Source organism: Cinclus cinclus, chromosome 2, assembly GCF_963662255.1.
Source record: "Cinclus cinclus chromosome 2, bCinCin1.1, whole genome shotgun sequence".
Lineage (NCBI taxonomy): Eukaryota > Metazoa > Chordata > Aves > Passeriformes > Cinclidae > Cinclus > Cinclus cinclus.
The window spans coordinates 96,813,763-96,885,851 of NC_085047.1; the positions used below are offsets into that span (position 1 = coordinate 96,813,763).

Here is a 72,089-nt window from a genome sequence, read left to right on the forward strand (position 1 = left end):
GTAGAATATTTTTCAATAATTTAGAACTTCCCCATTTTCTAATTATGAATTGAATTTCCAGAATTCTGCTGAGCATATGGACTCTGTGACTGATATACACTATTTCACATGAGCCAAATTTTCTTTATGTGAACTTTCCAGAAAATCAGGTTAGCAAGTGCTAAAATGCCACAAAGCAGTTTTCTCATTCCAGATTTCACATTGTGTTTAACAATTATCCAACAATTATTCAGAGTTCCTAAAAAAAGCAGCAATCATGGAAATTCTATTGACATTTACACCATATGCATGTTAGTTTTAGCCTGAAGAAAAAAAAAAAGGGGGGGAAGAAAAAGTTGCCTGAGACTGGTAAGATGACTAAGATGATTTACATTGTCTTTTCTACATAACAGACGTTTTTAGATATATCACTTCTACTAAACAGAGAACCTTACTTTCCATTGCATGAGTAATTTGCAACAGATTAAAAAAATCTCATGTCTGGAGTAAAAATAGAGAAGCTTTGCTCCTGAGGAAAAAAAAAAAAAACAGTAAAAGAAAATGTGATGAATACAAAGACTTTGGTAAATTCTCACAAATTCTTCACATTGAATCTTATCAGAAAACCAAAATTTTTTTTTTCTATTTAAAATACCTGATTTTCCTTCTCTTTATTTCAGATTTGAAATGCAAAAAACTGTACAACATCAGATAAGATCTGGTGGGGTTGGTTCCTTCTTCTTGGATATATTATCTTTGTCACCACAGTTATCATAGCTTTTGGTGTATGTAATAACTTCAAAAACAAATAATACAAACCTAAACATGGATTGTGTCCCCTGATGGAAAGAAACAATAAGCAAATTAGCCTGAATATTCACCTGTGATAAAGTCCCCTATTTTCTGTTAACTAAAAAGACAAGAGCTATAGCCCCCACCCTGTTTTGAGGACATGGCCAAGGGTGGTGGGGGGGGGGGGGTGGTGGAGAACCACAACAAAAAACTGTAACATACAAACAAATTACAAGGGTACATTGTTGTTGTTTTCTGAGTTTACTGAAAAGAGGGAAGTTATTTTGTATGTTGCTGGCTGATCTTGTCACTTTTACCTGAAAACAAATGCCTAAATTGATTAGTTGTTTGAAACACATCCTGCTTGTTTCATGCTTCTGAACAGCAGCTCCTAATTTTATGAGCTCCTCTGGACACACATCACTGTCTGCTCATCTTTTGCCTTTACTCGTGTTCTGTCCAACCAATCAGTCATGCCAGGGATTTTTGCCCAACCCCACCCACTGGCTGGTTTGGGCCACTGCTGGACGTTACCTGGCCAGCAAGGCAGCACCCTGACAGCCGAAAGACTTTTGCAAGAGAACAAGAAAACATTTCTTTGCACATACAAAAATGTCTAAACCTAGGGTGAGTTTGTATGCTTCCCAGGAGCTCTTCTAACTCTATAGAGATGGATCTTTCAGAGAGGCAAATCCTGACTGGAAGCTAGGATTTCGTTCACCATTGTGTCTTTTTCAGCTTGTGCTGCTTAAAGGTACTGCTACTTCAGTGTTACTGAATCTGGTATTATGGCAACCGTTCTCCCTCTGCTGATACTGCTAGACAGCCAAGAACCTCATTATCACATAAGACTCAGCACCAGAGGCAAAAGTAATAAGAATCACAAAGACATTTACAGTATCTGATTGCCCTTCTAGGTCAAGGTTTGGGTTTTGTTTCCTTTAACAGCCGGTTGTTAAGTTCTGTTACCTCAAAGCCACAACAAAACGTGAAATGTTCACAGAACTCAGGCAGTAGGAGACAAGATATGAGTATTGAGTGGCACAGTGAACTCATGCCAGAGAGAGATGTAGTAGAGAGTCAAACTTTGCTAAAATACAGCAGCAGCACAAGCCTGACATTGCATCTGAATATACAAGGTGAGCCAACCAAGTCTCCTAAAATTAATCACTGTGAGCATAATTAGCAAGCAGCAGCAGTAAACTGGGATGGAGTTTGCTTTCTTCATAGCAGTCCAAAAGGTGCGTTTTGGATTTGTGGTTAAAACAGTGTTGATACCACAGCAGTGATTTGGCTGAGCAGTGCTTGAATGGCATCAAGGCTTTCACTGTTTCTCATATTGCTGCTCCAAAAAGGAGGCTGGGAATGGGCAAGAGATGCTCAGCAATAAAAGCTGGGGTAAGGGAATAGCTTTTGAGCCAATTATTGCTCAGAGACTGCCTGTCATTGTTTTGTTGGATGCAGGTGGTGAGTGATTTCCCCCCGTATTACTTGTGGGGCTTTTTTTTTTTCACTTTGTTATGTTTTTGGCTTTCTATTTTTTTCTCTCTCTCCTTCACCTGTTAGTTTATATATTGACACATGAGGTGTTTTTTTTTTTTTTGTTTGTTTTGTTTTTGTTCTTCATATTCTCTCTCCAGTTCCAATCTGGGGATGAAGAAATGAGCAGGCAAGCCACTTTGCAGATTGCCTGCTGGCTGGGCTAAACCTACTGCATAGAACAACACTGAAATTTATTAAAGTTAGGAACTTTTAAGGGTTGTTTCTTTACTAAATGACAAATGTTTCCTGGCATGAAAATGTACATTGTGTCAAAACCAGAGTGTAAACTAATGAAAGTGGGACTGGGTGACTCAATGGTCCTTTGGCCCTCACGTACACTGCTTAAATCCAGTGTGTCATGGCTGGTTAAAGGCAGCTTCTGTATGCACCTCAAAACAAGTCTGACCTGCCTCTTCTGAGTCTAAACCCCACTCAGCTGTTCCCTTGCTTCTTCTGCCAAACTCTCTCAGGGCTTCCAAGTCTAGAGCAAGGGCTATCCCAACAACACCTGTGCCTGACAACGGCATCTTTACAAGTGCTCCTTTGGGGATCCTCCCCATAGGAAGACATTTATCTCCAAAAAACACTGTCTGTACTACCTAAGAATCAAGAAGGAATGAAGATAATTCTCCCACCACTCCCATTCCCTATTTTTTTTTTCAAAAGTAAAAGCACAAAAATATCTTGAAGGGTAATATTGGAAAATGGAGAAGCATTACATGAAACCACTGGTACACACATTCACCCCATTTCTTGTATACAATGTGAATCACCCTTACTCTGCTACCTGTAAAGGCCTAGAATTCTCCATATAAGATTGATTAACTGAAATGAATTAATCTAACACTGTAAAATAGTAATTCTAAATAACTTTAAACTAAAATGTACCATAATTATTCTGCTCTCTCATAATGGCCTACATCTGGCCATATTCCACTTTTTTATTAAATTAGAACCAAGTAAGCTATACAACAATAATTACATAGGTATTTGTAACTTAACTTACATATTACTAACATTTCTACTATTAAAAATAATAGCTATTAATAGTCTATGAAAATTAATTAAGGTGTAGTGTTAAAAATTAATTCTCACATTTCATTTTGATTGCAATATGCATAACTTTTAAACCAATTGAGAGTAAACACAGGACTGATATCCCAGTGAAGCTAGCACAGATGAGGTATCTGATGGAAAAATTTTTACTGCCTAACAAGCTCGGTTGTTGTGCCTATTGCAACAGATTCACCACTGCCACACAAAGTGCAAGAATAAGTGGAGAAATACAGATAGCAGCGCTTCCATGCAAAGCGAATGGACTTATGACCAGCCATCAAGACCAGTTAATCATGGGTTTAGTCAAGAATATGAAGATATGTCAGTACTAAGAACTCTATGTGACACTGGAAGGGAGATTTTATGAAGAACAAAGTGCGTGCAGTTGTAAACACGAGCATGTGTGGTGCTGCTTCTATCAAGGCAGAAGAGAAACATACATAAAAATCTCTCCATTAACCTGGAATGCTTTTTGTTCATGTAGTTATTTCAGGTTAAATTACCTTGTACTCCACACACCAACAAATTGAATGAGCATTATTGTATGTAACTATCGTCAAAATACTGTGAAAGATAAAGGTATCCAAACCTCTCTTCAATCCCAACATATCTGACCACATATATTGGGGTTTTTCTACTTCAAACAAAAGCACACGGTTACAATTCTGTTTTTACCCTGGTTAAGGCAGGTTCTTTGGTTTAAAAATGCAATTCTGTAAAACAGTATCTGCCCACTGTAACAAAAGCTTGCCAGAGAGGAATTCCTCACACTCTCCCAAGGCACTGTCTGGAGTTATTTCTAACTCCTTTCATATCCCCCACATTTGCAAATCTCTGCCATTCCTTCCACTCTTAGCTATTTAGCCAGCTATGCCATCATCCTAGCATAAAGTACCCAATTTAGTTTTAAAAGTCATAGCTTATATGTTTTTTTTAAAGAAATATTAATTACCAAAATAATCTTGACAAGTAGATAGGCTACATGGTTTACTGCTGTAGGGCTTATGTGCAGTATCTGGGACTGTAACAGAAATTATTTGATAAAAATGTATATTTCAAGCTTGCCTTAAAGTGCTTAGAATACTTTTGTAACCTAAGGAAATTACATTACATCTAAGATGCATAGAAAGAGATTACGATAATTTGCATAGTACTTGAAGAAATGCAGTCTTGGCATAGTTAAGTATGTGTGACTTGAAGGAAATGAATTTTTTTCACAGTCAAATAATGCAAGCTGAATACTATGTTTCAAAGTTGCTTACAACTGTAGGTATGTGAAAGGAAACAGTTCATAGAATGAGGTTACATCCTCACACTTTAATTGCACTGTAAGAACTGATACAAGCTGCTCCCTGGATTCAGTTTCAACTTCAGCGCTAGCTTTTTTTTCTGGAATTCTTCCTTTCTGTAACAGTAAAGATGCCAAATAATTTAAAGAAATTTATCTGAGCATTTGTTTCCTTTTGGTGAAAGTGATGGCTACCACACTTAGACAAAGTGAGGGAAAGATCAACTGCAAGCACTCAGGGAAGAACAGTCATGAAGTATCTTTTGAAAATTTATTATTATTTGGACAGTGGGGAGTAAATAATGTTTTTTTCTTCCTTCTCTATCTAAACTGGGAACTGACTCCATTTATAATCATACATATTCAGGTTTCCAGAGACAGCAAACCCAATTTTAATTGTGGATGTAAAGATGTAGCTAATTTCTTTTCCAGCAAAATTTATCTCTTCAGAAGCACTTCAGATTTCCTATTATGAAACCCTTTAAAAAATGAAATGCTTATTGCATCTAACACATGCCTAACTTTTAACTTTAAAGGTAAAATTATAAATTGGGGTAAATATTAAGGGCTTAAATGCACTGAATGTTTATATATTTAGCATAGAGCTTTAAGGACAAATATAGCCATTCCATCATTTTAGACGGGAGGTGTGAAGTCTGTCTGAGCCACAGATGCAGCTCTTTGAAGAAAAGAACTGAAGGCAGCAGTCACTGAACCAAAGTCACCTCCAAGTACACAAAGAGGTCAATGCCTTCAGCAAAGCCTTTCAGCTCTGACATTTTGTCAGAAATTGACAAGAGTTCATAGGTAATCCAGCAGCACACAACTACAAGATGCATTTAAAAAGCATCTAATTCAGATAACTCATATACCTAAATTGAGGTCTTTGCACTTGATAACACTGTCTCCACTTCTCATCAAATGAAGGCCCTTCAAAAGAAGGTCAGTGTGATTTCTGCAGTTTTTCACGTTTCTCAGAAACAGCTGAAAGTTGCTTCAAATGAAGTTGGACATAAACTTCCACTCTGAAATGTTAAAAATTCAGCAAGTTCTGGGGAACTGAATATGTTCTATCATCTAACACCAACAGCAAAGACATTACTTGTTATGTTCCATGGATTTTTATGGAAGCCTACCACAGAATGAAACATCAGGACAGAATTCAGAATGAGTTTAGAACACAAATTCTTAATATTAGATGTGTGAAATATCCTTTAAATCTATGGGGTTTTTTATTTAAAAAACTGTATATTGTAGCGTTAAAACATTAATATTTATATAAAATACAAATGGACTGCAGTAAGTCTAAGTATCACAGAAGCACTGCTTAGAGGGGACCTCTGAAGATCATATATTCCAACTCAAGATAGAAAAGGTTGGCCAGATGGCTTTTGAGTATCTCCAAGGAAGAAGACATTCCTGATATTCTGATGGACCCTCTTGTGTTTCATATTGTGCCTATTGCCTCTGATCCTGTCCCTGGGCACTACTGAACAGAACCTGGCTCTGTTGTCCACAGCTGTTTATACAAACTGCTAAGATTCCCCTGATCATTCTCTTCTCCAGGGTACACAATCACAGCTCTCCCAGGCTCTCTAATCCTTAATAATCTCCATGGACTTGCAGATGATTCACTCCAGAAAGTCCATAATATTCCTAACCTGGGGAACCCAGAACTGGGAATGCATTCCAGATCAGGTCCAGCATCTTGTGAGTACACAGGGAGGACCCTCATCCTTGGACTGCTGGCAATGCTCTGTCTAATGCTGGGAAGGATGCTGTTGGATGCCTTTGCCATGAAAGCATATTGCTGCCTCATGGTCTTTTTGTTGTCCCTCAGTACCTCCTTAGGGGTACATCTGTGCAAAGCAGATGCAGGAACGTGCCCATTTCTTTGATCAGCCTGAGAGATACTCCTCAGTCCAATTCTGTAGCCTGCCCAGAACCCTCTGGACCATGAGCACATCTTCAGTTACAAACAACTTGAAACAAGAACGTCAAATTTGTGACCCAGTATTGGAACGATGGTCTCAGCCCTCCAGGGACTGGAGACAGAATTCCTGACAATTTTAGTAGCATTCAAGTTTACCTTCAAATCACTTAAATGTATGCTCTGATAAGAAATATGCAGACAAGCTAAAGGAAAATAGTAATTGAAACAGTAACTTCCAATTACTTTGTCTGGTACTAAGGATTATTTAACAGACCCTCAGCTAGACTTTACAGATTTCAAGATGTGTTCTGTGGAAAAATGGACAGAAAATACTTCATTGGATCCCAGAAAAAATATATAATAGAATGCATGCCATACAGTTTCCCTAGAGAAATGGAAGAAAATAGGAGAAAAAGAATTGAAATTAATATTTATAAGAAAAGTGAGATAGGAGAAATGACAGGCATTGATATGCATATGAAGAGCTTACCTTGAAGAAATAAAATACCTGTCCAGCCATCAGATATCCATGGAGGTACCTATATCTGGATGATGAGCATTACTGCTTAGCCTAGTACTCCCAGCCTATTACTATTTTATAAAACAACAAAGTAGCTGTTGTATATTTATAGCAATGTTCATTTCCAATCTCTACACATCAACAAAGGTGACCAAAGCTTTCAAGGTTCAGAGTCCAGAGCCTTCTAGGAAAACAGAGGTCTCAGAAAATATAGAATCTTTGCACTTCTGAAATATGGAAAATTATGAAATCCAAGAAAAAAATAGCTTCTTAGAATTTGTATGTCCTACCTGTTTAAACACACTTCAAAATATATAAGTATAAAAAAGTACCTTAGCATAATCTGAAGAAATATAAGTACAGTTATGAACACCTGCTTTGTAATAAAAAGTATTTTCATTCTCATGAGAAAAATATTACTTTAGCCTATCTCATATTCTAGATTTGACTGTGCTTTTAATGATTTTCAAAATAATTCACGAAATCTGAATCAAAAAATGAAACAAAACAAAACAATGGTTTCCCAGACAACCGAACTACTAATGTTTCAGCAAAATGGAACCTTCTATTTAAATTGTAAGTACTGTTTGCAATCACCTTCATTGTAACACTAGCCAACAGCATCATGGTACAAAGCAGGTATGAATTTTTGCAAGTTTCATCTCTTTCAGCTTTTTAAAATATTAGTAACATTTTTTTAAAATAGTTATACAGCCTATTTACATATCAAGTCCATCAAAGGGCACAATTTTTTTGAGTGTAGGTTTTGCCTCCAGCCACACAACAACTACACCTAAAATGCAGCTAAAAGAAAAGAAGTAACAGAATCTATCTGGGAAGTATTCTTGAAATTAAAAATCCAGTTGTTTCATTGGGGTTTATTTTGACAAAGAGATCACAAACTGATTTTCAACTCCACTTACTTAGGACCTGGTAAAGAGGACTCTCTAATATCTTCAGCTTTAGTGAGAAAAATGATGTGCCAAGGATCCTTTTTCAGCACATCTGATCTATGACGTTCTAACAGAACATTCCAGCTAGCACTCAGGATATTTAGCTAGGAAAGAGCCATATCTTCCACAGAAAGATCTTGTGAAGCGGTAAAATCCCCCTGAACTTCCTCCATTCAAAAAGGATATTCACACCCTGAAGAATACAACTATTGTAAATAGAAAACAAAATCTAAGAGGCTCTGATCTTGTTAGATTTCTCTGTTTCTCTGAGTGAAACAGAGCTGTTTCAAGATTTCACCAGAATTCCAAGACAGTTATTACCATTGGATCAGAGACTTTGACCACAGCAGATCAGCATGAAAGAAGAGAATTTTTTAAATAGCATTATCTACTACTGCAATTCATGCTGGAAGCTATCCTCTGTACAAATGAGTACACAAGTGGGCAACACACAGGTTACAAAGGCAGCTTCTTTCATTTTTATATGCAAAAATGCTATCCTAAAATCTACAAGTCATGCAAGCTATCTTACTATGCATCTATACTATACTATCACTGTATGCAGAAACTCACGCTTTTAGAAACAAATTCTGGTCTAAAATAATTGTAAGGCACTTTTTTATTTCTTTCATTATCAAAACCAGTAATAAAATAATTAAATCCCTGCCTATGATTCCTAATGTGATAAATCTACATATTAATATTAATCTGGTGGTTACTTGCTGAGGAGCTTTTCAAAAACCTATAAAAAATTTTCTTTTCTTAGACATAGATTTTTTCAGTTGTTTTTAGGAATTCTGAAACTTCATACACGCTTGATTCATGCTCGATTATTTATTTATTTATTAATAAATCAACAAGCCCCACACTTCTAAACCAAACACTCTTTGATTTTATATAAACAGTTGAAGATTTTAGCATTTGGACATTGAGACTGGAAATCTTGAAATTAAGGTAGTTAATACAATGTGAATGTTAAAATAAAAAGATATGTGAATCTGAGTTCATTATGCACTGACTCTCATCAACTACTCTCCAGCAGTAGATAATCAGATCATTACAGCATTCCAAGGCACTTGTAAATAAACTCTTCACAGAAGTTTCAAGAAAATATATTTATTCAGTTTTGGCAGAGGAAGCAAACATAATAAATATATCAATTTTTACACCCTTCTTTACAAGTTATTTTTATATCACATTTCTGTTTAAAATTTCAGGTAGTATTTAAAATTGTAAAAGAAAACATTCACTGAAAAAAACTTTTAATGTGAAAAAACACATAAAAGTGCAAATGTTTTATTTTCTTGTGGCTAGTACTTAATTTTCAAGTCCTTTAGAACAGTGCAAGTTATATTTTAGTTCAGTAACACTGCGAGCATCCAATTAATATGCAGAACTAATATGCGGAATTTTGTTAAATTAATAATACAGATTGTAATTTTTCATGATATAACATCAATTCTCCTCTCAAATAACACTGAAGAAGACTTTTCTGTAATTATGACAACACTTTTTACAAGCTTTTTACAAACCCCACACTCAAGTCCCCAGGTGAAGCAAAATGAATTGAAGTGGAACCTCCTCAAAACAAGACATCCACAGCAGGCACATCCAGCTCCTGTTCTGACATGTTTATACAGCTCCGTGGAGTGCAACTGATACTTCCTCAGCAGAAGCAGATGCAAGTCCATTGGGATGTTTGTCTTCATGAATAGGAACTGGGGCAGCAATCCCTGAGATTCTCTAGGATGCCTGTAGCTGTGTTTTGACAGCCACCATGTTTTGCTAATTTTCTATGAGCCCTCTACTCAAACCAATTTTCTTTCAATAAAAAGCGTACAGCATCATCAAAGCCATTTTGGTACAACGATTCCATTTTCTCCTGGTCTGGTGGGAACAAAGCTTGATTAAGTCTTACTAGGTTGGCCAGAGACAGCTGCAACAGAGCAAGAAGCTGTAAATTAGTTTAACACAGATTATCTCGACATGACTGTTCTGTCATCAGTTTCACAGAGCATATGTAAAATGAAAAGACTGTCATGGCTGCATCTACATCAGGAATTAACCACGTCCAGGGCTAGTGCTGAGCACCAGGACAAACCGACACAAACAGTGCAAATACACAGAGTTAAACTTACAGCATCCAAGACAGACTGTCTGCCTGTAAAACTGTCCAAAGTTTCTGAAACACTTCAGCTTTGAAACACTCCCAACACTGTCTTGCAGAGTGGTAGCTGGCACATGTTAAACTTGTGCAAGGCAATATTTTGACAACTTACTAGTGCAAACAATCACATTCTTGGGAATATTCCCAGGCAATGTTTACCATATAAGTGTAGCTTGTGCTACCAACAAATTAAGAGCTACTCAGCATCTTAAGTAGTCACTCTGATCATGTAAAAAGATTTTGGAGCTTTGTTCTTGAATACAGACTTTATAAAATTGTTTACAACAGAATAAAAATATAATTATATCTAATAATGATCTGAACAATTTCTTTACATAATTAATACTTAGCCATTATTATAAACAATTTTGCAAACCAATATCAAAATAATCCTCATTATTTGAAGTAAGCAATTATTTAAATTCTGATATTAGGAGATGGAGAGACAGAAAACTATTTACATTCCAATACAGACAAATGAAGATGTACCAATCTTCAATTTATGCAAATACAATATTGCTGAAATGAAATTATTCTCAGTAATTGTTTTTTACAGCCCTAAAAGCAGAGGTGCTTCAATTTGAATAGTTTAAAATGTCACCTGGGATTCTGCACATGCCCCCAGAAGCAATGTAACTGTGCAATTAATTTTCTGTCTTTAAACTAAACTAAACACCAGCTCATTTTTCATCCTCTAGATACAAAACACAACCAAGAAATATATAATGATTGCACATATTTCCAAGATACATGATATCAGTAATTTCATACTTTATGATCTTTACCAAGTACTGCCATACTTAATATCTCTCTGTAAAATATTAAGACTCAAAAACTGGTCCAACTGAGAAAGGCATTCTAAAACACTAATTTTTGTAAAATTAAGAAAACATTAAAAATTGCCTAGAAAGAAAGTTTTAAACTAATTACTAATTATTGTTAATCTTTCTTTCTAATGGAATATTGTTCACCACCAGGTCTAGCACTATTCAATATTTTCATGCAGCATGCTGAAGAAAGCAAAACTGTGGTTAAAGTTTGTGAGACAATGGTCGCAAAGACAGGAATGTCAACAATGAAAAGGAGGCAATAAAAATCAGTCTCATATTTCAATATACAGAAATATTTCTGCAACTTCTCACTAAACTTCTGGAAATACATTTAGTCACAAATGCTCACAAGCTCTCTTGTGCAATGCAGTGACAAGTCACTGTATATACCATTTTAAATGTACTACTTAAACATGTATTTTAAATTCAGTTAGAGCAATTCATTTCAGTAAGTATGAAATGTTCTGCAGCTCTCCTCTCCTGAGGTATTCCACTTTATTTTCTTCTATAAAAATCTTGACTAGTCAAAGACACTTGATATGTAAAGCAAACCTAGTATTACACTGAGCAGCCTGTTATAATTTGCTCAATTTTGTACCAGATAGATGCTTTTCAAACTCTTTTATCTTCTTACATTCACCTTTCCTTGCGTTTAAGAAAGGGCTTAACTTCCATTTGCAAAACAGAAAATGCCAAAACTTTACATAAGCTGATATGTAAGCACAAAACAAACTCTTAAATGTTAACATAACTGCAGAGGTACGTTTTTAAGTTAATAAACAAGCAACTTACCATCATATCTTGTTTTGCTAATTTAACATAGAGGTCCACACGCCCTTTATCTTCTGGACAGATATCTAATCGACCACTGAAAGGGGAAATTGTCACAGTTCTTCCAACAGGCAAGATAGGAAGGCCATTGGTAAGGCCACCATCAACCCACTTCTATGGGAAAACAGAAATATTTTTAAAGTAAGACCAGTACAGTATGATTATAATGCAATACTTTACCCTTGCTGACCCTGCCTCCTCCACTCTCAAGAACACTTACAAGTTTCCCTCTAAGAATACAATGAATAAACTTCAGTAGGTGTCAAATATCAAGGAACTGAAAATGTACACACAGATTTGAATCAATGAGCATTTGACATAATGTGCAAATTTGCACGCAAGGTATTCATCAAAGTACTTACAAGATTTTTTTAGTTAATTAGAAAATAAAATGCCCCATATGGAATTTTTCTCAACACATACATGTAAAGACAAGACTGTTAATATTACACATAAACCATATCAGATAACATACTCCTCTAGAACATTATTCTGATTGACAAGGGGAGCTGTACAATCTGGATGTGCAGGTAGTCTGACTGACTGCAGAAGCTAAACCTCAACTGACTCCTCTCCTCTTCTGTGATTTTTCTTCCAGAGTCTCATTTCTTCTTACATACACTACACAAGACAGCAGAGGCTGGAAGGATAAAGATGGGAAGGAGCTGAACAGCTATGACATAAGAGGGAGTAGACCTACGTCTGCTGCAGTAGTTGAGTACAGTGAAGAATGAGATCTAGGGGCCAAATTCCATCCCAATATAAACAGGACAGCTGTGACATCCCTTGTTAATGTATTTATACCTTCCTATTTCTTTCTGTGCTCACAGGCATAGTCCAAAATTCAACATCAGTCTGATGGCTAGACATCATACATGAGATCTGTTGACCAGATGCATGTCACTGAACTTTATACATCTAAAGTCAATTAGTAATTCTACACTTTCTGTCATCAAGGGAGGGAAAACATTTCCAGCAGGTGATTCACCTTATCTTAAAGTATGTGTTTATATCTCCTTTTAATCATGCAGAAAAAGTGCTTTTGCCTTCACTAATTTTAAAGGAAACAAACATTAAACTATGTAAGATGTAGACCAAAAATCCCCTCTCACAAAAAGTAAATTATTGGCTCTTGGCAAGACACTAGCTCTCAGTGTAGGTACTACTATACAGGAAGCATTAACTCCAGTTACAGTGCTGATTCTTCAGAAGCCCCTGCAATTCTCAGAGGTTCATCACTTATATAGATCCCTCTCACCTGTGTCCTTTACTCTCACTTAAAGCAAATCTTATTGTCATTTTACACAGATTTCTCCCAGTGCCACCTTTGACTTCCCCTGTCAAGTCCTGTACCTGGTGATATGCTGAATTACTCTTCAACACATGGATACATAGCAAGGGGGTAGTGGTGGTATCCATCCATCCATCCATGTGCTTGCTTGTCTGCATACACAATTCCCCCACACCATTCTTTTCTTCACTCTCTCAGATCAGTTTTATGTTCCTGATCTCAAAATCTAAGCTACAAATATTAACATTTAGTAGTTTCTATGACTCTTTCCATCCTATTATTTCATTATATGCTATAGCACCTGACCCTTGACATTAACTGATATCAGTACCCACAATATACAACTGAATTCCTTCACTTTGCACAAACCAAATTTCTCAATGAGGAGTGAGATCACACCACCTTAGAAAGAGGCAAAAAAAAAAAGAATAAAATTCCAGAATAATTTACAGCTATCTTTCAGATTTCTTAAACTCCCAGTGCAGCTTTGCTGTGAGGAAAGCAGGAAGAGACCAGAACATTCCTAGCACCAAGGCATTTTTGTGTCTGTCTATAAATAATAGTTTATTATTGATTTATGTGCAATGTTCCTTGGAGTACCAAGTGTCTTTTTGTTGCACTTCCTACAGTGAAAACTACAGCAGAATCCCTGTGTAAGCCATGTCAAAGATACCATAACAAATGACACTACTGGTATTTTTCACAAGTATAACTTAGTACTTCTAAAACTTACAAGTTCCCACATTTTTAAAAATTCAGGTTATTTTTCCCCCTCCCCTCTTGGATAACTTCAATACCTGCCTGAAAATCAAAACATTTACTAAGGCATGGGCAATGCTGTTATTTAGTACTATTTTCTGCAGATTCTGTTACTTTCTTTTGAGCATTTGAGAGAAACTGCTTTTCACTCAAAAAGATTTTAGCTCTATAGTCCCTCGTGTTTTCTAGTTGTAAAACATTTATAAAACATTTATTTGCTGCAAAAAGACAAGCGAAGCACCAGCTTGTCTCAATTTGACCGAGACAAATTCCTGGTAGCTTTGGAACAGATTTCACTAATACCCTACAACAATGCAAAAACAGAGAAAGTTTTGAAATAACTTGCAATAAAAACCAAGCCAGACAATGACATTAAGGCTTGACCTTACAGAACCTGCCCATTTACGAGCAGATGGTTTTTACAACCTATTCCATGAGAACTACAGTCACACCAACTACAGGCTCATCAGCAGACACAGCCAACTCCATCATCTGCAGATCTTTGTCTTGAAAATTAACTTCGTCAGAGACTCAAAGGACACCAAGTCAGAGAAAGGTAATTTCACATGGAGCAAGTTTGTACTAGTGTTACTGGAAGCTTAGTTCCAGGATACCTGAAAATCCCTAACCCTGGTAAATAAACAAGTTAAGGCCATTAACAGACTATGAATTCTCATGTCATCTTGGAATTCCTCTTTAGTCAGATTATTTTTCAGTTCATTTAATCAGAAAACATACTATGAGCAGACTAATGTTCTGTCCATACTAACATGAAATTTAGCATGCTCATCCCAAGAGACCAGCCTGCAAGCATGCACATTTACATGTAAACTAGCTAACGCTCTGTGAAGCCAAATGCTTCCCAAAAAATACTCTTCCTAAAAATAAAATTAAAGTGCAGTGTATATCCCCAGGTTCAGTCTCTGTAGGCTTATGGGCAGACTAGCAACATACTTGACTAATTCAGCAAAAGTGCACCATACTCAGCAATGTGCACAATGGTAGCACAAGTCACACAGTGAATTACATTTTAGAAACAGTCCTCCATGACCTGGTGACGTGTGTGCAGGTGACACATGTAGCCCAGAGAAAATCCAGATCAACTGCTCTAAAGTACAGATAAGGTCAGTAGACTCAAGCAGCCAGCAGGAAGCAATCTTGATTCCATGGTGCCATGGACCCGTGGCCTAAGGAATTTACCTCCTGAAACTAGGGTAAATGCAGACAGACAGAACCTGGTCTGTTAGATGAAACTTTCAGGAAACTTGGAATATGGTGCTATATGACAGGTGACCTTGCAGAGCCAAATCCATGTTCAATCCACCTTCTAGGTTGGTGCATACATGTCTGGGGCATGACATACATGCCACGTGTCCAGCATGTACATGTATACAGTGTGCGCTCTGGGACTCCTGCTACACAGCCACACATCCTCATTACCCAATATTCCAAACCAGTAGCAGAAATGCTACTGCAAGTGAGAGCTCTCACCCAGATCTCAGCATCTGGGACTAAAGAATGCATGTCAGAAGCATTTACAGGCACTAGTTTTCTCAAAAAAAACACCCCCAAAAAAACTTCCAATCCACAAATGCACTGTTTTACAAAGTTTGAGAAAAGTCAGGGCAGACATGCAGAAGTAATTATTGCAACAAGTAACAATAAATGAAAGCAATCTCATCCCAGAAACAGCCTTTTCTGAATCTCACTAAAGGAGAGCAGCAAGGAGCTTTCAAGCAACAGAAGAATCTGCTTCCATGAAGCTTTCATTGATTTAATTTTCGAATGCAAAAAATACTCAGGAATGAGAACTGTCCCCTAGAAAAAAAGGCTGCATTAAAATACAAGGCTAAAAAAATCTAAAAAGTCTTAATTAAATATTACAGTACCTATACAAATCATACTAGAACTGTTCATCCAGTAATATGGGTTTTAAATAACTTTTGGAAAAAGCTCTGAGCCAACTTTTCCATTTCTTAATTGAAAGAATACCACAAGAAATCTAATAATAACATTTTCTTCCCTTTAACTAATGGCAGAATCAATCTAAAATAGCCATTTGTTCCCTTTGAAATTGTACAAACAACATAGAGACTCAGTCAACAAAATTCCAGACTCTGTGAAGCTGCACACAGTCTTCATGTCACTCAAGCAGTCAAACAGTACTGATTTAAACCCTTTCAATATTTCAGCTAATAGGTACTGCTGTATCTGTAATTTGAAAGCTGACAAGCTTTCTGATATAATGACTACCTATCTGGCAGCAAATACATATGGTTTTGTGGGGCTTTCTGGCAGGGGGCTGTGAGGGTTGTAAAAGTTCTAGAGGCATCATTTGTATGAGAAGGGAACTGAAGTATCATGTATTTCTCATAGGAAGAAATAACCATTTTCATACTTTTGAAATTATTCTTGAAGTGTTAATACATTTATGTATGAAAGACAAAAAAGTAATAGGAGCTAGATTGAGTAAAGACAACTGTAAAAAGGTTTTCGTATAAGAAATATTAAATAAAAGTATTGAACTTGATTTCCCTTAAGATGAAATAGTTACACCATAAATGAAGAACACATAAAAAGAAAGTTCGTAGCTAACAAAAAAGTACCTGTCCTTTAAATTCCACTGGCTTAGTTCCTGCATACACTGGTATAAAACTACTTGCTAGCAGGACCTAGAGAGAAGAAAGCAGAAAGAATAGAGAAAAAAAAAATTAAAAACAGCAACCAAGTAATTTAGAATCAACACGTATCTTCATACATAATTTACCAGTCAATGTATTACTTTTACATAAATCCACTATCACCTCAAAATGTCTTCTTACTGTAGTATGTCAAAATGTGATTAAAATTATTCAATAGGGCTTGTTTTTTTATGATTTGACAGTGACAACTCTCAAAACAAAATATCAAAAATTAACTCAATTATTAATGTGTTTCAAAAGCATGAACTTAGTCTTGCACAATGTGAAGTAAATCTATGATTCTCAAGAAATTAAGTATGCACATGAATAAAAGCAGTATATTGTCAAAGAAAAAGCTGACCAAGTAATTCTGTTATCATATTAGCATAGTGTTTACTTTTCTAATAGATCAAAGTTTCAAAAATACCATGAACATCCTTGAAATTCACATATACATATACATACCCATATACAAACCCATGTTTGTATTTATACATTCAAGTGTTAAGAAACTATTATTTCCTCTGCTGTAAGGTTTCATTGCTGTTTATAGCTGTTCTCAATTTCTTTTTTTTTTTTTTTTAACCAGGACACCTCTTCTATCATGTACAGCTGTGCACACACATATACCTTTCTATCCATCCATAGCAATACCTATTAAACAGTGTGGGTATCTCTAGACCTATGTATCCACCCATACTTACATATATATATATAAGCAATCAGTACACAGCATTTCCATGAGAAGAGGTAAATGCATGGACGAAGTGCACCATGTCAGAATTTTTCATACAGATAAAAAAGGGTGAATATGCACATGCTTGTGTGGTGGCATGGATGACCAATCTGGGGAACAGCAGTGGGTCACAAATTGGTGCATACACCATGTGAAAGATGAACAGGTGCAGAAAAAAACTACAGTCCATAGAGGTTACGGAAGAAAATGCCTGACCTTTTTTGGCTGGACTTACATTTAACTTTATAAAATTTAAGCTATTTCAGTATTAAGCCCCTGTGCTCCCCTAACAAGTTTTAATTAAGACATATGAAGTCTTTAACTTCCACTTTGAGAACAGTTTTCCTGCCTATTTCTCTTCCTAGTGATGTAGACCTTTGTCTGAGCTTAGAAAAAAAGGCTCTCTCAGTTCTCTAATGTGAAACTGCAGCTATTTCTCTACCAAAAAAGGCCTTTCGCTCACAAAAGCCTAAGACAAGATTCCCAAGTTTCCAACATCAGCTTCTTCCCCAGTTCAGCACCTTTTTTCCTCTCTTCCTCAACTACATCTCATTGACTTTGACCCTTTTAAACTAAAAGAAATTCAGAAAAAAGATTTAGTGAATGGAGACAAAACCAGGTGAATCTTGCAAAGTTTGAGTTCTTTTCAAGAGGACTGAAGTAAGCAGTTGTTCTTATAAAGTCACTGAGATCTCCAGAGTGAGGAGAGGGGGGACAAGTTTGAAGAACAAACACTTTCAGTTTTTCCTACCACTAACAGATCAGTATAGACTTCTAGGCACTGCCTTACTTTCCCGAGCTAAATATACCAGTGTTCTGTGCTTTGCTCCTCACAAACACACAAATCACGCCTCTCTTCCCTCTCACCTCCAGTTTAAGAACTGCAAGTCTAGGAATCTAGGACATCTTGCTGATACAAGATGATTGTCTTCACATATGGGAAGAGTATTTTAAAAGTTGGAGATTATTAAATTAATACATTATTAAATAGGCCTTTCCAAGTCCACAGGGAATAGTAAAAAAGATAAAAGTTTAACACTGTAGCAACACACATCCAGTTTAGCCAATATGAAAACCTTTGGAACCAAAAGGCCTGTCTGTTAACCATCGAAACCAAATCCATTTGAAGTTGAATGATTTCTGGTGAGGGTACAGATGTTTTGCTGTTTATAAAACAATCTGCCCAGCAGTACCTTTTCCATGCCTTGGATGCAGGCCATGCCTAGGCATGCTACAATAAAATAACCTAACAAGCTCTGCCCTCCCCGCTCCTGCAGCAGCCACCAGCATTCAGACAGCTGTACTCATGATACAGGCAAAGCTGAAGGCATGCACAAAAACAGGTGTTAGGAGCTGGACTGGAAGATCAGACAATATGAATGTACTTCAATGAGCAGTTATGTGTAATTTTATTACTATTCCAACCCACCCTACTGCTACCATAAAGAACAAAAGAATAGAACAGAAATACCTAAATCAATGAAAAAACTATTGAAATACTAGTAAAATGTACATATTTCCAAGGTCATCCTGATGCTTCTAACTGTCTCCAGTTTAGAAGATTTCACTGCAGAAACACAAAGAATAAAAATCTCCATTTTTGCTACCACTGCACTCTATAGCTAGAAATAACAGTGCATAACTTGAGGTAAACTTTTCACATAATTATATTTGCACGACAAAGTCCTGAAAATTTTGAGGACTATCCATGCAGAATATAATAGGGTCAAAATTCTTAAAAATATACTTTAAAAGAAAACTCCCAATGCACACTTTGAGGTTCTGTTAACAAATTTTTAAAGAAGTGATAACTGTAAAGAATCTCTTATTTGCTCTAAGCATTCACAAGGATAGAGGAAGAAGGAATTCCTTCTTATTCTATGTCCTCCTTTATTCTGCTATATCTTATTATGTCTTCCACTAAGATGCAATCAATTATTAGAAAGAACATCTGCTTCACATGCATCTGAATTGTTCCTACCATCTCATATCAGCCTATGCATACAATCCTGATCCAAACTTAAAATGTAGCATTCAGATGAAGAGAAGGGCAGTAAAAGATATACTTTCCAGCTACAGTTAAAATGCAGCTTATATACAGTACTTAGCATTGCATTATAACTATTAACCACAAGCACCTGTAGGAACTGTTCCATTTTCTTAAACTTTTTACTCTTCTGTGATGAAACAATGATATCAATGAAGTAAGAGATGCAAACATTTTTACAACATTTTGAGATTCTCTACTGTGTTCTTATATACTGCAACAATGAGTTACCTGTTACTTTTAGAAACAATTTGTAGAAACATTTGTAGAAACATCTACAAAACAGAACTTGAATAACCAGTGAAGGAAGCACACACAAATACCAAATGAATTTTAGCAAAATTTGTGAATCTACAGGATCAAATTTGGCTTAAACATTGCTTATATTATGGTTGTAGCACCACTGGGAGCAGAAGTGGTTACCTGAATAAAAAAGTGATTTTACTGTACAATAATAACGTACTCTTAAACCTTGAAGAAACTCCAGCATTTACATTTACAACTTCTATGTTCAACATGATTACCTTAATGAGGTCCTCCCTGGAGGGAAAATTTGAAACCAAGTGATTTTCCCCAGTCTTTGAGTTAGTGACTGACACATAGAGCCGGTTCTCAGCTATCTCATGAACATCAGAAGGAAGAATAGACTCTATGCCCTCCCTAGAGGAAAGAAAATGCTCAGCATTACTCACCACTATTATTTAAAAACCTTTCAAATGCATTAGGGGTGAGCACCCCACAGCACAGAAGAAAAAAAAATGCACCCTGCAAATATGCATTTGGAGAGCTTTTTAACACAAAAATGTTCTCACAGAATTAAGATAGGTACCTAAGTGTTTTCATAAAATCATAACCAGGCGTCACAGCACCAAAGTTCAATCTTCTGACTTCCTCTGCAAATCCATAGGCAAAGTGCTTACATTTCTGGAAATGAAAAGCATTAACTATTAAGGATGTTTAAGTGATGGGAAGCATGTTTAACTGCAGTACCTAAAATATACTAGAGGCTAAACCTTTATCAAAAGAGTTATTAGACCAAACTGAAGGATTTTCCCATATGTGCTTGGTTTGTAACATGATATGCACAACAAAATGCTGATCATTTTCTAAGGGTTAATTTGTAAGGAAAAAAAATACCTAATGAAAAAAAAATTGTAAATTTTGAGGATACCACTTCAACAACCAAGGAAAGTAAAAGGCTATTTTTTCAATATACTACCACTGCTAAATAATCAGTTCCCTAGATTATGCCATTACAAGAATAATCATTTAGTTCAAAAACCCACTGTTTACTTTAAGGTCTGCTTCAGAACTTAAATCAGACACAAGTAAGCAATAAAAAAATTACAACAATTTCTTCTCATTAAAGCAAAAAACAAGCAAATACACATATTTAATTAATAAAATACCATGGAAGTATTTAATGACTGGAAAACTGTAATGGTGACATAGGAAGAAAACACACTGCAGAAAACCAGGCAACAGATTCCTGCACAGAGTCCTGCAGAGAACATCTTACACAAGCTGAAATGCCCAGCATTAATGACTGCAGAAAAACAGCTTGAAGTGTGAATCACAAGAACTCCAAAGGGACAGTAAAGAAATTGGTATAATTTATTTTTCAGCTATAACATGCTGAAACAATGAATTATGATCCTGAGTGCTTAAGACTCACTATTCAATATTTGTAATCCTTTTTTTTATTCTTTCATTCAGGCTTTTCTAATGATTTTAGGGACTTCAGAAAAAAACTAAATTCAATCTTATGCAACCTTCTAAAACTGGTACTTTATAAATTCCCCCACATTCACCTATATAACCACATGAATAAAAGATAGTTTGGGTTTCCTGGATTGTTATGTCCACGCATAAAGAATTAATATGTTGCTAGTAACAAAATAAATGATTGAGTGACTAAGGAAAGGAAAGAAAAAAAAAAGGAGACATAAATGTATCCCATTGAGGAGGAGGATACAGAATTTATGGAAAGGAAAACATGGAAGGAGGTGGGGTGAGGATTAATCTGAGAACAGAGCCAGATTAATGCAGGAGTTAAACTTCCTCACATCATTTGTATGACAAAGCACACACCGAAGTAAAAGGTAAAAATCTAGTTCTTGCATCCACCCTCTTTATATGGCCTTTGAATAAATGCATCAAAAGGTTCACTAAGAGATTCATACCTTTTAAACAAACAATTTTTTGTGCTAGTTAGCCTCACATTGATTAGATTTGCACCTTTACCCCACAAGATACCTGCCACTGCCAGCTCAAAATTGTTAAAGTATATAAGGCACATTCAGACACTTCGCTCTATAAATGCAGAAGAAATCCACAAAACCCTACATAGAAGCTCATCAGAACTACCATTTCTGTATCTTTAAGATGCTTAAATAAAGTTATGGGGAGCTAAGAGTTCCTAACCAGGGAAATGACAGAAAACTACTTTCCATATTACAAGTGCTAAGAATGAACTGTACCTAGACTCTCAATTTCTGCTCTCAAAAGGGACTCCTTACAGTTATGAATTGTTTTAGAATCTGAGTACTAAGCTTTAAACAATACATCTAGATTTTAAATAATTACTGAGGCCATGTTTGGAAATTTTAACTGTTTGTATTAAGCAAACTTGATATCAAACATGACCAAGGTAATTTTAAAATAAATAGCTATCCATAACGAAATAGGCCTACTTAGAATTCTTAAGTCCTAGACTTTCACAAACAGTGACAAAAATCCAATACATGACAGAAAAACATTTGGAAACTGTCTTAGAACAGCAAGAGTCCAAACAATAAATATTCAATGTTACATTCTCTCCAAGATAAGGACATGTTGCATTACAGCTTTGAGACTAGGAGAAGCAGAAAGTCCTAATTATAGCTTATCTAACATTGCCATCTCTGGAGGGAAGGGGAAAAACAAAAATGAGAATTAACTGATTAGGAGCTACATTTGTATATAAAATATACAAATATTTCAAGCTAGAAATGTAGGAAAGGTAATATAATTATCCTGATATGAAAAGTTAATTATATTCAGTACAGAATGCTGTCTTTACTTAAATTCTGTAAGAATTAGAATTATTCCCACTGAAAAAAGAACTCTCAATTTTCCATTTGAATAACAGAATAACTAAAAAGTACACAAAAATTAAAAGGACTAGAAAAGTTCACGAAGCTTTCTTTAGTTTGCAATAACATGACAAATTTTCAAGGAAAAATACAACAGACTCAATGTAATATAGACTCAGTTTCCACAAACAAAAACTAAAAACTGTTTTAATATTTTTACTTAGAAAGGTCTTTGTAAGTTGGACCAGGCTGAGAACAAGGGCTCATACTCAGGGTCTGCAATAAGTAGAAAAATTTCCTTGGGCTAACAAAGGGCTGCCATGCTCATCACAGAGGAAATTAAAAGTCAGAGGTACACATTTTACCAGGCAAACTTGAAACTGAACTACCAGTCAGAGGGGACAGAAGGAGAGTAAAGCCTGCACAGAATACAATGAGGTTCTCTCCACAACAGAGTGGAACTTTCCTAATACCAAGTCATATAAAGAATGCTTGCAGGGGAGTGGGGTGGGGGAAAGAAGCCAGCGAAAAACCTACTGCTGAAAGCAACAGAAGTATAGTTAATGCTGCAAACTGAGTTCATATCCCAGCAGAAACAACCAACAAACAAACAGTGGCAAAGTGGGGTTTGGCTGGGACTATTATTTGAATCAAATGAAGTGAAATAAGCAAGGCCTAGAGAAAGTTCTCAAATGCTCACGTGGAATAAACATAAGCATAACTTAGATCAAAAATCTAACAGCCTATTTCTCCCACAGTAATTAAAAATATTTAAAAAATACTAACATTTTGGCAATGCCTGGTCCTCCACATTTATTGAGGCAAAGTCACTACAGACAGTTCAGGAGGGCAAAGCAGCCTCAACCTGCAGGGAAAACCAAGCAAACAGACACCAAAAAACCCTTAATGCTCTCCACAGTATCTGTAGCATTGTAATCACTGAATATAACCTTGGTATCTCTGCATGACACCATATCCTAGGTGAGAAAGGAGTGGTATCTCTGGAGATTAAACAACCCAGACATGTGTCACATTAGAATGCTGTGAGGGTTAATCCTACTGGGTGCTCTTAAGGCATGGGCTGCACTGAGTCTAAAGGAGATGCAAAAGCCTTTAACACTGTTCAGTGGAGCACAGGCAGCAGGAAAAAGATCTGAACAGGTGGGAGCTGTTTATGAAGACACACTCCATCTACCATTTTCATCTCCTTTCAGAAAAGGTTAAAAGGGTGCACCGGCTTAACAAAGCCTATCTCCAGCCAACAGAATAATGATTCACTTTGTAAAGTACCATCATTAAGTAAATATATATTTTGGTATATTAAAGTATATCTGCTGCCTACAAATCAAGATTCACACACATGAGATTTGTATTTACACATCTTAAAATACAAGGTTTGTATGAAATATTTTTATCATTAACATTTTTGCTCATGAGTCACAAATGTAGTTAATGAAAATACGATGCAAGAGTCCTGCTCCTAGCAAGTAACAAGAAAAAAACATGACACAAAACATTTTAATAAACTTAATGTAAGATGATTATATATAAAAAAAAGTCCTTCGAAAATTATCATGGCCTATACCTACGAGTTTATTAATTTACCTCTATATTTTCTGGCACTGCTAACAAGACAGCGGCAGCCAGAGATCCCGCAGAAGCTCCGGCAAAAGCTTTCACATCTCTCAGTAACTTCTTACCATGCCTGTGAAAAGCGGCTGCTGCCCCCAAGTGGTAAATGCCCAGAAAGCCACAAGCTGCAAAGGACAGGTTGATGGGTTTCATTTGGGCTGTGGAAATAGCGTGTCAAGGTCAGAAAAAGATTGTCTTGCAATATACATCTATTCTTTTTACATAACATAATCTAACTATATTAAAAAAACGCAAGTTATTTGAGAACATTAAAAGCCTTTGATTACTAAATACACCAGATAATCAGCAGCTAATTTAGTATCTCCAAAACTGAAAACAATTCTCAATAATCCTTAGTACAAATATTTTTTAAGTTAATAAAAAATATATACCTTTATATACAATGTAACTACATCTTTTCATCTCATTTATCGAAGAGTAGCCACACAAAAGTGATTAAAGAATACCTTTGAAGAAGAAATATTGTTAACCACCTTAATCAAAAAATCAAATTAGTTATAAACGGCTGGTTACTTTCTCATCATGTAGTGACAGGACTGGGAAAACGGATTCAAACTGGGAGAAAGTTAAGACTGGATATTTGGGAAAAAATCTTTACTGTGAGGGTGGTGAGGCACCAAAACAGGTTGCCCAGAGATGCTGTGGATGCCCCATGTCTGGCAGTGCTTATGGCCAGGCTGGATGGAGCTCTGAGCAACCTGGCCTAATGGGAGGTGTCCCTGCCCGGGGCAGGGGAGTTGGAACCAGATGATCTTTAAGGTGCCTCACAGCCCAGGGCATTCCATGATTCTATGATCATATTCCCCCTTACAAAAGCAGAGCCTTGAATCCATTATCATTCCCTAAGAGAGGAACTTATTTGCTTACTAGAATTATTAATACACAAAACTTTAAATTATTAGTTTACAAAAGAAAAACACCAAACATTGTTGCTAAAATTCAGAGTACTAAATGTAGGAAAACACACGCATAACCAAAGATGTCTAGGGTAGAAACTCAAAATTAACAAAAAACCCCCACAAATGACGAGCATGAGTTCAGATTATTAGGGATAGTTAATTAAATAAACAAAATTGAATGTTGTACAATTTATTAGCACTCTTGTTCTGCAAATAACTACATCATGAAAGTATTCCACAGACTGTATTTTACAGATATAAGACAGACTGTACATATTATCTTAGTATTAAATTTAAAATAACCCCCTATTGTGCTTGGATACATCTCAATATGAATGGGAATAAAAGACAGAAACTGTTATATCAATCCTGATGAAGAGAGGCAAATATATACAGCATCACATTTTTGTTAAAGATACCTCTTCATCTCTGAAATGGGAAGGGCAGGAAAGTTGAGGATAAGAAACAGTTTTCAAAACCACTTGATAAGAAAACATGCTAAACCAAACTGCTTTATGCACAGCACAATTAAAATCACACCTAATGATCTGACCAGGTTAGCTATTTTACTGAGAGAGGGCATCTCATAGTGCCAGGGAATATTCTGTGCACCAGTCAGTTTGCTAAAACACGCAGTTTATCAACTGTGCTGGAAATGCTTCCATATCCACTTGTAAGTAGGAATACCTGTAAACAAATCTAGAGGTTTTGCTTAGAAAGTACTAGAGAAAGCACTAGAGGTTGGCTCTTGCTGTGACAATAGAAGAGAAAGGCATTTAGAATGAAGCAAGTGATAAATTGATTTACTATTTTTGATAAAAAGGATCTTTTAATTTAACAAAAAGCCAGCATACTGAATAGAAGGTCAAAAAACTTTACTCAAAATGTTACTGGAAAACAACAAACACAACTCTAATTTTTTTTTTTGTTTGTTTTTTGCTTTTTAATAGAGTGGAAAAAAACTAAAACAGTCTTTGAAGTATGGTGTCACAATGTGCTTCATTTCAGGCTTGTTAAACTCTTGGGAGTTTAACCAGCTGCTGCAGCTGTCTCCATACCTTCTACAAATTAGGAGCAAAGATGCATTTGCATCACAGGCTATTTTGACAAAAAGGTGAAGCTGGTTAAAGCAACTACATTCTTACATAGGAATGGAAGAATAAACTCCCATTTCTGTGCAAAACAGATCTCAAGATCAAGACACTGCTAATATGAAACACTAAATGAAATAAAGATTATGATTACATAGCTGATTGGTCAAAAATATGCAAAGTAAGAGTTCTCAAATCCAAAGAATTACATCTAAGGGACCTATGAAATGTAACTAAGATACGCAAGTCCAAGATAATAAGGTTATGTAAATCAAAATAAGTATATGGATGCTTACGTACATGTATACACACATTTAAACCTTCTACAAGGCTCATACTCTAAAAAGTACCTCTCTTTGCTGGAAAAATAATTAATGTTTACACAAAAAAAAGATGATAATCACAAAGAGTATCTAATGCGTGGTTACAGTAAAACACTTTAGATTAAAAGGGTTATTTTGAAAAAGAAAAACTCCCTACAAATGTGGAAGAAAAATTACACTTCATTGTATAAAGAAGTGCCTGGTACATTTTCTCTAAAGCAAAAACAGAAAAGAAGGTTATGTGAACTGAGAAAACTATTTGAATCTCAGATCAAAAAATACTGAACATATCTGACTAAAGTCAGATATCCATAACCCCCTCTTAGACACCTTCATGATGAAATTGAGGTTTCTTAGACAAGCTTTAGTCCTAACTCAGCTACTGGGAGTAATCACTATTCTCTTTTGCCATGTATCCAGACACTCATTCACTATTTTATGTGAGTTAGTTTCTTAACACTTAGACCCCACACTTTTCTGCCTCCTTGATTCCCCTACCCAAGGGACAGAAAGAGAGATTATTGAATGAGTATTCACATCAGTTGCTTGACTGACAAAAGGATTCAGTGAGAGAACACACAAGAAGAAAAAACAGTGCTAAGATTTCAAGTCAAGGAATACTGCTAGTCTTAAACTCTGTGAAGAGCAGACTAATTTAAAATCCAAAAAGATGAAATTAATACAACATAAAAATAAGGATTTTTTTTTTTTTTTTTTTTTACTTTTAGTGAACAGAAATACTTAACCCACTGGATTTGTATGGCATGCAATAAAACGCTATTTTACAGATTCCACAAGAGAACCTCAAATTAAGGGTAGAAACAGCATAGCTGTATTACCCAAACACTTCATTTCCATTAATTAGGAACGATTCCCAGGTATACATTAAGTATTTGTCATACACACAAAACATTTTAAAATTCCTCAGTACAAATGTTAATTGGCAGATGACATTCATCCTCCAATGACAGATCCACTGGTTACATCTAGCTGCATGACTGAGAAATTTGGTATGCACATACATCTATTAACACTATAAGTGGGTAAATAATGAGAAGGAAAAAAAAAAAACAAACCACTGAACCATAGAATCATTCAAGTGACTTCTCACTCAACCTTCTTATGCTTAAAGCAGGGTCAGCTATCAAACCAAATTTGGTCACTCAGGGCTTTACCTGGTTGCTAACTTGCAAATCTTGTAATGTTTAGCTCCTAAGTGATACCTAGCATTTGTCTGTTGCTGGGTGAAACAATCATGTCTTCTTTCATTTGTTCAGAACATTAAAATCAGTAGAGTATTGCAAATACTCAACATTACAGAGAAGAAACAGAACATTAATATCTTCAATCAGTACTATGCATCCATCTGCAGGAAAGTAGGTGGAACTAAGGCCTCTTCAACAAATCTGTAAAAAAGCACTTAACCTACAAAGGATGCAGATGACAAAGAAGAAACAGACAAATAAGAATCATGGTTCTATAAGGAACTACTGCTTCACAGACAGAGTTAGGCAACATTGTTTCACCTTGCAAACAAATCTCCGAATAAGAGGAAAAGATAAGAAAGCATTTGTTACATGAATGTCTTATAAAATTGGAAAGGCAAGTAATAGGAAACCAGACACTTTTAAAAGAATTATTGCAAATATGTTATGGCATCACTCAATTTGCAAGATACAATGGTGTATTTCAGACAAAGTATGATTCAAAAAACGTCTTTTGTTTTTATGATCTGGAAGATTGCTGCCTTTTTGATCATAGAAATATAGTATAATTATAAAAACTCCAAAGAGGAAACAGAGAGAATGTTAATTAAGTATACATTATGACTATTCCCTGACAATTTCTTACAGAGTAACAGAAATAGGGCACAGTCACATGTGGACACAAAACACTTCCTTCAGCCACTGGAGCAGAGAGCAGAAATCTTGCTATCTTAGACTATGAAACACCTGTTTCACAAGACTTCAAAACAAATATTCTTAGTGAGTTTAACATAAATTGTGACTATTAAGGATAGTAATATCTATTAACACAAAGTTGTCATATTGGCATGCCTTAAGAAAAAGTTTCAATGAACCTTGAAGATGCACAAGTACATTCCAGCTAGACACACAGCACATTATGTAGAGACATGATATAAACAGGCCAGAGCAAACACTTCTGCCACTGCTTTTCAAAAAATGTTGCCATCTTACACGATTGGCAAAATTCAAAACATAAAGATTGCAACTTGCCAAGGGGATAGAAATGCTTCTGGTGTCTACCAGACAAAAAACAGAAGCATAAGAAAAGATATGTACAGGAACACTAGGGATGTTCAATTTCATTATTTTGCAAATAATGCAGGAGCACTCAGGAATAAACATAAATCTAAAAGTTCCATTTAAAAGATCACCACATCTGCAGGGAAAAAAACCCAACTCATTGGTGATTAAAAATCTACTGGAGGGTGGGGGCATTTTTGTTTACTTAGCAGTATCTCATCCATTTTGCAATACAAACCTTCAAGAGAATGTATGAAAGGAGACAAGGCCGCACAGAAAAATTATGATACAGTACCACACAGCTTTCTGAGGACAGGTACTGTCTTTCTGATTGTCGTGCACATGAAATAGCTCAACAATTTCTCATAGGGCTGTTTCCTGAGCAATGCAATTAGATAAACATTGTACCCTCCCAGTGTCTTAACCTTTCATAACTACGTCCCTGTCATCCCACTTGAACACAGAAGCTGAAAATGCCCAAAGCAACTGAGTACAAACACCTTTACAAACAAAATATAAATACACATAGAATGCAAATGACCAAGCACCCTGAAGCACAGGAGCTAAAATGCATAATGCATAACAGCACATCTGAGGATAAGTTAACAGCAAAGAGTGACAAAACATGCAAAGTCACAGAAAAAAAAACTGTTTAGCTCGGCAGCACTGCTACAATAAAGGTCATAAAGGTAACTACTAATTTATCTGAATCAGAAATCGCCACCAACACAGAAATATTTGTTTATACACATTTCTAATGGGAAATATGCACTAGCATAAAAATTCACAGCCTTCAGTGAATATAAGAGTTCGACGGAGGTGAAGGAAAAAAATAGTAAGTACATAATCTAACTAGCCATTAAGAACCTTAAGGAAATCACGAGTCTTTGCAAACCATAACATTTGTGTACAATCCCCCTAAAACCAAAAGAAAAAAGAAACACATTTTGTAGCACATGATACAAAACTTTCAAATTAAGATTCTAGACCTTGATCCTTAAGATGTCAACAGAGGGCAGGGAAGGCTGCCTTCTCCAGAAGAGAGTGGCAAAAGGTTCAATACCTTGTAAGGAATGTTGTCTTCCACCACATACTCCACCAGGACCTTTTCCAACAGCTGTTTTGGTTCCCTCCGCACTAGTAGCCATCCTTCCATCAACTACTGATGGTTTATCGTCTGCCCTGGAAGCCTACAATCAGAGAGTCAGACATATTATTACTAAAAAGAAAAACAACAGCAATATGATATTATTTAACAATAATTGTTACATCATCTAGATGAATTTCACAATTGCTTAGCCACAAAATGAGTTCAAACCTCAATGTTCCACAATTTATGCCTGTAGCAATTTATATTTTAAAGATTAATTTAACTAGATATTGAAAAACAATGCCACTTGGATATGCCATTTATAGTGTCCAAAATGAGCTTTGTGTCCTTTACCACTGCTTCTATTTGTATCTTCAGATTTTTTAATAATCAAACTCTATTCTTTTCATCCTCCCTTATCAATCCATTTCCTCTCTACCCTCTGCTGTGCAACACTGCATCTCTAAGTAATTTTTCAGAGAATTCTGGTCCTATTCTTCACTTAATGACTGTCACTCTAACTAATCAGATAGCCTGTCAGTTATCATACACTACTTGTCTGAAGTACAGTTTCAAGAAAATTAACATTTCTCCCCAGCTTAGAACTATCAGATTAAAAAATTCACTCTGAAACACTGGTACTCCACCAATTATTGCTGCCTGCCCCTTTATCTTGATAAACTGAAGGCATCTTCAATATATAATTAATGATGCAAAATCAAAAGCCTAGCTCTCTAGAGTCTAAAATTAATTATTTTATCACTGTGTTTATGCACATCACTTATATCTTTAGAGAATCACAAAAATACTTACCTGGAATTTAACTCTGTTATGTGGCACTCTTACAGTGCAATAGTTTGGAATTCCAATCCAGAACTGCTGAGTTTTGGGAAACATGCAACTACACAGTCGGCCTTCTTTCATTTGGAGCAATAGTATTTGAGCATTACAAAGTTTTCTGGCAGTCCACATTTTAGTAAAAGTGATCTCTGGATTCAGATGGTGTGGTAATCAAACTGATACTCACAGAAGCTGTTTTACCAGGAAGTTACAAAGGAAACATCAATAGGTGAGCTTGGAGACACCATAAAAGCAGAAACTTTCTTTTAAGAATAACCTGTTTAAAAGACATTATAAAAAAAAAAAAGACAACAAAAAAAAAAAAGAAAAAAGAAAAATAATTGAAAGGTTCATATCAAGGGCCTGATACTGTAACAAGGACCTAATCACACCCACGCAACCACAAAAGACAGAGGCATTAACAGCTGATTCACTCGACAATGAATTTGTTTTGCTCAGTAGCTCCTCGCCCTCCCTCTCACCAGTCCCCGTCTGGTACCGTGCTGTTCACCGCGGACTATAAATCGTTCATTTCACAGACAGGAAGAACTAAAACTGCTAATAACGGAGAACCCCAAACGAACAAACTGCTCCTTAAGATTAAGACGTGAATACACTGCTCCTTCCACCTCAGCTGAAAACTGTGTTCGCAGTGATCCTGCAACTTCAAACAACTTGTTCACTAAAACCAAGTGCCGCTGTCAAGATACAAGTAAGAGACACTCCAGCACGCTGGCTGGTACAAGGCAAGCCTCTTCATCGTCTCAGTTACCAAGAAAGCACAGGGGTTACTCACACACCCAGTGTAAGCCTGATTTACACCCTGGCTACAAAGAAGAACGTATAGAATCGTGCTCGTTCCGACGAAAAGCAAGTTCTTGCCTGACGACCACTGCAAACAGCCCCACTGCCACCCTGTGCCGGCGAGGTCTCGACGGAGCTCCGCCAGCTTCCAACTTAATCCCAACCAAGTAAGCGAGTAAAAGGTGTTCTGTTTCATCTCGTGCGCCATGAGATCAGGCCTATGGTGCAACTGGAGTTTTTCTATCTCCACTTTTGTTGAGCAAACAACCAAAACAAACAAGCAAAACGTCCGAAACGGCGAGACAAGTTTTTTAAAGCCAGCAAACACAGAGCGTGAAGTGACAACCGCGGGGCAGGCAACGCCAAAGTGCAGACACTGCGCCTTCTAACCTCGGCCACTTACAGCGAGCGGGCAATTCCTGCGCGGGACACGGCCCTGCGGAGGTCAGTCACCTCAGCCCGTCCCGATCGCCCGCTGCCTTCCCGCAGGCCTCCCCCGGGGCTAACGCGGCCTCCGCCAGGCACTGTGCCCGCCCCGGCCCGCGGCTCCCCGGCAGCGGCCCCGGATCGCGCCCGGGACCGGGAGGTCTCGCCGGGTCCCGCTCGGCCCCACCCGCCCCGCGCCTGCGCAGCGCGGGCCCGGCGGCGCTGGGAGGAGCGGCTGGGCCGGGTCCGCGGCCGCTGAGGCGGCACCGCCCCGCCTTCGCCTTCCCCTTCCCCTTCCCTTTCGCCTCCCGCCGGCGGTGCTGGGTGTGCGGCAGGCCCGGCCCGGCCCGGTCCGCCGGGGGTTGTCGCCCCTGCCGTGGGGGCCGGTGTTCCCTCCCTCAGCACCGCCCTTGTGCCGAGCCGCGCAGCAGGCAACAGTGTCCTGTTGCTGACATCGTGGCCTCAGGGCAAAAAGATTATAAAGATTACATTTTGTTTTTTTTTAATCAGCGCTTCAGTTTTACTAAAGTGAGTCTACTCACCCTTCTGTCAGGCCTGAGCCAGAGAGAACACGGCACCCAGATTCAAGATGCAGATGGATCCTGCAGCCAGCAGTGGAGGAAGACGTGCTGAGGGAGGGCAAAGACACCTGTGAAACAGAAGTGTACAGGTGTGAACTCACCTTGGAATCTGGATGAATAGGGGTCAAACTAAACTTGTGAATAAACACTATGTTAGATTTCACACAAATTTGTCTCCTTCACCTGTGACATCTATTTTCTGTGTTCTTTTCCAGTATCTGGGAGATGCTGGGATGGTTTTGAGATAGGACAAGGTGCAGCTGTGTTGGTGGAACCTTGGCACCTTCTGTTGTCTATAGGGTCTCTTCAGAGTTTAGCCAGCCTTTCAACTGCCAAAAGCAAAAGTTACAAAGATTCCTCGTGCTGTATTACAGCAATGACAGCATCTTGTGGAGTTACTGCCTGCTGGTTTCATCATCCTGCACTCTGCCCATGTTTACAGGATGAGATTTTAGATCAGAATGCCAGATGAGACCTACTGGTGGAAAAAGAAATCTTGCCTTAATTATAGCCAGAGTTCTAATTTTTAGTGGTCAGTACTGTCATTAAGACCACACTTAAATCTAAATTAATACTTGGTTGACAGCTGTGGCAAGTCACAAATATGTCAGGAGGACCTTTCTTATTCTTTTAGATGTGGTATCAAATACATTAGTTAGCCTTTTGGTCCTTCTGTGCTGTGTCTGATCTATTAATGAATTGGAAAATGTGTGATGTAGATGAAGCTTTCTGAGTTGTTGACAATTAAACCTTAAGGTAAGTAAGAAGTGTAAACACAGCAAGTGGTTGTGAAGGACTGTAAATGAGATGATGTCTCACATATAGCAGCTGGCACTTAAAGTCACAGAACTGGCGGGGGGGTGGGGGGGGGGTTGGAAGGAACCTGTGGAGATCATTTAGTCCAATCCCCTTGCCAAGGGAGAGTCACCTGAAACAGGTGACAGGAACAAATACAGATTTTTTTCAGAAAGGGAGACTCCAGAACCATCCTGGATAGCCTGTTCCACTGCTCTGTCACCCTCTACGTAAAGAAGTTCCTTCTCAAGTCGAGGTGGAACTTCTTGTATTTTAGTTTATGATCATAAAAGAGAAACATTAATGTCTCCTTTGGCCTTAAGATTTGTTAAGGGCATTGAGGTGCTAGAGCATGAGAAGGGCAGTGAAGGTGGTGAAGGATCTGGAGTGCATGTCCTATGAGGAGTGGCTGAGAGAGCTGAGGAGGCTTGGGGAGACCTTGCCACTCTCTACAACTGCCTGAAAGGTGGCTCTTCTCCCAGACAGCCAGTGACAGGATGAGAGGAAATGGCCTCAAGCTGTGACAGGGAAGATTCATGTTGAACACCAGGAAAAATTTCTTCATGGAAGGGGTTGTTAAGCGTTGGAATAGATGGGTCAGGGAAGTGGTGGAGTCAGCGTTCCTGAGGGTGTTTAAGGAAATTCTGGGTGTGGCGCCCAGTGCCCTGGTCTGGTTGTCGCATGGTGGTGTTCTGTCAGAGGTTGGACTCCAATATCTCAGATGTCTTTTCCAGCCTCGTTGATTCTGTGATTCTTTGGCTCCCTAACTCAAACTCAATCCATTCTCTTTCCCATAGGTGGACATGATCAGACCCTATCCTTCAAGAGTCAAAGCTTATTTAATCTGCTGCATTTAGAAAAAAAATATCCATATTCAACCTTTTTATAGCATGACATGCATCTTTCATTCTTTGCTCCTTTAGTAGTTGTTCTTCGGAATTCTCTGATATTTTCTTAAGAATAAAGTGCATCAAAAAAATCTTACACAAGTTACGTAAGTGCTTAAATGGCTTTACAACATGGTGTTTGTCAGAACAGGTATTTCGGAGCACCCATATATTTAAGGAGCAAGGCATTTAAAAGTGTGTGTAAAATCATTTCCCAAAGACTAAGTTACAGGAGTGAAGGGAGTTTTCAGTAACAGTACTTTAACTTAGTTATATATTTGGTCAGCACAATTAAGCTGCTTAGCAGTGTGACTACTGTACCATGTCTCTGTCAATAAGAATGAATTCTTACTTCAGAAATTTGAGGCCCACATGGAAAATGAGAAGGCATATAAAGAAAATCATTGAGGATCAAACTTAACTTAAAGGCCTTCTTTTATTACTGACACAAATGCTGGGTGTATAATTCAGAAGTAGACATGTAAAAATATGTCTCTTCAATAAGATCTGCAGAATAAATTTTCATGGAGAAGATGCAAGATTCTAGTTATGGATAGGTGTCATTAAAGGTTTTAATACATTTTTTTTGCAATGGTTATTCAAACTGGCCTTTATCCAAATGCTGATCAATGTATTGAAATATTCAAGGAAATTTAATGATTTATGGCATTATCTTAAGATTTATGGCAGAAACGTATAGTAGTGCATCACAAAGATGAGCTTTTTTTATAGGATAAGTATAAGAATGGTGCTATGCTACTGAAATTCAAAGCTATGGGTTTGACTGTTGACCATTGAAAACTAATTCCTTTCCTTATCACCCTTTGTCACCTTCATGACAGTGCTAAAATAAAGTGTGACTCCCTCTGTCTAGAAGTCCATGTAAGTGCCTGTGCCTGAGGATACCAGGTCCATTGCTGAAGGTATGCAACCATGGCTCGGAATTCTGAGGAAAATGCTAAGTTCCAGGAGAAAAAACAAAACAAACAAAAAAAACAACCAAAAAAACCCCAAACAAACAAAAAAAATGCTATCAGAAAGTCTGGAGAGGAGATTCATGTGAGATGAGGAGGCTGAAATTTCAGACAGGATAGGACAAGGGAAAACACTGACATGGGCAAAAATAAAGTCATCCAGAAAAAACAGTATCAGAGGGACACATGACTGTGGCTGTGCTCCAGGGAACCATGGGAACTGCCTTTTCTCCTTCCCAACTTTTGCCTGCCTAGGTAGCATATGTGCTATAAAAGGTGGTGGTGAGCACATTAATGCCTAACCTAGTAGTGATCATGTGTGTGTGATAACCAATAAATAATTTTTGAAATTCTGAGTATGTCCTGTTCACAGAACCACTTTGTGCTTGGCAAAGGTGTCTGAGCAGGGACACAAAGAGGAATGGTTGCAGGACATTAAAGTTGACAGATAAAACGTATGTGGGAATTGCACTCCCAAAAAGTCAGTTCAAAAAAAAAATACGTGCTCCCAGATAAGAAAAAGATGGTTTTGGAGGGAGACTGGTGACTCATGATCCAGCCAAGAAGTCAATAAATGTTTTCTAAAATACAAACAAGCAAACAAAACCGCATAACAGAACCAAGGTTTAGTATTGCCAAGGGATTCATTGGAGAAAAATGAAAAACTTCAAGGAATCATTATAAATCTGCAAATATAAAGCAAATTTTGGTCATGTATTGAAAATTATCTTTAGAAATTTCCTAGTAATCTTATGACCCACTGAACACAACATGGAAATATTTAATGAAATTGGGAACAACCACAGCAGGGGTAGTGGGTTTGCACTTTTGTTCTCTTTTTTTCCCCCCCACTCTCCTGTTTTTGCTTGACTTTATCATAGCTGAAGCCACATATCAAATTGACAATTAATATTTTTTTCAGGCAATCCAGAATTGCTCTTGGATCTTTAATAGCCCCCAAATAAAGGGGGGTTTTGCATCCCGAAGTGTATGTTATTTGATATTATTTTCCATAAACGTTCATATAGTTAATTCATTATAGGGCCCAGCATTTTTTTTTCTTGTTTCTTCTTGCATAGCCAGACAGTTTGATATTTTCCCTCTCACTTTTTTACATCTTGGGTGGGATTTGTCAAAGGAATGCAGGCGTGAGATACAGTCTAGACATGGGTATTTGAGCTAGTCATTATAAGCTGCTTCAATGGTCAGCAAAGAGAAAAGACACTTTTGGAAAGGAATTAATTTCAGCATAAAGTACACTTTTGAAATATGTTAGATGCATCATTTTCTAAAACTGCTTATTTTTCTTTACTGACATTGAGGAAGGTCTTAGAAGACCACCTCAGAGGTAAATGATTGAAGTTTTGCAAAAGGCGCCTCTGTCCTGGCAACAGTGTAGATTCTCTTGGCTGCCAAATGCTGAGTCTGCCATCACTTGAAATTCTGAGGTGAGATGAATTACTGTCTGGAAGCCAGAGAGTAAAACCTGAAACCATCCATTAAATAGAAAACTCAGTCAGAAAATGGACGCTATGGAAGGGAAATGGCTCAGTGCTTTTAAATCACTCCATCTGCTCACAATTTGTCTCAATTCATTTCCTAACACTTCGTTTAAAGTGTCTATTTTGCATTTTATCTTTTTCCTCTTGTCACAGCCTTTGGGGATGCCTATATTCAGGTTCATGGCTTCCATGCCCAAAGAGGTTGCCCAAAGAATGTGGATGCTCCATCCTGGAAGTGTTCAGGGCCAGTCTGGATGGGGGCCTGAGCAACCTGGTCTAGTGGAAGCTGTTCTTGCCTAGGGCAGGGGGGTTGGAACTAAATGGTCTTTGAGCTCTTTTGCAGCCCAAACCAGTTTATGCTTCTGTGATTTTGTTCCTCTGAAAATACTTTTGGAGAGGTTAGTTTGTTGTTTCTTCTGTTAAATGCAAGCTACTTAGGGTCAGCACAGGAATGAGAAGAGTTGTGTTTGTAAACAGTGAGAGGACTTAGTCATCAGTATTGATGTGTAGGCTACCATTAGTTTCCAAGTTCCAGTTTGGTATGGAAGCAGTAGGTTTATTTGCCATCTTTCACAGTCCATAATACCTCAGCTTTAGGAGATTGATAAGTTACTACAATATTGCCTGGTTCTATATGAAATTATCTTTGTTTCCCCCTGCTTCCCCCCCGAGTTCTGTATTAACTTTGCAAAAAATTATTTTTATGTGGCTTGGTAAAGATTTCAAAATCTTCATGCTAATAATAACTTCCCTGTATGTCATAATGTGTCGTATATTCAGTTACAAGGAGTTAATATTTTTCATGTATTTTTTTAAATCTTGTCATCTCTCATCTTTTGAGCTGTTATTTCACCTTTCCACTGTTTTATCTTGCATCTTTATATTTTAGATATTAATACTATTGAAAGTATGTATAGTAACAAAGATGATAACTGTGCTTACATCTTATCTGTATATAAGTACTTCCCATGCATCCACTACATTTGGCATAAGATATTTTTAGTACTTTTTGTAAAAAAATTGTCTTTTGGTGATTCATTAAGCAAATCATCACTACTTTATTTTTTGTAATATGCTGTCTGTCAATTTATTAGTCATTGGTAAGTTTATGAGAACAAGAACAATAAAGAAAATTATTCTAAATAAATGAGTGGTGTGAGTATAGAGTGAATTAGTTTGGCTCCATTAATTCTTTGTACCTACTGATTCAGAATCAAAAAGGTCGTAGTTGAGTTTGTAGACATAAAAAAATATTTGGATAAGGATATAGAGCTCTCAAGACATATTAAAGTATTTTCATCTTTGTTTTTTTGTTTGTTTGTTTCTGGGTTTTTTTATACATAAGAAGTAAAAAGAGCAGATAAGACTTTGATTCCTCTACTTTGATGGGAATTTGATCTTTGAAAAAAAATTTTAAAAAGTAGTTGAGGTAAAAGACCCCTGAGTGATGACATAAATGATTGCTTCAGCTTTTTGTGGGGAGATTTTTAACCTTCTTATGATCTAATATCTCCCCTCCATGTAGGGGAAGTTCCCCTTCAGCTTTGTATTTCCATTTGGCAGTATGTGATGAGTCCACACAGCCTCAAAGGGCTCACAAATGGTATTCAGCAGCTAATGGGATGTGTCCACTCTTTCACCACGTAACACACCTCAAGTGCTCATAATCTCTTTTTACGATCTGCAGATATTATTAATTACATGCTCATTGACATTTAACTGATACATCTTTTTTTCTGCCTGAGACAGCATGAGACTGTGAGAAGAAAGGTATTTGTTGATTTACTATGACAAAATACTCTTTTATATCTAAAAATAAACAGTTCACAGGAAATCGTGGCAACAAAAATTACTGAGCAGAGCAATAGAAAAGGGCTTTGAGCAACTGAATAAGAATTTCTATAGACAGGAGGCAAAATAAGACAAAATTATCTCATTACCAATTCATATTTTGATCTGTTTTGGTGTGTATGATGTTGGTTAATTTTTTAAAATACCAGATTTGTCTCTGCTGTGGCTCCTGTTCCTTCAGCTCTGTATTTCACTTCATATTTTATGGTTTTATATTTTAACCTTACTAGCTAATATAATCTCCATCACTGTAGAATTTGTAAAGAATGTTGTTGTATTGATATTTGGCAGCATCCTTAAAAGCTATTGAACAACATTTGCATAAGGCAAAAAGTTGTTAATTGAATCTTTTTTTACATTACTGTAGTACATAAAGGTTGGATTTGACTTGTACTCTATGATAGAGAGAAGCCAAAAATATGATGAGTTTCCATGACCTTTCCTTTCTTAAGAATCTACTGCCAGTCTCATAGAATGCACATTTATAGAAATTATCTGGTTAAATTACTTGAAGTTCTAGTAATAGACATATGCATAGTGATAAAAAAAGGAGTTTAAGAGGGGGCAAAGTAGATGTGACATTTCTGTCCTTCAAAGCAACCTGCCCGAAGTTCATGTGCCGAATGATTTGTGTATGTCTTCCACTTCCCAGCCATGACTCCAAGATGATAACCATTACCAGACTCAAAGAAATCTAGTGAGGTAAAAAAATTGTGAAATATCACCAGTTTAGTAATGTTTACTTTAAACCGCCTATTGTCTTTAAAAATGGCTAATTGAATCTGAATCTGCCACTCTGAAATACCTTTGCTAATCAAGACTTCTGTAGTAATATTTTCTGACAGATTTCACTGAATTTTCCTGAAAAGTAACGGTGAACTAAGTGTTATTTTGATAATTCTATCTACCAGGGGATCAAGATTTATAGGCAGGGATTTTGAGAAAATATTATCCAGTTTTCTGCCTGACTTAGTATATCCTGAACAAGTGGTGAGCTTCCTGCTGGGGAATATAGGGATGATGAAGGTATGACAGTTTAAATCTGCGTTGTATGGAAAGTATGAAAGAACATTTTCTTCCATAAATGAACTTCTTTTGATATGGTTTTATAAATATTTCTAGGATATGAATTTTAGACATAAAAATTCTTGTTTATTCATAATATTTTTGATCTCACTTATGTGAGTTTGAAATATGAATTCAATTTCAAATCTTCAAGAGACACTTAAATAGCTTAGCTCTAACAGAAACTGTGGAAATATCCTGAAATAGGTACGTGATGAAAAGCTCGTCTGAGTGGAAATCTTTTTCAGATGGGCAAAGATGGGTTTAGGATTAAGACCATTTTCTAAATAGGAAGTCACTTGGTGGGAGGTCACTGTATACTACCAGAAATGCCATCCTGATAATTTTTTCTAAGGAATTCTTCATTTTAATGGTTTATCTTCTGTAGGTGAGAAAGAATTGTTTGAGAAATTCTGGTGTCTTTGGATGTCAGTGCTGTCTGACTATAATTTCTTGCTGTGTATCCTCAGGAGCCTTTGCATCAGTTTCATAGATAATGCATAAGGAATATCACAGTTTTCCACTGTAGGGTGGGGAAAGGGTCAAGACTTCCTGAATCCAGGTTACATGTGGCAGCAAGCAGCTGGAGCTGCCATCAAATCACAAGTCTCTGACTCTGCTTGTTTGGAATCCTAAGCAGGAGCAATGAGGTCTGCCCATGACCTAGGAATTTTCACTTCTCAACCCAGACCCCTCTCATACTGGGGTAGGGTTTGTCACTTCTGTAAAGCATGGGGGAGACTGGAGAACTTCGGGAACTACAGAATAATTTCAGAGTACAGGAATTCTTACAGGTGAAATAAAACTAAAAATATTTCTCTCCTTAAAGGCACACCTTAACATATCATAGTACTTTCAGTACAATTTACTCTTTTATAACAGTTTTAAATACTATAGATAGCTCCTGATGACTTGGCAAAAATGTGCTCTGAGTGCATGATTTCTGAATATGGCTTAATGATGGGATATTTTGCTCTAACTGGCAGTCTTCCTTTTTTAATATTTTTTCACATTTGATCGTAATCAAATTTCCAACCTTTTGCCTGTAGTGTGGTAACCTGGATAAGACCTTCATGGACAGAGGTAGTGATTCCTCTCTGTTTAAATTAGTGTATACCCTGACTGATATTTTCATAGGTGTTAGACAATCTAAAAGGAAGAGCATTTTCCAGCTGATGTTTATTTATAATTTCATAGTTGTCTTCATCTGTATGTCTGACACACTTACTGGTTTGAGTAGCTTTGATTATAACAGTCCCACGTTCAGATGACATGCATGCAACTGGAAGTATGCTCCACTATGTATGGAAACTGGAAGTTTCTGAAGCACAAGTTGTCGGATACTGAAATGCTGTAAATTCATCATGTGGCCATACAGGCTTTGCACTACAAAAAGGTTAAGCTTGTTCAGCAAAAATCTGCGCCTGCCATTTTTGCATTCCCTATTTTACTAAAAGTAATCTTACTTCTTTTCTCTTCGGGCTTTTCACTACAAAAGGATTTTGCTTATCATCCTTTAGAGTCTGATTTATTGCATTTTAAATTAAGGTTAACAGATTGTATTATGACAGTTTCTGGATATTTATGCTTTCCAATCTGGTGAATCCAGGAGGAAATCATTCTTATCTTCTAATCTTGAGTTGTACAAAATGAAGAAATTTGCATATTTTTTTACTCAATCTGTGAGTTACAAAAATCCTCAAATGTGATAACCCTCAGTCATTTTATTCTGCTTCTGGAATAGCTCGAACTGTGTGCTAGTGTCCTTGGGATAAATTTGGTTGCAGGTTTGCGTATCTCTCTTGTATTTTCCTTTTCTGTACAATTTATCCCAGCCTTCCTAATTTCTAATGTGAAGAATGGAAAAACTTCTGTAACACTATAAATTTTAAAGACAAAAGGGAATGAAACTTTGAAGAAAAACAGAAAAGATATTAAGTTGTAACAATTAATAAATATATGTCTAAAAAAAAATCTCCTTTAAAAAGAATGTCAACTAAGAGCAGAAATTACAGCAGTTATTTAATTTTTGGTGTCAGAAGTTGACAGAAGTCTAGTGCAAGACTGCAGAAAAAAGGAAAGCTGATTTGCTTGAACATACAAGCTCAAGGCTACATCACCAGGTGTTCTGAAAGGGCATAACTAAGTATAACCTCTACCAAAGTTTCAGTTTCCTCTGCCTTTCTATTTTGAATAAAAAATGTGTATAATTATAAATTAACCCAAGGAAAAGTTAACATGGTACTAGATTTCTAACTTTTAAGAAATTAACTCCAAAAGGCCAATGTTCTTTTATCATACTAGTAAGACTTGTTCTTACACCAGCTGTTATTTTGTAGCTGCTGACTCTCAATATTCTGTTTTCATAAAGCTGGAGTGAAACATTTTCTTAATTGTTCGATTAATTTTTAGCATTTTCAGTCAGAAGGAATGGAAGGAATGGCCTTTAGTCTAATTTCACTCAGACATGCTGTAGATTTTTTTGCTTTTTTTTTTTAAGGAACCTAATTAAGCATCTTTCCTCTTTCAGCTAATTGAATGAAGCAGCTCATGAGCTGTTTTTAGCAACAAATAAACACATATGACTTACCAGAATGAAACTTTTTCAACTCTCCACTATCTGTTGTCAGTATGTTGTAATTACTTTATAGAGCTTCTATTTAAAATACTTGCAGAGTTAAACAGGTAGGAAACATGACACTTAACTAATGCAATCAAATATTACCCGCCAACAACTGTGAAATCTCCTTGCTTTCTTTTTGTATGACATGCTTCCTTAGTCAAGCTCCTAGTCTGTGAACAATTACCACAAATCCTTCAAATTACCTATTTTTAACCCTGCACTTGGGACAGACCAGCAGTCACTCTAATCCTCCCACTACAGCTGCTACTGAGGGACACCAGACCCACACCTGGGTGTCACAGATTCATGTTTCCTCAGTCTTTCCAACTGTCTGCTCCATACTCTCTGTCTGAAACCTGTCAAAGAGGGATGAGCATCCTCTGTTTGTCGAAGTATCTTCTGCAGGGTAATGGTAATCAGTGGGATTTTCTTTTTTCTTTATTCTTTTCTTTTCTACATTATTAGTTGCTTTTGTTGTTTTTTTTTTTTTTTTGTTTGGTTGGTTTTTTTGGTTTTTTTTTTTTTGGTTTTTTTTTTTCTGTCATTGAAACAATATTTTCCAGTTAGCAAGAGTTTTGGAAATCATGGGTTTGTCAGATGAGATGCTTCCTCAAGGGGCTAAAGAAAATGCTATGGAGAAACAGAGGAACTGTTATACCTGCAGGGGGCATTGCAATACAAAGAAAGGAGCAATGAACGCTTCCAACCAAATTTTTCAATAACATTTTATGGCATTCGACTGTCAGATTTGGACATTTTTTTTGTCTTTTTTTTCAGAAAGTTTTTTTTAAGATATTAATGAACTTTTTTTCCCTAGTGTTTTTGAAAGAAGTGTTAAATTACATTTAGAAGGATATTTTTCAGTGTTTTTGTACTTAACTGATAGTGATGAAGAACATTGGCATAATGGTATTAAAATGGGACATAAAATGCCAGTACTTTTTTCTTTAATATAGAATCAAATGATCCATTCATAATCTTTAAACATCTTCACTAGTTTAATGAGTCTAATTAGTCTGTAAATATTATGACTCTCTATTGTTTTTTTTTTGCTTGTGTACTTTTATTTATTAAAGGAAATAAGGCATGGCATCTAAGCTGGCCAGCAATTCTAAGATAAAATCTTATCTATTGTGTTATGCACATATATGAGAGTGATGTTGGCTAACCCATCATTCCTCATAGAACTCATTAAGTATCTTTCATGAAGTCTTGTCTGTAATAGATTTTTATAGTTTTACAATCTATGATGAGTGAAAATAAGCTGATATGTAACTTCTGCTTCACAAATGATAGGTGGACACTTATAGACATAAACGCTGGGAATTATGGAATCACTCCTAAGACAAAATATGTACATATATTTCTGTGTACAGCAGAATATGATTTCAGTCCTTTGTCAACAATACCTCAACCTTTTTCTTCTCAGTTATATAAAATCTTTTTTCTTAGAAGCAGAAAAAAAAGCTATATCTGTTAACAAAAAAGGAAGGTCACCAGTCCTGGGAGCTGTCACTGGGAGGAAAAAATGATTAGAATGAGTTGCTAACCACTCATAAGGAAAAGACTTGCCAACTCTCAAGCACAGTAGAATGGCTGGTTTGTAATTGCATGATTGACATTAGTTCTATGCAATTTCTGGTTATTTTACTCCCTTTCACTTCTAAAGTGTCTTTGTGTGTGTGTGTGTGTTTGTTTCTTTCTTTCTCCCACTAGCAGTCATGTTATAATGAATTACAAGATTTATTTGCAATGTGATTCGTGATAGCAAACTGTAATTTTTTTCAAAATGGAGTCAGTCATCTTTGCAAATTTCTTTGGATTCTGTTATACCCAGGGAAAGTGGAAGGCCTTTTTTTGGATAAAATATTCATAGATTAGAGGCTTGGCTGAGAAGACATAATTTTATTTCCAGGATTTATCAGCAAAGTGCTTATGAATGCTACTGATCTGTTGGCTGCTTCTTTGTAGTCTTAAAGTAAAGATTTGACACCACGTTCCTGATATTCTGCATTTTCTGATAGACTTCCAGCATTGCAATTGTGTTCTTGCAGCAGATCCTTATCTCTAGTTTTGTCAAAATTTAGTTCAAAGCCATTAGCATCCACTTCCTATATTTTTTCCTGCATAAGTTTTCAGTACTTTTGTTGCACTTTCTGTCACATTGTTAAAAAGAAAACAGTGATCTGATTTTTTTTTATCCATTTTCTTATGACATTATTCTAGGAAAAAGTAAAAACAGCATTGGGGCTGAATTTCTCTTAGTCATGGCAAACTGCTCTAGTTTCATATAATCACCTCAAAAATGAAAATACTTTATCCACACTAATAAGGTGATATTATCTAATTCAGATGTGCATTTAATTTATTCAAATTTCTTAACTGACCTAATTTCCACATTTTTTTAGCCAGTTGTGGAATTCTCTTACGCATTTTCTTACCAGTTTCTTCAGGCAGGCTGTGTACTTTGTGTAAGTACTTTGCTTAATAATCTGTATTACATTAATAGCATTCTAAAATGAAAGCAGATGTATTTTCTTTTTTCTTAACAGAGCAACTGGTAATTCTCATAGTTGTAATTCTCATAGTTGTAAATGCTGTGATGGTAAAAAATAGGTTTCTGTGATTATTTTTGAGGTATCATGAGAAAAATGGCATTCAGCAAATAATAGCTAATCAAACAGTGAACAATATGAAACAGATTAATTCTTAATTAGTTAAAGACTTGCTTGTTTCATCTGGACATCACTTGTTATTGATGCAATAGTGCTTGTGCTTGGGAGGGCACAGATACTGCTAAGTTCCTTAAGATGATAGAGAGAAGAGTCATCACCTCTTGACACATATTTGTTATAGTTTCCCTTTTGGTCTAGGAAGTGTTAAAGGTCAAGACCCTGGCATTCAGACTGAATCCCAAGAATTCATACTTGAAATTTCGACTTAAAATGCATTTTCCACATCTACCACAATCTGAAAACCTTTGCAAGGCGTGTGTGAAAAGATAAGTAGTTCTTTCTGCATAGAGAAATTGAAAGATGAATTAGAATTTTATGGACTCAAAGACTGGACATATACATCTCCTTATATCCATTTCAAACAATTTTGAAGGGTTTCAGCTACTATTTGCTCCTCCCATATAAAAAGGCTGTCTTCACTTTTATTGTCCGGTTTTTATATATATATATGTATATCTTGTTATCAACAGTGCTTACTTGTAAATTACATAAGAAGTTCTTCAAGATTCCAATTAATATTGCTAGAATAACATATTTCCAAGGTACCTAAAGCAAAATGAATCTGAAAGCTCATGTTATAAAATCATCATTTCCTTGGTTAGTAATAAAATATTTTATCACTTGATGTGGAGCCAGATATGTGCGTTCCTTGCCCTAGTCACAGGAGGTGAACATACAAAGGCAGCTGTGGATTTAATTTTCTAGTGATAAAGGGTTTGTTACTCCTAGATATTGCTCTAGTATAATGTATACATAAAATAACAATGTCAAACAGAAACTTTGGGAAAAGTTGGCTAAATTTTGAACCTGGAGTTAACCAGATTAAACTGGTTTAGTTTAAATAACTAAAATTCCCCCATCTTAATAGGGCCAGGACTCTGGGTCAGATTCTTTAGTTCCATCACACAAAAAGATTTTTCACATCCAAATATTGTTCTGTCTCAGATGAGACTGAAATATGAATCTTATTGCCATTTTTAAACACCTTATTTAACAATTTCCATACCACTGTTCTTGCCAAGGACCCAAAAATTTGCCACAGTGGTGAAAACTAATTTTCAGTAGTGCTTGTCACTGACAGCACATTGAAATAACTGCTCTGTCTTGGTGGAAATCACAACCTGGTCAGATCCTTACTTCTGCTAGTTTTCTGCACTCTATGAAAGGTAGCTTTCATTCCGAAGGTAGGGACTTAGCAACTCCTGTTTATTCCTTCATCTTTCGTGAAAATTCAAGACAGACTTGGTGCTGGAAAAGGGATTCTTTTTGCCTTCAGCCAGACTTAAGTACACTGACTTTATTACTTCCTTGTGCACTGCATTGCATTAGGTGACGGTGGAAGGCAAAACAGTATCTCTATCTCCATTTAGTATTGTAAGATAACCTAGTAACTTGGCTGGAGAGAAGGAACATAAGTAAAAAGCTAATTTTATACCCACAAACTTTCTATTGAAAGATTTCATGGTGTTTTTGTAAACTGTCAGTAGAAGGAGTCTTCAGGATGTGATAATGTTCAGAGGACTGAACGTTGGAACTGGCTGCTCAAAGAGGTGGTTTTGTCTCCCTCACTGAAGATATCCAAGAGCTGTTTGAATTCAGTTCTGTTCAATGCTCAGGGATGACCCTGCTTGAGCAGGGAGATTGGACCAGATGATCCACTGTGTTTCCTTCCAACCTTACCAATGAGGAAAGGTGAAAACTACCAAAGTCTTGACAGGGTTAGGACATGTCAGATCATGAGAAATAGAGAAATTCTTTCTTCATCATAGTCTCTAAGCCAGGTGTGGAATCAAGGAAATTAATAATTCAAAAGATTCTCAGGAACATAGTTGTTACCACACTCTTGGTGAAAGATATTACTTTGTAGTTTGGTACTGATGAGACAAGTGTAGACATTCCTGGCAATCCAGCCCCTGGAATCTTAGACCAGCACAGAAGGCAACCCCAGACTGCACAGCTCTGACTATTCATTGCTAGGCAACTAAGACCTGCAGTCCATCAAATTCTCTCTCATTCAAGGATACAAGAAATAGAACATCTGGGGTTTTTTTTATTATATATATATATATATTTTTTTTTTTTTTTTTTTTTAAATCTTCATTAATTTATCTGCTCCTTTCTCCCAAATGGAGTGTTGCCTGCTGAAAGTGCCTACTACCATGGTCCGGAGTAGTGGAAATGTTTCAGAAGGTCAGGTACAGGTCCAAGCACCTACAAAATTCTTCCAGGAAATCTGAGAGGTTGTGTTTAGTGAATCAGTTTCAAGGTAATAGTGAATCATCCATTCCACCAGGAAAAGAAAGAGTAATTTATAACCATAAAATGTATATTGCAAAGAGATTTCATACTTTGATATGAGATATATGGTCCTCCCTCTTAAAAACTTAGCTTGATATTTCATAAGATAAAAAAGAGATTTCTCTTGTTCCTGGAATATGTAGTCTTATTGGTCTCCAGGGCCTACTCTAGAAGGAGAAATAAATTATGATCAAATTTCCAAAACATATTCTTAAAACTTTCAAAACTGTAAAAGCTTTGTAGTATTTGTCTTCCATGCTAAGAATTTATGAACTCTCAATTGGTGACAATTTTCATAAAGAAAGAGCTGACTTATGACAGGCATATTATGAATAAGTTTGCCTGTCTGTGACTTGATCTTATATTTTAAAACTGAAACTATTGTCCCTAGTTCATGAAGGACAGACACAGAAGAATACAGTCAGTTTGTGACTATATATAGGTTATTCAGAAAACAGAATGATCAGCATGACTGATATCACTTTCCAGTCTAACTTTTGGCAAGACTTTCTCTGAGCAGTTACTAGAGACAGACATTTTGGCAGTCCCAACTCATAAAAAAGTATTTCTTAAGCATAAAGTTATAGAAATAGCAAAATTAGTTGCAAACTCCTGGTTGAAATTAAGAAAAAGTCCTTATTTTTGAATCTCACCATTCATGTTATCAAAATATTTTACACATCACAATTAATATAGAGAAATGTTGGTTTCTTTGCATTGTCTAACTTTCTAAGTGACTCCTCAGGATAATTGTCTTAATTAATGTTGAACAGGTATCATATACACATGAAAGAAGAGAAAGAAACTTCCAGTTAGGATACAACTGGTTAATTTTGGAAGGTATATAAACTGTAGCTGCATTTCTTCTCTGAGATTATTTTCACAAAATAAAAAATAGAGGTCAGAAATCTTCAGTTCTTTTGGACATTCAGGCCTTTACAGGCTTTGCTATTGAACCAAGTGAAACTGCAAAAGATTTGAAATATATTAGGGACTTAAGACTTCTGTATTCAAGTAACACTGACCTTTCAATTATTTGCCACATGATAAGAATTTTTTGTCATTTTAAACATGTGGACATATCCTTACCACTATTTCAGCTCAACAAAAACAATGTTGATATATAAAGTCTGCATCTGGCAGCTGATATTTAACATGAATGATATTGAGAACACCTGCATCCACCTCAAGTCTTTTTCCAAAAAATGTCTTAGATTTTTCCTTAAATTGTCAAGGCAATATTGTGTGCAATAACTTTTTCCTTGAGAAAGAAGGAAGTCATCTGGCTCCCATCAGAGGACCCCACTGAGATCGAGGTGACTGTTCACTCTCATCTGCATTTAGTTACCTGAAACAGCCCTGAAATAGTCAATTCCTATTGTCAAAAGGCACACAATGTCTTTTCCTAGCAGGTTTTATGGTTAGGGTGCAGCTAGGTCAAGTAACCAGGAGCAGAGGGTGGAAACGGGGAGTCTGGGAGCTCCATTATGAAAGCCCCATCCCACAGTACCCAGTGCAGAAGCAGAGCTTCCATGGTGACCATGACCAGCCCAGAGCAGTGTGTCCATCCAGAAAGGTCAAAGGTGACAAGGAGGGCTGACTTCGTCTCTCTAAATCAAATTCTACTCTGAATTTGGCAAGTTAGTCTTTAACTCTTGGCAATATTTTAGGTGCTTCAGATATACTTGTTATATGAGCAAATGATGAAGCAAATGCTATGGGGAGACTAAAGGGTATGTGCTTTATGAGAAGATTTTGGATCTTTATCTTTTCTTTCAAATATAACGCTTGAGTTACTCAGTGATTTTTCTCAGAGCTTATGGCTCCTTGTATTACATGCATTCTCTCTGAAAAATATTTTATATACATTTATATAAATGCATATATATATATATAAATGTATATATATACACATTTATATCCACATAGTAGATATCTTATTTTTCAAGAGGTGGCATTTCTAGGCCACAGTGTTTGGTTGAGATTTTGTTGACATCCTGATGTTGCTGAAGAGCTAATCCAGTAGTGATACGTGAAGTGTAATACATGAGCCCTAGCTGGAGTGAAGTTGGTGGGCTCTAAGGGTGGACTTCACTGTGCAGGAACCCCCCCAAATTCTCATGCCCTCATGACCTCCAGCCACTCATGCACCACGGCTGTTCTTGGGAACTTTTCACAGATTTAGCAACCGTACTCTTCAGGTTGGCAACTCTTTTTTTCTCATGACCCATCGACCTTTGGGTCTTCATGCGTTGTGAGTATCCATGGGAACTTGATAGGCTGTTATCCTCACACAACACTTGGCCTAGAAGGTTTCTCTGTGTACTGTTGAGCAGTACAACCTGTTCAGCACTGAAAATTGACTTACCTTTCAAAACAGAATTATGTGACAATGATAGGATTAATTTTATCATGTCTTAATAAATTGATGATATAAGATGAACTTAAGGCAATCCATATCCTAGAAATTTGGTGTTCTCTTAAGCAACATTAAATATCCCAAAAAAGGAAAAAAATATTTTTCACTTTGGAAGAAAGAAGACTCATCAGCATATTATCAAAAGATGAGAAGAAGAAAATAATTTGCTTCCTCTCCAGTTTTTCAGCCATCTTAGTGAATAGTATGACATGAAGAATGAGCCATACTACACTTTCAATTGACTTTTGTGGAGAGATATTACTGTCCTGGGGATGTTTAAGAGTTTTAAAAAGATAACAAAACTTTTTTTACACAAATTCTGAGAGAAATACCATTTTTACTGTCTATAGTGAAGCAATTTTAAGAGCTCCTTTTCATTAAGCATTTATACTGTCTGCAAATTGTTGTAGGCTTTGTTAATCATCTCCATTTCATTGCTTATTTTCACTCCTGCAGAATTAATTATAGACCATAATATCCATATAATGAAACTATGGTAAGACAATAATTATGTATTTGGGGTTATTGACCATGATATGTGGGTCTGAGCTTTGCTGTTTCTTCACTTTCATTTGTAGAAAAGGTTTTGCATGTTAAGAGTTCTATTTCTTTACCCTGGTTATTATGGAATATATAAATTTAAGCTGCCCTTTATGGCCCATGTGCTGTTGCACACAATCTAATACTATTACCAGCAGATAGATTTTCCCACAATCTCTTGCTTCAGCAGACAATGTTAGATTTTTGTTTACAAGATAAGAGTTCTGCATGTTTGATTAGACAAGAGAATTAAATATAAGATTATATTCTTCACTGCTATATCCAGTAATATTGCAACATCTCTTGTCGCTGGCTTATCAGTGTAGGAAAATATGTGTGCTTTTGTGAAACCCACTATTTTCAGAGAGAAAGTCCAAAAATGAAGAACACCTTCTATTTGAGAATATGGATAGTTTTACAGTGTTTTATTTGCTGTTTGCAAAAAGAACTGAGAATCTCTGAATGTGAAAATAACTTATTGTGTGAAATATTAATTGTAGAAAAAAACATCTTGTACATTTTTTTTTTTTATTATGAAGGTGGTTTTTGTTTCCTACCACTGCAAGGTTGCATATGGAATTTTTCATCCAGCTTCTGGTCTTTAATGCTCATTGTGCTAAAGATAGGCAGTAAGTTACCTTTAAGGCTGTCAGTGTCCAAAGAAAAATAAGGTCCAGTCTCTTCAAGTAAATAAATGGGATGGAAAACACAAATGTTTGAAAATGTTTTTCTCAATTATTTTAGATCCTGTATTCAGTTTCTCTGATCATCAAAATTTATTTAGGTGCTAGTGTCTGCAGAATCTGGTCCATCATGTACAGTGAAAGCTTTCTACCACTTTTCATTGTAAGCAGGAATGTGTAGGAAGAGTTCGGAGGATTGGTGTGAGGATGAAGACAAATGGAATGAGAGCTGTACAGTAGAGATCCAAAGCCTAAAGCCAGTGGGTGTAAATCCACCAGCTTCAGTGCAAATATGATGAATGATGTCAGTGCAGATCTTCTATTTTTACATTTAGGCTGTACAAAGTGAAAGTGGTTGAAAAATTTCAGGTCCCACATATTTTTGTGTTTATAATTTAGTTTTCTTCTTGGATTTTCTTTCATATTGAACATATTTTCTTCACATAAATGGCAGGTATTTTAATGTTCAGGATGGTAAAGTTGCTTAAGAAGCTTTAAAAGATGGTTTTAATAAATATTTGATGTCTCTGTCAGCTACCCTTGTATATTACTAATTGGAGGCCATTACATGGCTGAGATGTTCCATTTTAAATATTTGTTTGCTACGCTCTGATAGACCCAAATCAACATTTTTAAAATTCAATTCATTTTTCTTGTTTGTCATTTAAATACTTTAAAAAAAATAGATGTTGTTGCTCTAACTTATTACTGAGGAATTATTCAGTGAATGGAGAAAAAGTGTTCAGTAAAAATAGTCCAGCTCCCTTAATCTATAATCATACTCTAACTCCTTTTGTGTTGAAAACCGTTTAAGCCAATAAAATACAAGTTTCTTAAGTAGCTGTTTCAATTATGTGTTAACAGCTGAGTAGGAAAACTGTGAAAGTGATCAGACATTGTCTCAGGCCTAATAAAGCTTCAAAGGCTAACCACATTATTGAAGTGATGAGGTGTTTAGACTTTAAAGCCTTACTCACAGCTTTCACCATCAGTCTTTGTAGCAGATTTCTAATGGACCTTTCTGTAAAAAAGGGCTGAGGTAGCCAGGTCTAAGAAAAAATTAGCAAGAGTGAAGTAGGCAAGGGAGAGATCAAAATACAAGTGATTTAATCAAAATTTTGTGGACTACGGATTAATTTTGACATGAAATATGATTATTTATACCAAAGAAAAGAAAACAATTAAAGGAACATTTGAAAATAAAACATTGTTTTCTAAGTACTAAGGAAATAAATCATTTCATTAATCGTTGCTATTCTGGCAGCTCTTAACATAAAACAAGCTCATCAGAAGCTTTGCCAGATAACCTCTGGCTCTTCTCAAAGATTTTTTTAAAAACATGTATAAATCATACTTCATGTGCAACTCTGACAGTTAAACACAAGAGTATAAATCCATAGATACTGCTTCCTAAATTGGTAGACATTTTCACTGACAATTTGGTAAATCATGAAATTGCAATAAAGGTTACTTTCATGGTGAAGTTGTTCGAAGTTTTCTTTAACTGCTTCTCACAGAAGACTGCACAGAAAGAAACTTCAAACAAGAGTTTAAAGAAATCAAGAGGCTCTTTCTCTGTTAGACGATTCAGAAATATTATGTTTCCACTTCTCAATTTTTTTTTCTTTTATCATTCCACACATAGTTGGGTTTAAAAGTAATTTAATGAATAATCACTACTGTGTTAAAAGGGTGGGGATCACATGCCTGAGGTAATTTTAGACTATACCTCCTTTATTATTAATTGTAACAAAGGAAGCAAATAATTCAGGATGAGCTAAAAGCTCATCAGATTCAATTTAGCTTCACTCAGAGTTTCAACCATTTTAATTGTTTAAAAAGCAGAGTGAAATAGCTAAAACTGGTCTTCAGGATCAGTTCACATCTGAGGTGTCATTCTGCTTGCCATTTGGTGGGAGTCAATAAAACTCTTTGCTGTCACGATTGTTAAGAGACAAGGAGCCTGGAATAAAATTAAAAGAAGTTTTTAAGTCTCTTTGAACAGTTGTATGAGTGGTTTTATTGAGTACCAGGACTAAAAGGTTCTTCTGAATAGAGGTTCTGGCTCAGGGAATGTAGTGGAGAAGGGCCTGACCCTGAGAAGTGGTCCTGGCAGAGAGGGACATGGCACGGGCCATCATCTGCTTGTAGGTTCTGGACTTAGAAAATGGAAGAGGCAAGAGACAGAAAAAGATGCATACTCTAGAATATGCTATAGGCATTTTAATGCAAGAAAATCTGCCTATTCAAAGTTGTTATCACACATATTCTTTGAAAATTCAAACCACTTGGCTAACTTCCCAGGTGACTTCAGCAATTTTGCTGTAAATCTGGTTTCACTGTGACATCTGACCAGATCCTCCATTTCAGTTCTTCACAATGATTGTCTCTCATATTGATTATCTTACAATCCGGTTAGCCACACACATTTCTTGACAGATGTGGTATCAGGAATATACTCACTCACACTCAAGATAACAAGGTGTCAATATAAATAGTATAAAATAAAGATCAACATCTGTAAGAAACAATAAGTCTATTTGGCACTCTCACTAATTTTCTACACTTTTTCTCTCAGAACTCAAGCTCAAACCAATTCCTAAACTGTACAAACTGTAGTTACGAATTGTAACTGTGTCCTCACTAGTCTAAAGGTGGGTCTGGATGGTAGAATCTGGGCTTAATTACAGTGGAGCCAGGAACCTTAAAGACTTCTAACACATTGTACCGTGTAACTCTCCACCTTATAGACACTCCTCCTGCCCCCAGAATGATCATCAAACACTTACTATGAATAAAACTTGATATGGTTAAGAAATAACACATAGATATGTAATAGAAAGATGTCTTGCTCTATTTCAAGACTTCAAGGTTTCTTGATTGTCACTCTCTTGAAACTTGCTTGTGGCTGAACCAAACCACTGAACACCTCCCAGGAGTTCTGTACTGAGTATGTTTTCTTTGTCATTTATGTTAAGTGTCATAGATGTATGTGTATACATATGAAGGAAAATATTTAATACAGCCTTAATAAGCTCTTCTGAGCTGTGTTCTGGCTCTCTAAAAACTTGTTATAGTTTTCCCCAGCCCAGAAGAGGAATAAAGCACAACAAAGGGTATTTAACATGGGTAGATCACTCAATCATGTTTAAAAAGTTAAGCATCAATCATTAATCAGCCAGTTTAAGCACAAAATATTATTCTCTTCAATGTTAAATGTTGTGAGGATGTTAACCAAGGCATGTTACATTATTATTTTTAGTTGCTCACTTCAGGTCTTGCACGTGCTATTTCAAAATCCCTTGGGTATGAGAGGAATTTAAACTTAATTGTGCTTTACTTAGTTTGTTTATAAAGCTAACAATTTTCACTTCTTTGTCTTTACATTACCTGTGAAAGAAATTACTCTTCTATGAAATTAAAATTGTAAAAATAACCAAGTTTAAAACATATAGGAAAATTATTGCTTGAAGTATATTACAGCATAAATGCTAAGTGAAAACTATAATCTCTCATGTACATTTTTGTGGAAATAAATTATTATATTTTCCATAGCCAAGTTTTACTGTCATCCACACAACCTGAAAGTTTTGTATGGGTAACATGCATATAGTAATCATCAGGATATTTTTATTTGGAATTTTTCTCTCAAATGTGTATACAAGGAAGGACAAAGAAGTAAGCTTAAAAATGTATAGTTAGACTATATCATGTAAGAGATTAAGATGCTGGTAAATTTTTTTAATGACAAATAATATACAATTCTTACTTTTTATTAGCTGTCTATTTATTAATCACACTCAACAAATACCTGAAAGGAGGTTGTAGCCAGGTGGGGGTTGGTCTCCTCTCTCAGGCAACCAGCAACAGAACAAGAGTACAGAGCCTTAAGCCGCACCTTAGGAGGTTTTGGTTGGACCTTAGGAAGAAATTCTTCACAGAGTAGGTGAATAGGCACTTGAATGGGCTGCCCAGGCAGGTGGTGGAGTGACCATCCCTGGGGGTGCTTAAGGCAATTGTGGATGTGGAGCTTGGTGCCATGGTCTAGCTGACACATGGTGGTGTTCGGCCATAGTTTGGATTCCATGACCTCAAAGGCCTTTTCCAACCTGATGGATTATGTGATTCTGTCTCACAATTTCAAAATGAGCTTGCACGACCCACAGTGTCAAGTAAGCTCCACCACACTCTGCAGCCAGGACATCCTGTACAAAACAGAAATGAAGGGAACTTTTTTACTTTTGGAAGAGTTCCGTTGATTCACCCATTGGGGTTAAATATTAAGAGTTTGTTAAAATGTTACAGCTTTGAACTGTACAGACATCTCTTTTTTATAGCTTTTAAAATTTCTTTGTTTATTTAAAATATTTTTTTCTCTTAAGGCAAACAGTAGAGATACCTTAATTTCAGCAAGACTGTTTTTGAGGGTTTGAGAAGACTCATTCTGTCACCAACCCACTGAAAAGAAAGCGAGTTTTGAATGAAAGCATTCTTATGTGTTCTTTTTTATCTTCAGCCAGGAAAGTTCTAACTCACATGACAGTATTACTCTTTTCACCAATGTAGCCTCACAAGTGTGCTAGTCTAACCAATAAACTAAACAGGCTGAAACCTAGTCTCTGGCAGCAAGGCCAGCTGGCATGCCATGTTCTGTACCCATACAATTAAACTTTGTTAGCCTCCAAAAGAGAGTGGTGGCAAGCAAAATAATTATTTTGAATCATTCCATGCTTGTGCTTATCCCTGAACCTGGCACATAACTTCTTTGGGAGTGTAATATTTGTTTAATTTAAAAGTCTGGCAAGTCTCTTCTATCAATAGATGGTCAAGTCAGAGGACTCAAATCTGAGCTCTTTCTTTAATTACTTTGCTAGTACAGACATAACTGCAAAGACAAAACATAGTATTTCCTTTAAAGCTGATTTATGAAATAGTGAGTTCTGCAAAGCAATCATTTCAGTCAGTAAAAAGCAGAGGCTGATGATGGAATAGGGAGGAGGCAAACTCCTGTGTTGGTTTCAGCTGGGGCTGGGGGGGAGGTCCTGAATATGTGTGTTTCAACACTTATCTCTTTGAAAAACAGACTTTACATTTTTCCTCTGAATCTGTGGGCTGTTAGTATGTATCAGATAGTTTAGCCAAGCAGTACAAAAACTTTCAAATGATACTTATAATTATTTTTAAATAATCTCTATTTGGATCCCATTTTGCAGTATCTTGGTTCTCTGGTAATCTTCCACTCCATTCTAGTAAACAATCTATTTGAAAAATGTTATGAAAATCAGCTCTACATAATAAAATTAACCTAATAAATTAACTTGTAATCCATGTAAAGGCCTTTTAAATATTTTATCCCCAAAAGAGAGCTGGGAGCTGGGTGGAGTCTAACTTAATTAAATCATCTTCATAATTGCTTGGAATATTATTCCCAAAGTATGACTTTCATAGAAAATCTCATGCCTTAAAGAAGTGTGTTGTCAGACTACATTTTTATGGGCTGTTTTTTGGTTTTTTTTTCTTTTTAAAATATATTTGAATATTTAGAATATCAGAGTTATCTGCAAACTCAGTCCCTGACTGAACTGTTAAAAAAGAAGGACCTTTTACTGGCCTTTAAAAGGAGCCATTTTTGTCTAAGGGATCAGTTTAAATTTCTCAAGTGCTGCTAATAAAGCAGAACTGCTAATGATTACACTTCAGTTTTTCCTTTCAGCTTCAAGAATGATCACAGAATACAGATGAGTCAAAATCACAATGTGCAGATACTATAAGCCTGCAGTGGTAAGAAAAGTTTATCTTTGCTTTTCATAAAGGTGACGCAAATCACCTTAAAACTTCTGATTTGTAGAGAACAGGTGAGGGGAGAATTTCCTGGGTTGCACTTCTCTGAGGAAGATTCACACTTAGACCGATGGAAAGTCCCACGGGCTCTGAGTACCCCTCCCATTCAAAATCTTCCCATCCTGATGGAGTGCCCAAGATTTTTAGGCGCAAATATGCAACTAAGAAGAGATGTTTTCTTAATTCTGCTTTCCACTGATAGCTTAGGTTTTGGTTTTTAGAGGCAAAACAGCTTCTTTAGTAAGACCATGGACCTGAATTCCAGCAATTTCTCCAGACAAGCTAAATATTAAAATCAAAGTTATTCTGCAGTTTGTTCCCATTGGACTGGATTTGTATGGGATCCTCATCTAGCTGATTTCTATTTAGTGACAAGCTTTCTCACTAAGTACCTTTTCTTACATTTTCCTTTGCACAAAGATGACCATTAAGTTTGATTGCTAAGTTTGGGTATTGATTATAGGACATAAGATGTAATCATTACTAAAGATTAGAGTTATTGTGATAGATTTATATGTATACATATTCAAGGGTATGGTAGTTTTAATGATTTTAAAATTATTTTCATCAATCTAGTCTTTGATTTGTTCGATATAAATTTAATTTTGTTTCTTTGGTTTGGAAACCAGCAGAACACATTTTTTTCAAATATGAAATGATAAGATTTTTTGTTTTCTCTTCTGGGAGAGAGAATTTGTAGCTTTTTTCTTTTTAATATCCTTTAACAACGTAATATAAATTTTGTCTTGCAGCAGCAACAACAAAAGGATGACTACAGCTTTCATGCATCATATATCAACCTGAAAATTCCTGTGAACTGAAACTAAATATTAATTTCATCTGTTACAACAAAATATTTACAGAAATACAAATCTTAATTAATACTTTTTGTTTTTCCATTTGGAAGATGAAAGAATTTATCAATCTCTGATTGCTTTCATTTTGAAATCCAAGTACTTGGCAAGAGCCTGTATAATAGCATGGAATCTAGATTCCTGCAAGTTTTAATGCCTATTTCTGTAACTGTGTGCAAAAGTCTAAAGTGATGGATACCGTAATTTGTATGTCTATGAATTGTAAGCATTATAAATCATGATATTTGATAATGTTTTTGCACGACAATCTATAGTGAATTATTGTGTGTTTGTACTTTACCCAAAGTTTTGTTTTCCTTGCCACCCTGTTACCACTTGCCTCGGGATTTCAGACCTCTAGTCTTACCGCCCTGCTGTAAATATTTGACCTCTCATTTGTCTGTTTTCTCCTGCTGAGCCTTTTCCTCTTCTCATAAAATTCAGCTTGGGGGACAACAAGCGATTGAGCTATGGCCTGCCACAGGCAGCTACCAAAGTTGTGCTGCACAGCACTGCCCCTCAGCAGGTCACATCCCAACAGAGGATGTTGCCATTGTGGCAGGTTCTAAACAGAGGGAGATTTCTTCAGCATTACTAAAAAGGACAAGGGTCGTTTTGCAGCCAGCTTGTATTGGAGCAGGACTAATGAAATGAGGCAGAGGGTGTAGCATGTTGCGTGCCTGGCCTTAAAGGCTGAGTGTAAAATCTGCTCTTGACACTAGCTTTCAAAATTTGTTCTCCCCAGATGAAAATGTACAATACTTCCAATCTTTTAGGTATATAAAGGATCTTTCATTTCCCCCACATTCACCTCTGTTACACTGCATGATGTTTTGACCTTTAAAAATAAGATTATGAAAACAATAGGCCAATAGCCTAGAGGACTTCTGCAATCCATATGTGTATTTATTCTGCCTTGGTTAATGAAACAGTTGGAAGAAGAATGAAAGTGAAAGTTCAGATAGTTCCTTACCAGCTTGAGACATCACATCAATTTTAGGAAGAATATAAACTGAAGTAAATGACTCAAAGAAAAATATACTACTGTACATCGTTTGGCAGGGGTATTTTCATTATTATAGCGTATAGGTTAGATCACAGATCTGGTAGCTCTAGCACAATAAAAAATGCCAACGTATTATACGTAGGGAAAAAGCACCAGGGGAAAAAAACCAAAAAAATCCCGTCCAGAAAGAAAAACAGAAATTAATTTTTTTTTCCCCCTTATATATCATTTAACCCCATAGCTTTCTCTAAACTAGTCTTTAAGTGGCCAAGATTGATTTAGCCCCACAGTGGCTCTCTCTGACCTTTGCACTGCCTGGGTAGAACAAGACACATTTGATAGGTGCTCGCAAGAGCTCTGCTCTTACAAACCCCTAGAGAATATCCTGCAAAGATGGTCCCCTAATTAAGTAAACTGTTTGTATGACCTAAGTATTACACGTCTGTTCCAGAGCCAACTTCTGCCACATTTTTTTAATATAATGCTCTCATTTGCTCCTTCCAGATTGTCTTTAACTCTCAAATCCAGAGAAATCGTATCTTTCCCATTACAATGACTTCTCAACAATGTTCTTACAATGCTTTCTTTGCACTCTAAAGTAATTAATGAGCATCTATATTTTCTTTCGCTTTCGTTGGCTCCTTCTCTTCAGAAAGATTTGTTTTCTCCAGTCAACCAATAAGTTTGGAGAATATGACAAAATTATTGTCCTCACTGGTCATTGGATACCTGGCCTGTTATAATAAATTCTTATTTCTTGTCTGGACCAGCTACTGGTTACTTCTGGAAGAAGCGGTTTGGGCTTTTTGCTCTTAGATTTTGCCAGACAGTTATTCTTTACTGCAGGAGCCACTTCTGACGTGCCTGAGTGAGATGGAGAATATCACCAGCTAAACCATTCATTCAACTGAGTGAAGTGAACCTCTCTTCACTTACCCAGAGATGTAAGTGTTGATGCATCAGACATACCATGATTTATTGTAACTCCACCAAAATGAGCTGCCAGGCACTCTAATACATGTACATACTAATAATGTTTTTATGATGTCCAAATAATTTATAAAAATGTTTCTACATAGCCTTTTGTGGAATATTTAGTTGATAATTGGCTGTAAGCAGGCATATACTTTCTTGCCCAAATAAAAGAGAGACATTAAAAACTGTAAATAGAAAGTTATCTTGAAGACAAAAGCTTTATTACAGCATTTAGCAGAAACCTTCCTACAGCTTTTCCCAAGATCACCATGCAACTAAGGCTTCAGAAAAAATAGTTAGATACAGAGTTATTATATGATCATTTAGCAAAAAAAAAAAATATTCAATGTTTCTGCTAAATGAAAAGTTGTTTTCCATTTGAATTTTATGTAGCTAAAATTAATTAAGATTAGAACCATGGAAGATTAGAAATCTACGGCAAATCCTAAAACTAAATGAAATGCATTTAATATATAGCTGTCAGTGTTTTATGACTGTGGTAATAGAAATTACAAGAAATTTGCATTGTCAAACAGGCTATAAACAAATAACATTTTTCTATACTTATCTTTATTCATACTAAAGTTTCACTTGATAATTGAAGCAGAAACCTACAATAAAATCACAGGACTTAATTAATCCACTTCCCTGATTATAATCTGTCAAAAAAATTAAGATAAAAAGTAAATCAATGTTGTCAGGTGCATTTTGTTGCAACCTATTTGATTGTAAGAATTGTTCTTACACAAAATATATTTTCCAGTGTTTTAAACTCAGTTAGAAGCCATTAGCTTCAGGCACTAGTCAAAAAGTTGCTGAGTAGGCTTTGAAAGCAGATAATCATCATCTATCTCAACTTCATTCTGCTATTAGATTATAGTTAGCATGAAAAAGAAAAAACAGGAGGAAAAGGCATTTGGCCATGAGACCTGAATGTTCATTGTTTACATACCAGCTATGGTAATTCTGGGTGTCAGTAACCTAGAGGCACTTCTGGAGTTGCATTTGACTGTATTTCCTCCATCAGTATAGGATTTTTAAGTAGTTGTTTCTAACTTCATGTCTTCTTTCATCTCAGTCAGAAGAGATTATTAAATAGATATACATCTACAGATACTGTTTTTTTTTTTTTTTTTTCTTCTGGAAATCTTACTCTAGGACTGCACTGGAACCTAGTATCAGGAAAGATAGAAAAATTAGGTTTTTTGTCTTTTCCAGAAAATAAGCATTTCACAGTCACTCTTCAACCTTCACGGAAAAGAGAGAAGAAAATTCCATATGTGGGAGGATAATTTTTCTGAAAGCACTGTTCAGTACTAAAATGTCAAAGGGCCTTTAAAGGCAGAGCCGCTGTTCTACCATGGAAGAAAAAAACAGCTAAAATCTTCACAGAGCATCTGTGCCCAGAGTGGAAAATATTAATCAGGGACTGAATTTATGAGCACATAGATTACTGCTTGGAGATAATAACAAGTTGCAAGTATTCTTACTCAAAATTTCAGCAGTTTCCATTAAAGTTTAAAACTTTCCCCCAAAGAGTGTTGTTCCCAGACATCCTGAAAGAGTCAAACTAAAACAATAAAATAAAATGAAATAAAATGAAATAAAAAGCCTCTAAAAGTTCAGAGAAGTCTTCAGAAAAACTCCTTTCAAGTGCCTTCTGTCCTAGTGTTAGGACAAAAGAGTTTAACCACCCACGTCTGCTGCCACAGGGCTGAACACTGGACACAGCGAAACCCTTGGCTGCACTCACTGGCCAAACTGGCCATGCTGGATGGACAGGAGGAGCAGGGCTGTGACTGAGCACCAGCCCTCAGTCTGAGTTAGAACAACCTGGTGGTATATGTTATAGAAGCCTAAGGCTTGTTATTTACATGGTCTTCCAATTGTTTTAAAGACTCAAAGATCACCTGGAGATCATTTGAGTTCATAACTCAGGCTCCCTCAGCACAGATGAGAGAAGTGAGTGCAATTTTTTCCCAGCAGATTTTTCCCAAATCTGCTATGTAAGTCTGCTACTTCCATTGCCAAGTATGTGAAGTAACATTTAGCTTTAAACTATCAGAGCTGCAGAAAATTAGCTGGAACACAGCTAAAAACTGCAACAAACTGATTTTTCACTTTGGCTTGAGGTGCCAACCACAGCAGATGGAAAAAGGGGTAGCTAATGAGTTTCATGTCTAAAACACAGCTTGCTCAGCCCACTGGTTAGTGGCCAACCTACTAAAAATGCTTCTTGTCAGTAGAAACTAAAAAACATAACAGAACAATGCAGAACACAGAGTTTGCTGCAGTGGGTTGCTTGCTGTGCAAAGTTGCCCTCCCAAGGTTGGTGGCCTCAGTCCTAGGACGGAGCACCTGTTAACATCATCTCTCAAGAAAAAATGTGCACAGACTTCCTACAGAATAAGCAGCCTATTCAGGCTGCAGGCTTACTGTACTACGTGTGCTTCATTCTTCATTATTATTACTATTCATGATTTAATTGTTATTATTTTACGGTGCCCAAGAGGAATGTAGGGGTTTTGTCATCTGTTAAAGACAGAATTAGAAGAGCTAGGCTCAAAGGAGCAACAGAGGCAGATGGCATATTGGCAGTTGAATTTATTTATAAAACTCTTAAGTCTTGCCAGCAAGAGAAATAGCTTTTTTTTTTTTTTTTTTTTGTGTCTTTAGGGCAAACAGTTTATTTCAAGAGGAGTATGCTGTAGTTGAGCAGGTAGAGAATGACATGATTTGGTCTCTCAAGAGTTTCTGACATTCAGAAAATAAAGAAACTGGAATTATTTTGACTGAGTCACAAATCATTTATTCATATGTTCTTGCCACAGAGAAAGCTCTGCTAGTTTCTAAGCCAAATAATCTGTGCCATGTGTCCAGCTACTCTCTTCTGTCTGTCACGTTTCTAGTTAACCTTGTTAACTGGCTTAGTGGAAAAACACTGGTGTAATGTAACAGAGGCAGTGACCTGCCAGATGACCTATGCAGATCAGATGAAGAATATCAATTTCAGGGTTGATTGGGGGTGTGAATAGGACCACTACTGCTAATAAAAACTAGGGTTTTTTTTACAATCACACCACCACAGCAAAGCAGTAGCCTTCTGAGGAACTGGGACCTGAACTGAACTGCAAATGAGAACGCAAGTGCTCACATACCAGAAGGGACAAAAAAACTTTACTGAAAGGGCAAATACTAAGGCTGTCAGAGAGCTAGGATTACTTGTTTAAATGGCATTCTGGGTTAGGAAGCAGCTGGCCTTAAATAAGCAAATAATGCTTAGAAATTAGTCTTGTGCTCTGTAAATATGGTGAATACAGGAGTTAAAGGATTTAACAATCAAAAAGATATTGCAGAGTTCTCTAGTTTTCTGCTGGTAAAACATGAAACCTGTGAACATTTAACTGACATTACACTGCAGTTCACAAGTACTATGTGAATGACAACCGTCCCCAGAAATATCTTTTTGCATAGTATAATTTGAATACACTTTTGCTCTGGAAGTGGACCAAATTCTGCCAGTTTATGTCTTAGAAGGTTTTGGAACAGCCTTGTTTTCTAGGTGGAGTATATGAGGGCTCTGATAAACTACATACTGAAGTACCTTTTCTTCAGGACACATGATGTAGCTACACTAGTTTGTTGTCCTCTTTTCTCTAGTGCCTCAACAGGACAGTTTATCCTGCACACTTTTACTCAAGCACTGCATGGCTGAATGGATGGGCGAAAACAGAGCTACCCTCCCACTCCTCATTCAGCCTGTGCACTGTGGAAAAGGGCCAGGCATGCTCAGAATCTTTTCTTTCTAACCTCCAATGGGCTCTGTAAACCTGGTGGAAACACATATGGTTTAGATATTTTGGAAGCAGGGAAAAAAAGGAAAAAAGAAAAGGTTTGTTAGTTCTGCTATACCTTTAGCCACTTTATAGAACAACTGGAAGTTTGCATTTTTTCCAAAATGTAAAGGGGCATAGCTCATTTCAGAGAATTAATTCTGTTTTGTCTTTCCCAGCCAACTAGTTGCTCCAGGCAATAGGAAGTATATGTGCTATACCCCACAGGAAGAGCTGGTACCACTGAAGTGATTAGTTGGTAAATCCCTACAAAAGAATCTCTGATTTTATCACTACATTACTCTGCTTTCTTTCTTCAAAGGGGTCAAAACCACAATTAACTATGCAGAAGTATATCTGAACAGTTCCCAGTTGGCCTATGTAGAAACATGATTAGGAACCCAGGTCATTGCAGGGCCATTGCAGGGCCAGAGCAGGGCTGTAGCTCCTATTGTCCCTTTTGAAATTCTTCATCATCATCATCATCTGAAATACATCTTTGGCATACATTTTCTCCCTATCATGTCTGTAAAAAAGTCCCCACCCAGCTGCCTCTCAGCTAGTTGTACTTTTTTTACAGTTTAGCTTAAATAGCTCATGTCCTGCCCTGCTTTTTATATCTCTGCCAAGTTAGTCTCTGTCCTGTCTTTGCTGAAATGCCTTTTCTTTTTTTCAATGTCTTAAATATAATAAAAAGAATTAAGAATTATTTAGGCATTGTGTTAATAATGCATGATAGAATAAAGACAAACAAACAAACAAACAAACAAAAAGATAAAAAACCAAAACCCAAAACCAATTGCAACCAAAAAAGCAGAAAAAAACACCCACAAATTCTGTTGACATTAGTATGCACAGTTTGACTCTGGTTTGTGCCAGGCAGAGATCCCATCAGAGCTGTCTCTCTGACTGGATGCTCTCCAGACAGTTCTTTTAGCATTACATTTTATGGGACCCCATATGCTGTAAATCTCTGGAGCCTGAGCACAGTGCTAGCACAGCTTCTAGCTGTGCACTCTGAAACGTGTTCTCCCCAAGTGCTTAGCTCACATATGACACCCTTCTGTGAAGTCAGGACCCTACAGCTCAGTGCCAAGGCACAAAAAGCTCCGTGTGGGCTGCCCTGATGAGGAATGGAAAAGAATGTAGCTCAGCATCAAAAGTCACATCCAAACACTGTAATTTCATAATATTTCAATTTAATAGCATGATATCAGCTGGAGACCACAAATGGTGCATAGAAAGAGATCTGAAATTACCACAGCTTGTAGGAAAACATTTGACAGCTTGATTACAATAAAAGATTATAGGCTAGATCAAGCATCAAACTTAGAACCCCACCCTAAATATTAAAAAAAACCAAAAACAACAACAACAAAAAAAAAAAAACAAAAAAACAAAACAAAACAAACCCCCAAATCCCCAAACAACCTCATAACACTTCAGTATTTTAGAAAGCTTAATTTAAAGCGTGTGAAATCTGTTGCACAGATATGAATTTTTCCAGTGAATAGAATCAGAGCACAAATGGAATAGCATTTATCCCAGTTTGGTACAAGCTACTTTCCCTCTGTTGCCAGTAAAGAAAAGAACACTGAAGAGTTTGCTCCCTGAAAAGGATCATTAGAGATCGACAATCCTCCATGGGCCTGAAGATTTTGCTCAGATACCCTGTAGACAAGAGCCTCCCTTATTGTACAGAAAACAGAAGAATACAGAGGGTTTTTTCTTCCCAGAAGAAGAAATCTCTCTTTGCTGTAATATGAAATGCAAAGGTTCAGCTGGGAATAATTTGGATACATAATGTAAGATCAGTTAGGAAAGGTGTGTGTGTGTCTCCTTCCCTGGTTTCAACCATCCTGCTGGAAGGAAACCTAAAGCAGGAGTTGCTGTGGGAGGGTTTAGAAGCCCCTGGAGTGGAAGGATGAGAAGACATCCAGGCTTGGCCCTGATGCATGGCTTCCCTACACAATTTTGCTTCCTGTGTACTGGGGAGGAGTTTGTAGATATTGTCATCCTTACCAGTGTTATCAGGCAGATTTTCAGTGCCCACATTTCTGAGAAATAAATTAGCACCAGGAAAATACCCTTAGCTCAGAAGCTGAGAAATTCAGAGACGCTTGTGTGCGCTTTGCTGACAGCTAACCTCCTCTATACTAAGTTGTCTTGCAACTAATTTTTAATTTCCTTCCAGGATTTCCCTCTGGTCAGACTATTCTTTGCAGTTGTGTTGTTTTGATATGTTTCATTTTGTTTTTCCTAAATTCAAAGTTTCTGATGTAACATAAGGATATATAGCAGTGATACACCTGAAGCATGAAATTGCGAAGTGGTACTGCATATTATCCTAGGCAGCACAGGTTAATCTGGGGGAAAACACTGTTGCTCTGTACAGTCAAACTCTGTTTCTTTATTTTGCTTCTTCCCTGGTGGCTTTTGGGATCATTCCCCATGGTGAAGGATTTCCAGAACAGTAAGTAGAAATGGTTTTTGAGAGGGCTAAGCAGAGCACACCATAGGAAGAAGGGTCTGAGGAGCAGCAGGGTGGATGATCCGAGCTCCAGTGTCCCAGGTGGATAGCTGCTTTGGCAGAATAGATGTGTCCATCAGAACTGTTGGCCCTGCAAAACAAACACAGAGAGACCTGAAGTAAGGCAAATGTTTTCAGAGTTTAATGTCGGTTTCACAATTGATACCAAAATGCTCGTATGATTTGGACTAAAACAAGAGGAGCTTCAATATTACCCTTCTGTTAAATATTTTACTAACAAAATTATTGTTTTTAGGACTGAGACTCCCCTCATCCAATTTTAGATGTATATATTTAATCTGTTCTATATTTATATGCAACCAATGTGGAAAATAGAGCCTTGTCATTCCTGAATTCTATGTAGCAAAAGGATTTTATGGTATAACACATGTAAAATACTATGGTTTAAATGAGTGCTAATTTAAACCTAAAAAGTGGCTTAATTCCGTTCATAATTTACAATATTCCTCCAGAGATATTTCCGATAAGCTTGGTGTTGTCTACATAGTACTTAAATGCAAACCACACAGTAATTATTTACAAGAAGTACTACACACACAGATAAAAATTTAAAAAAATCTGAAAAACACCCTTGCTTGGATTAAAGATTAATGTTGTCGGGTTTTTTTTCAATAAAATTTAATTCATTACAGAGACTTATATTGTTCTTGCAACTAGTTCAAAGGATCGTGTACTTCTTTTAGCACTTTCATGTAAACAAATTATTGCCCTTAGTGAATTATATTTTTGTGGTGATGCAACAATAATTTCATACAACAATGAAACATAATTATTTTTTTGGTATTTATATATGCAAATGTAACCACAACTAGAACATCCCAAAGCCTTTTATTCAAATCAGCAAGAGGATGTGATGATCTTCAATCTGTCAAAGATATGAATAATGGAAAAGGAACCTGGAGGAGGAAAGGAAGATCCTACTGGTGCCACATGTGGAGGAGAGTGTCTAATCTGACATGTGAGGGCCCATGTGTGAGGGAGGGGTTGGGAATACCTTGATTGGCACTTGAAACATAGGAGACACCAGAGAATCCAGATGAGAGCTACAAAGTCACATGATGCCAGACTTCCATAATTCTCATGAGGTTTAAAAAGGCCACAGATTTACAGCAAGGAGGCAAATTTCAACATGGTTAACAGCAAGCAAACACTGAACTGCTGTGAGTGTCAGCTCTGTGTCTGATTGGTCCAATAAATGTTTGACCTCTGTAAAACCAAAGAGATATGGAGCTCCGAGGTGTGTGGTGCACTACCAATATTACTTTAGTACAGACCTTAGTCTTTATTCTGTCTAATTTGCAACTAAAAATGGGTGTATAACAGTGAATGATCACTTAACTCTGCTGGCCTGCACCCTTGTCTGGTCAAAATGTTCTGAGTTACCCAGGATTTACTTTTTTAAGCCACCAAAATTAAACCAGTTTATTTTCCGCCAACCCTGGGGATCCCTAATGTGTTTCACTCAAAATAGGATTAGAAATTTTAAATAGCTCATCCCAGAAGTCTAAGTTGGTTCATCTCAAGTGTGAAAAGGAGGATTATCAGCAAACTGGTGACTGAGTATGTCCAACAGCTGGGGAACAGCTGGCAACTGGTGAGCCTTGCAGTGGGAACAGCTGTTTGCAGAACACACCTGGTCACACCCCTGTTTCACTTACCTTTCCATCCTCAGAGAGCAGTGTGGGGATGTGCACACTGACATGTAGCTGCCTCAGGACTGGGCAGCTCCTCAGCTCCTTTGGGCACCTTGAGAAGCAAACCTTCTAGGACGTAATGGGAATAAGGTGATGGTGTGAACTAATAAGTTGGGTGTGAGCCTGGTTTTGGGTAGTATATCCCAATCAGTCAGTTTAGATAAGGTGGCTAACTTTTAGAATCCTAAATTAATGGAGATAAATATCACTCTTCAGAGATGTTAGTTCTGTTATTTTTACCAGTATATGCGTGAGAATCCCCATAAATATGTAATTACGGAAGGTGTTTTCTCTGGATAACTTTGACTTTCAAACAGTCCCAAAGGTTTCAGAAAGAAAGGCTGCATTTACATTGTCTCTCAGCTAACCCTGCAAGAATGAAGAAGATAGTGGATTTAAAGGTAATCTCTTGCTCTTCTCCAACCTGGACAGATAGTGGAATCTTATCATCTTGTAGTCTTTGAAATGGAAGTATTTGTTCCAGAGAGAATCTTCATAATGATAAGAACACATTTTATTTCTTTAATATCTATATTCTAAAATGTCATTTTTAAATATACATGAGGGAATTGTATGGCATTCCTATATTGCTATCTATATGTCCATGTATGTACATACATTTCCTATAGTTGGATAATATATTGTCATTTTTTAGAATAAATTAAAAATGTTCATAAAGGGTTGCAAAAGGACTATTAATGGCTAAATTTCATCATAGTGCTTGATAGTGAAATAACTGTAACAAAAAATATTGTTTCACACAATAACGAAAGATGTAATTAAGGGATTAGTTTCTGTATATTTTCTGAATTTAAAAAAGTAACTATAAAACAGAGATTAATTTATCTTTAACAGAGACAAATTTATCATTTAGAAGGGAGTAAAATGAAGGATTTTGAGAAAATATTTTTATAATATTGACAGCAAGAATATTTATTCAAAATTGGGATTAAATTAAGCATAAATTTGAATGTGAGGAGGGAAATGATCTTGCATTTCTATGCAATATTATGTCCAGGTCTATTGCTCAGCATTGAAGAAAATTAAAACACAATGAGTATTCAAAGGATGCTCAAAACATTATTTAAATTCAGATTATTGCAGGTTTTCCATTCATAAGAAAGGAGGATGAAAGACATTTACTGTTTTGCAAACAGTTGTATGCCTCTTTGGAGAAATTGAATGACTTTTCAAGACTGACAATAAAGATATGACAAAATACTGTTGCTGGAAGTCAAAGTTACAAAACATTAAATTTGGAAATGAGAGAAGTCTTAGCAGCACACGAGTAGCAATGCAGCTAAACACCAAACATCAAACAGTTCATCATATTTCATACCATTTCAAATGAATTTATTTAAAAACAATCTTTAATGTTTTGGGTGGTTGTTTGAGTATTTCTATGGCAGAAAGGGGAGGGAGGAAAGGGGGGGGGTTGTTGGGATAGTTCCTTTGCTTTTAAAATCTGTGGGTTTCATCTCCTCCTTTGTGGTCACTCATATAGGACTCAACATGTCAGGACTCAACTTTAAATAAAGTCAGCAATTGAAGATAAATCATTCTCTAAAGCTAAACAATGATTTGTTTCTCCACTTTTAGCTCCAGAGAAGTCTGCATATATATGTTGAAAATTTGAGGAATTTTTTTCCTTCTGCAAAATCAAATTCTAGCTAGTAGTCAAAGATGAGACAATTAACATCGTAGTCCCATGTGTTGACAGGTTACACAGAATTTTAATTTTCAAATGGCTGACTAGTGTTAACTGACTACTGATCACTGGATTTAGGGTTATGGAGGCTTTGTTTATATCATAAGTCTTGGTGAAGACATCTGGGTACATTCCACTATACATCACATGTCCACTGCCTGCCTCTTAGAACTTTGGTCCAACACTGATCTCATCTCTGCTGGTGATGTGAAGCTGAGTCCATCAAGTAATAAAATGACTTTGAATTACTTTGGATGTAATACAAGTTTTCTGGATGAAACTGATTGATTTGCAATGTTCAGTAGGTCTGACTGTAACAAATCCCAGGCAAATTAAAAACAGGCATAAGAAATTATACAACAGCTGGCTACCCTAAATTCTTGTTCAAGAAGAAAATGTTAAAAGTCAGAATCTTCTCTCATCATTTCAAGCAATATTTCCTTACCACCTACTGCACCTTGTTATTTCTGTATGAAGCTTGTACAGATTTCTTGGAAAAGAGCATTGGTAATTTCATTTCTGTCACATCTCTTTGGGAAGATTCTTTTTTCTGGGAATAAATTAGTTTTAAGGGAAGAAAGTTCTTATTCCATTTAAAAATTGCCAGCATTATGAGGGTTTTGCCTCTGAATAGCTGGGAAGTACAGGAGATTATTATGTATTAGATCATTAACTGGATCTAGGAGGGCAATATGTACAATTCTCTCTATTCCCTTTGCTTGATTCTCTAAAGAAAGTCATAGTAATTTTGACTCTTCAGCTGTGACTTCTGAAGAGGTTAATCTGTTCCCTGAAGAGATCTGACAAGAACTTAATGGGCTGACTGAACAGATTCATCTAGATCTGTAGCATTCCTTTTCTTCAGTGTTTTTTCTTCTCTTAAGAGTCTCTGTCTGTCTTGATGTGCTGTCTGACACACAGGAGGAGACAGGTCTATTTTCAGGCAGCTGCTAGATCACATGATAAAAGATTTTGGAAAGGACAGTGATGGACTGTATGAAAGAGGCAAACCACCTTCCTGAAAAAGAATATTTATCCTTTTCTAGTACCAGAGATCAGTATTAGAGGAAGGGGGTAGCTGCAAATTGGCAGTACAATCTTCTGCATGCAATTACATGAAAAGGAAAAAGATCTCTTGAGATGAGGAAGCCAGAATCAGCTCCTTTACTGAACCCAGTGTCTATTACTGGTTTATTTTTTTAAGCATTCCTTCTGCACTCACTGTGGTTAAGATTTCACCGTAATACTCGAGGCCAAGCTGGCTGACCTGGTGCTGTTCTAGGAAGTATTATATTCTTACTGCTTTTCTCTCCTGAGACAGAGAAGTTGTTCACATCCTGAAGGTGCACCTAAATCTTTGTGCTTCTTGCCTTCTGTCAAGCCACCTATGTCCTGGATCAGAATGTGAGGGGCTTAGCTACTAAAGCACCCTCCACAGGCTCCCAGCATCGTGTGTCTGTTTAATCCATCACTGTGAGACAAAGGCATCAGCCATTTAGCACAGGCTGGAAAAATGAGAGACTTAACCACACCATGGCTGTTCCTGTGTGGCCTCAAATGGCTACTTTAGCACAAAGGGGGAAGTTTCCATGCATTTTAGAGCAATTAATGCTGCAGCAATTCTATATTTATATGCTGAATGACCTCTATGATCAATAAATTAAGACAGGGTTTACTAATGACCTAGTCCCTCTTGCCTAGTAAATCTATATGAATGTCAGGTACAAAATACATCAGGCACAACACACAACCATATATGTCTCAACAGAAAAAAAGCTGAGGTGGGAAAGAGGGTTTTTTTCTTTTTTTTTTTTTTTTTGTGAGGTATATAGCAGAACCTTCTGTCTGGAGAAAACAATGCTTTTAAAGGAATGCAAAAAAGCTTTCAACTTAAACTTTTGTTTGAATGCCAGACCACTGAGAAGTGAAATAAAAGCCCACATTCAGTGATGAAGAAATGTGAAGAAATGAATTCTTGTTGCCAGTGACTTCAGTAATTAGTTCAGTATTGAACACTGAAGTGTCCTTTGATTCAGAGAACAGCTGAGGATGAGTTATTTCTTAGTGTGCAAGTGAATTTTAACTTGGACTTGGCAACTTAATATAGAATGTATTTATTTAGATATTTATTTCATTGCTAATCACACAAAGTCATATTCTTTAATCTTAACCATACCTAAGTCAAGATGAGCTATGCTATTTTAAGGGGCTGAAGTTTCATTCTGTGCAATTAATTAGCAATGTATTTTACTAGCAATACTTAATATTATTTGCTAGCAATAGGTACTTTTCTAGAAAACGTTGTATTTGCCAAATTTGATTTGCCTAGTAACTCTCAGTTCACTGCATGATGCTTCCAGTCTTTATTATTTATTTACCTTGAACATTCATAGGAGCATTTTACAGTTTTTAAGTACCATCAAATGAAAAAAAAAAGTCACATAAAATTCAATTTAACAATATATCTCATATATTCTCATGTTCTTTATCTATGGTGAATACTGTTGCTACAGCTCCCACTGAGATCAATTTTTCCTTAGCTAGAATTACATTGGCTTACTCTGCCAGCTCTGGAAATGCCCAGATTAAGGCCAAAGGATGATAAGTGCGATATCTTTATAAAATCCAACTTTATACCCACATATGAAGCAACCAAAGAGATTTACAGCTGTGTGTGTATGTGACAGACTGCACCTGTAACTTGTCCTTAATCTACTGCAAGACTTTTTGTCCCCTCCTTTTGCATGTAAATAAATGATGCTGGTGCTTTGGCAAAACAAACAAACAAACAAACAAACAAAA

The 72,089-nt window shown here is 36.5% G+C and overlaps 1 protein-coding gene across 3 annotated transcripts; it reads right to left on the minus strand.

Moving 5' to 3' along the window:
* Nucleotides 1-9,197: 9,197 nt before the first annotated feature.
* On the minus strand, nt 9,198-31,924 carry PNPLA4 (patatin like phospholipase domain containing 4). 3 transcript variants are annotated; one of them, XM_062515099.1, is made up of 9 exons: nt 31,850-31,924; nt 30,616-30,919; nt 29,776-29,902; nt 24,085-24,269; nt 20,235-20,329; nt 19,930-20,065; nt 16,548-16,613; nt 11,853-12,005; nt 9,198-9,999 (listed from the first exon to the last, which is right to left on the minus strand). In XM_062515099.1, the coding sequence occupies exons 2-9, from the start codon at nt 30,772-30,774 to the stop codon at nt 9,868-9,870; spliced, it is 1,053 nt and encodes a 350-aa protein (XP_062371083.1). In that variant the 5' UTR covers nt 30,775-30,919; nt 31,850-31,924; the 3' UTR covers nt 9,198-9,867. The 3 variants fall into 3 exon arrangements, with proteins under 3 accessions (XP_062371083.1, XP_062371082.1, XP_062371084.1); XM_062515098.1 differs by lacking the exon at nt 31,850-31,924 and having other exon boundaries at nt 30,616-31,456; XM_062515100.1 differs by lacking the exons at nt 20,235-20,329; nt 30,616-30,919; nt 31,850-31,924 and having other exon boundaries at nt 24,180-24,269; nt 29,776-29,843.
* Nucleotides 31,925-72,089: the final 40,165 nt, after the last annotated feature.

Bases quoted from the DNA above. Each gene is read 5' to 3' on its own strand.
- PNPLA4 (XM_062515099.1), bottom strand. From the start codon at position 30,774: ATGTGGACTGCCAGAAAACTTTGTAATGCTCAAATACTATTGCTCCAA. The intron at 20,330-24,084 runs GTAAATTAATAA...TTTCATTTCCAG, and splicing joins CAGTGCCAGAAAATATAGAG to AAATGTAAGCACTTTGCCTA. The intron at 12,006-16,547 runs GTACTTTTTTGT...GTTTTCCCATAG, and splicing joins CAGTGGAATTTAAAGGACAG to AAGTGGGTTGATGGTGGCCT.